Raw genomic sequence first — 72,089 nt, 5'->3', positions numbered from 1 at the left:
TGCAAGTAGCATTGTTCCCACGAGCTTAACAGCATTTTCATTGACTTAATATATAAAGCTTCATCACTGTCAAATTAAATATTCATATATGTACATGCTCTTGTATTTCATAGGAAACGATTACGGACCAGGGAAGCCAAGCGCTCGCTTGCTACATGCCAAGCTTTTTAAGGTCAACTTGCAAAATAGAAAGCCCTTCTCTCCTGCTACAGCTGTACAGACCAAGGGCTGCTTTTTAAAATTAGATTGTTGTGTTCTCCAGCCCCAGATTGTCTGCTTTCCTCCAGCATAAAGTTATTTTTTGGTTGTATTTTTTTCTTTTTCTTTGTGATTTTAAATAAAACGGGTGGCAGAGAACTGAGCGTTACGGATAGCTACGGGATGCACAGCAGCATCCCTGCCTGTCTCCCCCAGCGCAGCCCGGCGTATTCCCAGCTGAAGCAGGGACCGGCAGCCTGCCCGGGAGGGCACGTGTGTGGCCACTGGGCTCGGTCAAGGGGCAAGCGCTTACGTTGTCCCTTGCTTGCTCTGCTGACCCCGGCCCGGCTCCCCGCCGTGAGCTCGGCTCCTCGCACAGCCGCCTCCGGACCCAGCCACCGCTGCTGCATCCCGCCCGCCGCCTCCTGCTCCCACCCCTGCTCCAATCCTGGCTGGGAAATGATGCTTCAGAGCATGGAAAAAAACACTGCTGTAATGAGTGGTGACTGGTCTCTACAGGAAATTTCTCCTTAAGCAGCCTGCGGTCAGGTGATGCCCCAGTACTGGAAAGTTTTTATATCATATGTAGGGTTTTTTTTTTTTTTCTTATGTTTTTTCTACTTTTTTTTTTTTAAAATGATTTTTTCTTAATTTTTTTAATCAGAGCAGGCCTTTTAATCAGAGCAGGAAGGGCCTCTCGGAGCAGAGGGACGGCGCCAGCAGCCAGCTCGCCTTTGGGGTGTTTCTTGTCAGAAGGGCTCAATCTCAGCCGGCTCCATCCCCATCTGCCCCTTTTCCTTCCCCGTTTTGTGTCCCCTTTCTGACGAAGGCGAGTCGATGACACAGAGCGTTGCTGACACCTCTTGCAAACATCTCCCAGCCCCGTGCAAAAGCCACGACCGGCCCATTGGGAAAACCTGGCCCCGGCTTTGCGATATTCCTGGCAATTCAGCCATGGCTAACAAGGCAGCAGGCTCAGGCTTGTGTATCTTCCTTTACCAGGACCTTGCTCAGTATTTGGGAGTGATTTACACCTAAGCCAGGCTCTGGTGGTACTGGCAAAATTGCAGTCGGGTCTCTGAACCCAGCCCCTGCATCGCTCTGCGGAGCCTGGCAGGAAGGATGCTATTCCCAAGGCAGGATTGGGATGCGCAGCCTCTGCCTGCTGATATCATCAGTTAGTTTGTTGGGTTTGTTTGTTGGTTTTTTTTTTGCCAGGGGCCAAAAATAAAAGCCACGTAAAGGATACAGTCAAAATCTGAGCCGAGAAAAACGCCGCGCGAGGCTGTTGCGGTGTTGTAAGGAAAACCAAAGGGCGAAGCGAGGTACGTCATTGCTAGAGCCGAAGGGAATAGATGGCTCAGCCCACTGCAACGCTCCCAGCGCCGCTGCGTCCGCTGCTGGAGAGGACGGGACGGAAAACCTCACCTCGTGCTGGTGTTTGGGAGTCCTCTGCATGCCCACGGCCGGCAACTGAGACACGGGTGCTCGCGGGCGAGGACGGGGCGCTGCCTTTGCTCAGCAGGGCGGGCACAGTCCTGCTCTTAAACAAAATGACAATAAAGCAAAGGGGGGGGAAAAAAAAAAAAAACACCCTTTTTTTTTTTTTTTTTTTTTTTCCCAGAAAGGCTGCACATGCATCGTTCTCTTTCATCCCACACGTACCAGTGTGAGCACTGTGATGCACAGCGCTGGGAAAACAGCCCAGGGAGGGGGAGAGTCCCAGAGGGGCTTCCTCCCTGGGGCTACTGGTGTAACTGGGGGTAAAGGCAAGGAAATAGGGTTTACCCACGTCTAACGCAAACAATAGAGAACCTGCTTCTTTCTCACACGGCTCAAAGAGACCAGCTAATCACGGTGTCTCAGTTTGCCATTGCATCCTGCCTCCGGCCAGCGTCTAATCCTCAGCACGGCGGAGCAGCCTGTCATCCCACGCCACAGCCGGCTCCTCCGCGCTGCCTCCCGACCCGGGCACAGCACGGGTTCAGTACGGTGTAAATGTAGCATTTCTATACAGTTTATCAAATACCCTGGCCCGGAAATCTTTCCTGCCAGCACTTGCGATTAGGAAAACTGGGACGGGGGAATATTCATCGTCCTTACGAGCAGGCGAGCAGTGAGCCACGCTGCGGGAGCCGCTCCAAAGGGCACCGACGGAATCCAGCCAGCACCAGGGGGCTCAGCATCAACCCCACATACAGGGAAGACCGGACCATTGCAGAGAGGCTCCTCTTCTTTCATCTAGTGTAATGTACAGAAAAAAAACCCAGCTATTGGGATGTGATTGAAATTATCCCTTGCCAGGAGACAAGAAGCAGGGAACAGACCACAAGCTGTGAATCACAGCTGTAGCAGAGGATGTATTTTTTTCGGTGACTCAGCAGCACGCACACCGTGCGGCTCACATTGACCCGCAGCAAATAGTTCACCAAAATAGACATTTCACCTCTTACCACTGCTGAAAACCCCGCGGGAGGTTCGCTGCCAGGCTTCCAGGTGAGATGCCCCGCAGCGGGGAGAGGCCAAAATGGTCCCAGGAGCGTGCGAGGTGCAGGCAGGACGGTCCTCCCCAGGGGTCGGCTGCCAGGAGCCCAAAGGTACCCGGGTTAATGTACGTTACAAGGTCAACTTTGTGCCCTTCCATGAATTTACCTTAAACCTTTGAATTAAGAGAAGGCAAACAGGATTTAAAAAAATACTTACAAATAGTAGTGCTTGGCACCCTCCCCCATTCAAAAATATCAGATATATATATAAATGTGCATACACAGGCATATATATACCCATCGTGACACGTACCTCCTTGCACATGCAAAACCAGGCAAAACCTCTCCTATTGCCATCAAGAAAGCTAAAAACCCAAGAACTCGCACCTGGGGGATGCTGATTCCCGGCTCTCTGGCCCCGTGTTTTTTCGGCCCCCACCCCAGCGCTGCCCGGGCGTTTCACGGGGATGCTGCATCGTGCTGCCGGCGCTGCCGTGTGGGAGGGAAGCACTATTATTCTGCCTTTCAGACGCGATAAATGGAGGCATGAAGAGACAGGTACAGCGGGTACACACGCATCGAACTCCCACATTCTCCCCTGCAGAAAACTGCAGTTAAGCACTTCATTATGTATATACATTTTGGCCTAAATTACTAGTACAGACAGAGTATTTTTTTTCCCCTGATGCCAGACATCACGCTAATAACGTCTGAATCCCAAGCCTGTGCCTTTGTCACAGAAGCACCCACTTCAGCCATTGGCTCTGATTCCTTTTTTATATGCCCTCCTTTTCCACAGCCTGAAAAAACGTTTTTAAAAAACTATTTTTTGTTTGTTTGTTTGTGTCTTGCATTTTCTTTCTATTGCATTGACCCTATTTTAGCTTTAAAACCCCATCGTGGCAAACAGCCCGCTGGAGCAGTGGTCACACAGTAGCCTGGGCTACCTTCTGCGCACCTCAGCAGCATTTCTGCTCGCTCTCTCCATCCCTGCTGGCAAGCACAGGGTGGCTGCCCGAGGCTCAGAGATGCTCGTGGTGCCACTGAGGCCACTGTCACCCCTCCACTGAGCAGACCAGGAGCCCAGCCCAGCGCGGTCCATCCGTTCGGGACACTCCACAGGTTTTGGAGAGGGTTTTACCCTCCCGTGCTGCTGCTCTTCCATCTTACCCCGCGCTGCAGGCTCAAACGCTGGGGAATCTTGCTGCGCTGATTTGCTGTTCCCCCCCACTGCACTCTCCCTGGGGAAGCTCCCGATAGAAACAGGGGGACACGCTGCTTCGTGAAGGGCATCGTGTGTCCCATGAAAGAGTCCATGAGTGCACCAGCCGGGCTCACTGCCTTCGTGGCTCAGGAGCTTTCCAAAGCCACTCGGGACCACGACCCTGCAGGTGTCCGCACGGCTGCAGACAGCAATTCAGGATCAGTTATGGCTGTCCAGACAATTCCTGTTGATAACTGCCCTGTGAAGAGCAGCAGGCTCTTGGGTTCTCAATGACCATGGAGCTTTAAGGCTAAACGGGACTGAGATTCCCTCTCAGAGCGTGTTTTAGAGGACCATAAGGCCCATCACCCTGAATTTATTCAAACGCTGCTAATGCTCGGGTGACCAGACTGGCTTGTGTGGTTTCCTTGGCACAGTTCCTAGAGGAGAAAAGAGTTTCCCAGCCCCTTTGAGTCTCCAGTTCTGCTGGAAACCCCAAAGGGAAGCAGGGGTAGGAATTTATGGACTGCTCCATCTCTCCAGCATCTCAAGTGATGTCTCCATCACAAAACAGAATGAAAGGCAGAGATTCCAAAGTACTAAAGGCCCAAAGTCATAAGTCCAAAAACCAGAGCTTTGACTTACCAGTGCGTGCCGCTGTGGTCTAACCACGTCAACCCACCCCAGAAGCAGGTCTGGTGAGGCGTTGCGCTGGGCTGAAACCATGCCGTATAAACACCGGAATTAAAGCTGCATTTGATTTGATCCAAAACGTTATCGTCCCGTCAATGAATGCCCATCAAGACTCCAGTTACCACTCCTGCTCTGCACAGGGATCCAAGGGTCTTCAGCAAATACAGTAACCAATCTTTTAGCCACCTTTATAAATTTTCACCTATTTGTACCTCAGTTTATACCTCTGTAAATGTAGAAATATTACTTTCACAAGGGAGTCTTAAGCATGGTCAAAGCCTTTAAACTTTGAAGAGAAGATAGCTGCTCATAACCGCAAAGTATTACTATTAAACAGACAATTCTCATAGTAAACCTTTTGGCATCATAACACTATCTTATTTTAATAGAAAAGTACTTCTTAAGCAATTTAGTTAATTTGATTTATGAAAAAAGAAAATTTGGAGAGTGGAAAACCTCAGGAAAAGAACAGCAGGGAAGGGAGCTCTGTGATTACCTCCCCCTGCACACATGTAAACTGTGGCTGAGATAAATTAATGATGAGACTTAAAGTTACTACTTCTCCACGGAGCACGTCAGAAAACAGAGTGAAAGATGACTGCAAGCCTGGGAAAGACGAGGGCTGTGAGGTCTTGTCCTGGCCTGAGTGCAGGACCGTGATGCAGGAACTCTCTTCCAATACCGAACCACCTAATCTTATGATTAACTTATTGATTAAACTTATTTTGGCGATAGCTAATTAAACTTATTTTGGCGATTGCATGGGGTAGAAGACCTTCAGAACTTGTTCCTCAAGACTTGCAGGTGTTGTTAGACTTAGAGCTGAGCACGGCACCCACTCAACATCTTCAGGAGGAGCTGGCAACCTTCTCACCATGTCAGGTCTGGGGCTGATAAAGCTGGAGGCTTCGTTTTACCAAAAACTGCTTTACGTGTTACGAACCCCCAGTGGGGAAGGGGCCACCTGGGATCCCAGACTCAGCCAGCTTGTACCGATTTCCCTCTGATATTCCCTCTAACCTCTGGCTGGCTGCCATCCCAAACAGAGCCCTCCGCAGGGATCCCCTCCTCGCCCAACAGTTCTGCCTGGCTCAACCACTAGCCATGCTGGAGGCTTGTGCCCATCCCAGTTCATCCTCCCCCTCCCACTGTCACGTCTGCTCTGCCCCAGGAGGTATCATCCATGATGTCCCCACTCCTAACACACGTGAGGGGACCTGAGTGATACTGCTAAACTAGAGGGGCCAAAGGCAATGTTGACTTGTTCTCATTAACGGGTAATTACTGAGGGGTCTGAAGCTGACAGATCGGATACATGGACATTAAAATATTCCTGATCTTCTTTCATTTTTCCAGTTTCATTCAGAACAGGGCTCTGCTCACTGAGTCCCAGCCTGGGAGGACTGAGGGTTACCTTATAAGTCCCCATATCACAGATGAAACGCTTGAAGTAGCACCTTCTCTTGCTCTGAGTCAAACCTAATATCTGTTCAGATCATGACCCATGGTTTCTCAGTTGTGTTTGTACCCATCAGTCAAATCGTTCTGAGAAAATGCAATCTTTAAAATGATTTTCCCATTAACCTTCTCCACAGAAAGCCACCTGAAAGAGCAGTAAAACCTTTGAAACTGGCTCTCAGGGCAACCAAACGGCTGCGATGTGGCATCTCCCTGGGGCAACGTGAGAGGCTACAGCAGCCAAAAAGTGACCATTACTGAAAAAAACTTCTTGAAAGCACAGTTGTGAAGCGGGGAGGAGTTCAGAGCAGATACGTCCATGTCCCCAGGAGTTCAGGTGTTGCCCCACGAGGAGACAAGGGTGTCCGCAGAACCATCGCTAGGGCTGAAAGCAGAGACATAAGTCAATAATGGTGTAATCAGCGGCATCTTACTTTTTTTAAAATGAACCTGTAGGAAGAGGATTTCCCCCAGCGCCCTTCCTCTCCTCTTTTTCCAGAGCTCATCTTTCACTTTGTCATGCAATTCCCAGCTGGCCGGCTGCAGCCTGCCTCGCTCCCTTTCCCATTACACACTCGGCTGAGCTGAGGACGAAAGGGCCCCTGGATTCCAGCGAGAAGGTAATTAATTGACTTTCTGCTCTCGTTGCTATGCGGCAAAGGTGGAAGCCGCAGCAGCCACAGTTCATTTTTAATCCTGGAAGATTAGTCACAAATAGCATCATTACGGAGACGATGAGCTGCCCGCAATAAAGACGCTGGCTCGACGAAGGGGTGCTCTCAGGACAAGAAGGGACGTAACGAAGAGACCGGGAGCCGTGAGTAACGCACACCCTGTTAGCCCATCAGCCAGGTATTGGTATTTCCAGCTCCTCTCCTGGGCAGTCTTTCTCCTTTTCATCTTAAACCTCTCCTTAAGCTCTGGGTTGGGCAGAGATCAGAGCCACCGCCGCTTTGGTGGCTGGTGTCACCCCCCAGCCGCGCACTACAGGTCAGAGCAAAAAATATCACCTTTTGGAGCTGTAGGTGAAATAAGTGGCGGATTCTGCACCGTGCCCAGCTGAGGTGAGCGCCTTTCCCCACTGTGAGAGCAGTGCCGTGCCCACAGACATCCCCAAGATCAGCTGCTTAGCGCGATGCAACCGAGGATTCCACTGAAGTTTGTTAAGAAGATCATTTTTCAGCTGAAAATACCAAAAACTATCCCGTAGCCTGAGCCAGCAGGACCCCTCACACGCAGAAAATTACACATATGCTGAAAATATGTTTGAATTTCAACTCTGGGCTCACACTGGAAATGAATTCCTCTCTCTTCAGCAGCAATGAGTAACAGCAAAAATAAAACCATTTTGCTGCTGGAAGGAAAACTTCTAACCCAGGGGGATGCTTCCATCCTAAGCTTTAAAAAGTTTCTAGTAAACCTGAATAAGAGCAATTGTCTTGTTAATTGTGCAAAAGATTTTACTCTTCAAGAGTTACGCATTTGCCTGATGGTTTTCACCTAAGCTGCTCTTCCCTATCTGCTAAGTCACTGTTTAAGCACTTGATCAGCAACCGTGTTCCAGATTTAAAGCAATTTGATAAGGAAGTCCCCTGGGGCAGGGGACTGGGGACACTCCGGCATCACAGGGATGCCCAAAACTCTTCCTGATGGTGTCTCCAACCCGCGCCAGCACCTCTCCTCCCGCAGCCAAAGCCAGGTGGGGAACAATGGCTTCTTTGGCCAGACCTCACTCAAAATCCAAGGGGGTTATTTGGGCACGTTCATCCAGATAAGGCCTTCTCACTGCGCTGGAATTTGGGGAATTCATCATGCCTGCGCTGAGCAATCAGCTGCTGCTCCACAGCCCTCTCCGGCTTGCGGTGATTTCTCAGGTCCCCTCAGGGTCTGGAGCGCTATTTGCCTGAGAAGGTCAGCAGCAGAACAAATATTTGCCCTTCCTGCGTCTCATTCAAGGGTTTATAAGAATTAAAGTTTTATTTTATGATCAAAATCTGTATCTCTTTTTTTTTTTCTTTTTTTTTTTTTTTTTTCTGGTTCCCTGTTACTCTGGGACCTTTTCCTTTGATTTTCAGTTAATACCAATGCCTTTTTTGCCACCACACGCAAAAACTTGACAAGCCTTTTGTTAACCTAATAGTTCAGGATGTCAGCATCAGCCTAAGAGTTGAGCCCTAAACGCAGCTTTTATGGCCTGAACTCGAAGCAAACCTGGTTAAGTAGCAGCATTTAAGCGCACGAGTGCATGCTGAGACAACGGCAACGTTACAAAGGAGGAGTGAGGGGTGTCAGGTCAGACCGAAGAAGTCACGCTATGGACAGACGATGGCAGTAAGTGGGTTACGAGAGCAAAGTTACCACCCATCACCCAAACCTCAGCAGCCAGCTGGGCAGCCAGCCCCAGCCTATTCCTGTTGCACAACAAACCCTGTTGGCTTCAGCCATCACGGCTGGGGACCTGATGGTTCAAAAGCACCTGCAGGTGCCTTCAAGCCACCCCAGAGAGCTCTCTGCAGGGTGTTCCCCACATGCAACCAGACCCCACGCTCACATCAATAACCGCAGAAAGGCTTTTTCTACTTGTGTGCCTTGTCCTCAACAGCAGGTTCAGCCTCTTCCACTCACCGGTGTCCCGAGACAGACTTGTTGGTCAACCTTCCTGGTCAACCTCTGCAGCCTGGCATGAGGAGCGTGCAGGGGTTCCCGTGGAATGAGCTGAGGAAGGATGGAGGGATGGAGGGAAGGATGGAGGGATGGAGGGAGGGAGGGTTTACCAGCCACGAGGTGAAATCTGTCACTGGAAACAAGGCAGGGATCCTCCTCTTGTTTCTGCTCGGGGCCATCACCAAATTTACAACGCCTGTAAAAGCGCAAGGCTGGCTCCCCTGCCAGCCATCTCATTTCGCCGAGGTGACAACTGCTCTCCCACATGGACCTGAGCACAAACATCGCACACGGGGAGCTGCGGAGGGGTCTCAGCTGCAACAACACCAGAAGTAAAAGCACATTGTTAAAGGTGTCAGTTTACAGCATATGGCTGGGTCGAGGCAGAGATTCATTTTCACCTTTCTGAAATCGTTGCAAAGCCTAAAAGTAATCTCCTTCGCTATTCTTTGAGCATCGTGAACTGCTGCCTTCATCCCTGTATGGTGTTTACCCTGAAACTTAATGAGGGTGACCTGTATGTCCAAGTTACTTGCAAACAGCTGTTTTTCTGGACTCCTCACAAATCATGTGGCTGCATAATCAGTGGTTCAGCAGCAGGAAAGTGTGCAGAGAGCAGCAGCATCCCACGAAGGTACCTTCAGATGGTCCCAACCCCCCTATCCATCACCACGTCCAAGGGATTTCTGCTTGTGTCATCAATAGCATTAATATACTTACCTGCATCATCGCTGTGCTTCCCCCGTCTCCTCCCCAGCACTCCGCTATCAGAAACCGGAGAACAGCTCTGAGGTGTTCTCTAGAGTGATACTGAAAAAATACTGAAAAAAATTCAAAGCTAAAATGGGCTTTGCTGTTTGAACGTTTATCGCCTCACATGGGTCTCATCAGCTTTGAATCTCCAACCCACTGCACGTTTCCCATGCTTGAACAGACATGCCGCGAGTTGTGGTTTGCATCCAGCTGCCCGACCGGAGCGTTTCGCTGTGCCCGCGGTGAGACGGCTGGAATGGCTGTGCCGTGTCTCCAGGTGTGATTTGCATCAGCCAAAAACGATGCCTGAGGCTGTAAAGAGGCGTTTCTGAACGGGCACGCACCCTCTGGCAGAGCACTGCCTTATGAAAGAAGCAAGTTTATTGCCTGAGACGTAGTAAAATGAATTGTGTCTTTTAAAACGTGGAGGTGGTGAAACGTAGGGGTGTGCCCTGTGGGTAGACGCAACTGCGGTATATATGAGAATACTTTGCGTACAGCGGGTCAGCTTTTTTCCCCATGGAGTTACGGTAGGGTACGATGCAGTTCATTTGTCTGATGCCCTTAGATTCTCTCCAGGGTGCTTCTCTGTAGGTTACCGGGCAGACACTGGAGGCACAGCTACTCATTACCATCCATCCATCCTTACTCCAGTTGTCCCTTTGCTCAAGGAATTACGTGGCTCTTTGGGGACCCATAACAGAGGAGCAGCCAGAGCCAACCCATGTCGTTCAAAACAGTTGAGCTGAGCCGATTCCGAGTGACGAGCCCAGAACATTTTGTTGTGCTGCTGATACGCCACACCGGTATTGTTGTGAGGGACCGCCAAATGCTCGGCGTACACAGATGGAGGGGCTGCGATGGTGTAGATAGGAGGCCCGAAGCAGCAGGAGGCAAAGGGGAATTATTCCTTGCCTTATCTCCTCCATTCAGCGTACGTCATCATTTCTGCCGTTCCCCGATCTGGCAGGTCCCAGAAGGACTCATCTGCCACTGCTGCTCTCCTGATAAGGGAAGCTCCATCACATACATTTGTAGTTTCTTTCCTTGCATACTCTGCATAGACACAACTGTTATTCTGTGTTTCTTACGTCTAAGGAGATGTAGAAGGAAACACGTGCAACTGATTCTGATTAAAATGCGTATATTGGCTGCTGGTGTCACAGCATTCACAGTGGAGACCAGACCTGGAGACCTGAGAGTTGCACGTCACAGCGTAACACGTACGTTTATGCCGAATGCCGTGATATTTGGTGGGAAGCAATACGGTAATTACTCCAGAAAAAAAACGGTCTGCACAAAAAGGCGTGGGGCTCATTCCCCTCCCTGTCTCCCCCTTCCCCTTACTTTAACAGCAGAGATGAGATTTAGCGTAGGCGTTTTGAGATGCCCCGTACAGAGCAGCCCATCCCCACGGGCACCATTTTCGCTGCCCAGCCTGCAGCACCCACCCCAGTCTGAGCGGGGGCCTCTGGTTTCCTCCTGCAGTTGGGGTACGCTGTCAATAACAAGCAGAGCATTTTAAGGTACCGTATCCTCTTCCCCAGCACATTCCTATGGCTGGGGACCACTGGTCTCCATCACCACTGACTCTGACATCGAAACCAAAAAGCAAGCTACAAAACAGGTCAAATATTTATAGTTACGGACATATAGAATCCTTATCCTATGTACATAGTGCACGGGAATATCTACCTACTTACCCAGGGGTATTTACTTGCCCACGGCCATCAAATTACCCCCTGCTACAGGGGATCTTCAGTGCCCCGCGGGGGGACACTCTCAGCCAGGGCCAATTGTGACCATACCCAGTGAAGATGTCCCTCTTGCACCAGTCGGGATCTGTATTTTGAAGGGTCCCTCTTTCGCCCTGAGCTACAGAATATCCAGGAAAAAAAAAAAAATAAGGGGTGTCAGCCTGCGATATCTCCTCAGCTGGAAAAGAGAGAGACTGGCAAAGAAGTTTCCATCAGCTCATTTAACGGCCAACACCTGACTCCCAAGAGTGGCTCTTCTCGGGCTGAAGCCCCTAATTAGTAAATGCTGTACGTATCGAAGTCAACATCCACAGTGTCAGACTCCCACGGCGCCCATCAGCTCTTGTGCTTCCTTTATAAAAGGAGCCCAGGGTGAAGACAGGACAATAGCATGGGAAGTGAGATGTCCAGGTCTCGTTGGCTGGGGAAATGCACACCACAGAACAGCGGGATATTTTCTGCCTTTTTGTTGGAAATGGACTAAAAGCAACTTCTAGACATCAAATTAGGAAAGGAAAAACTCTGGACAAATAAGATGTGCCTAGTTACTCTATTCATAGATAAGAAAAAGTCCATATTCGCTCACTTTAGAAAAACCTGGCAAAACACCTTACATCTTTTTCTATGCCTCAGCATGCCATTTCAAGGAAAGGCAACACTAAACCTTATTTTATTCACAGGTTTTGGGGAAGATAAATATTGTGATCTCTACCGTTAAATCACCGTGCCCTCGGTATTTCTTTCCCTGCTCCCTCCTCTGGTCCCACTACAAGAGGTGGGAGAATTTCCATTGCTTCCAGGGGGAGACGGATCAGGCCCATGGGGGATTGCAGACCTTGTCTCTTTTCTGCATTTCAGGCGCGTGCGTTTAAGAATTGGCTTATTGTCGAGCCTGCTAATGTTTTCAATTATGTGAAGCCCAATTCAATGTCTCTACCTGATTGGGAGGCAGCAGGAGTTGGCTTTTTGTGTTCTCTGACCTAGAGCTGACTCCATTTGCTGCCTATCTGACTAACTAGTGAAGCAGAAAATGCACACAATACAGCACAATTAATGACAGAGTCTGAAAAACACACCAGATCCCAGCGGAGAGGAAGAAATTAGGCTCTTGCACAGTGAAGGAGTTTGTTGATGATGGTTTTCTATTTATAACGTTTTAAAGGGCGGGGGGGTGAGCTAGGCTTAGTGGAAAATCCTGACTATTTATTTTTTTTTCTAAAATTAGCTCAATTTTTTTTTTTAATTGAAGATTGTAATATTAAAATTCACACCAGCTGTGTGGCCCTGCGGAGTGCCAAGAGAGGGAGAGAGGTTTTCTGGCCTTCAACAATCTGTCTCCCTTGGCAAATATGGCAAAGTGTCTAAATCTACATAAAGAGGAAAATACTCTTTAAAAATAACTGTGAAGTGGTATAATTTGCTCCTGTACCATGTTGCTATACTACCATTAAACAGGCTTGTATGGCAAAGTTATATATGAAATACATGGTAGTTTGACCCTTTCCTTTTTTTTGGCACATCCAAAGAGAACTACAAAGTCAGATCTACTTTCGTCCTAAACACTGTGTTTGTTGTGCCATATTGGCGTCAGCCGACTGTTTGTCATTATGAACCCTAGAAAAATGGCAAACCTGGCACTGATTTTGTTCTGCTGAGTTACACACGTGCAGCCAACCCTTGGCCAGATACAAGAAGAGATGTGGGCAACAGCTACCTGCCATCAGCACATCTTCAGCTAAGACCTGGACTGTAAACACCTCAGTTTGTAGGAAAACACTTACACTGTGTTAACAATCACTAATCCCATTAATTTCACTAATGGGATGGGCCTTTGTAACCGCCCGGTCTTTAGCTCTTACATACAAGATGCCTTTGGATGCTGTGAAAGAACCAGTACGAGCAGCATAAGCTCGTTAATGTGACGATAACCGCGTGAACAGGACCCAAGGTATCAAAATGAGGTGTGCCAAAGGGAAAGGGCAGACAGACGGAGCTCTCTCAAGACATCACCCTTTGTAAATCAGGAATGTACTGACGTATTTACTCCGCCCTTCTTTTCAGGCTACTTTATGAGGAGTAAATCCTATTTCTGCAGATGTCAGTGGGACACAGATAGTCCTTACCCATCTTTTTTAAACACTGGCTGCCACGTTTAAATATCCAACCTAGATTTTTAGATAATTTTATGTCCCCACCCTGGAAAACTGCCACATGCCCTGCACTCTCCCACAGTGAGGGTTTCCTTAGCGGGGCTGTTCCCACGCTCCCTTGTCCTCACCCCCCACCTGCGATGTGTTTACCACAGCACACAACATTTAGAGGTGACACAGCTGGCACAGGATACCGTGGGTTGCAACAGCACCTAATCTCTGCTCCTGTTGGCTCCAGTGTAGCAGCAGCAGCATCGAGGTGCAGAAGCTGAAAACTTCTCTGCAGCATCTTCGTCAGTTATCCTAGAATGGTTTGGGTTGTGAGGGACATTAAAGCTCATCCAGCTCCACCCCCCTGCCCTGGGCAGGGACACCTCCCACCAGACCAGGTTGCTCCAAGCCCCGTCCAACCTGGCCTTGAACCCCTCCAGGGATGGGGCAGCCACAGCTTCTCTGGGCAACCTGGGCCAGGGGCTCACCACCCTCACAGCAAAGAATTTCTTCCTGATATCTAACCTAAATCTCCCCTCTTTCAGTTTGAAACCATTACCCCTTATCCCATCCCAAGGCGTGATGATATGTTCACCAGATCTACAGCATTCATATTACTTTCTGAAATAGAAATGCTTTTAAAAAAACACTGCACCACGTCAAAGTTATATGGAGCCGAGATCTCACACAGCATTAGAATTATTAAATAGTGGCTGCGCTGCCTCCTGAATAACCACACCGACGCGCTGCCCGTTGGCTCTCACAAGGGATGGCAAACCAAGACCAGTACAATTGTCTCTCTAAAGGCAATGAAGTACACCAGACCACAATCGCAGCAGTTGGTGGCCATTGCAAAATGAAGCGCGCAGGAGACCAAAAGCATCCGAGTTGAACTGCTCCCTACAACCTTAATTCAGCATCTTTAAGCAGATCCAAAATTCGGCCTTCCAATCAACACACTTCTTTATGGGTCTGGCTTCACATCGCACATGGAAAGGGTGACGCCCCAGGAGAGAATCAATAGCAACATTTTCATTTATTTTCACTATTCACTACGTGGCCACAAGCTTCATTCATTGCATAGAGGTAGACCCGACTCTGAACGTACAAGTATTTGTTTCCCCCTAGGCCATTTTCATGGCCAGCAGAGCAACCAGATTTTTCAAGCACTAACAGATGTATCTGCACAACAATGCAGTAGGACACAGCAGCATTACTCCCTTCTTACCCGTGAAGCACGGTGCTTAATTGTATAGTTAGCTTGAAACACACAGGATCTCACACTTTTTTCCAATGGAATTTAATACTCTACCACAACCGGTACATTCAAAATCCAAACCCTGTTGGCTTTAGGTTGGAAGAGCTGTACTACTGAAAAATCAGGTCTTGGGGTTGTGAAACAGTTGTGAAATATTACCATAGCTCCGCGTGCGTTCTTTAATGAAGAGTTTTTGAAAAATAAATATTCTTCACAGCTTGACAACATTTATTTTAATGCAAATATCTTTTGTTCCTCCTCTCTGGGGAACAAACAGCGCAAGCGACAAGCAGGAATGTGTCATTTGTCCCCTTCGAATTTTGCAGCATTTGCATATTTTGGCACTGAATTTCTAATTCTCTCCTCTTTACAAGAGCCATGGAAGTTTGGGGTTTTGTTTGTTTGTCTTTAATGCTAAATTAGTAATAAATTGTTTGGTTTGGTACGAAAAAAAATTGAAAATACTTCAGAAATTTCCCTACCAAAGACCACTCCTGCTTTTCTGCACTTTCCAGCTGTTTATTAGGGAGACTTCGCACTGGATCCAAGTGGCAATACAGGGCCTCAAGAGAGCTCACAAATGGATTCTAAATTGATGTTTAAAAGCCTTTTTTTTTTCTACATGGGAGAGGCTAATGAGTATTAATTCCTTGGAAGGTCAGCTACTTCAACAAAAAGGGATTTTTCTATTACTAGCAAGTCTGGTTTACTTATTTATGTATGTCCTGACCAAAAAGCATTTGATTAAGGCTGTGTTTTGTTATTCAAGAAATTACACGGAGTGCTGCTGGAGCAGCTTGTACTCTGTAAACATTCAAAAGGAAGGATAGGTGGAATGCAATAAATATAGTTGCCGAAGGCCAAAATTTGAGCATTCCTACCAGCACCTTGGTATAGAAGCAATTTTCATACGCTCCGAGCACTAAAAAGCCCCACAGAGTGGCTTAGGAACTACATGAACCACCGCAGCTAGGTCTTGCTCCCACACTAAAGCCAAAAATAAAATTTTAGATTTCAATACACAACTTGGTCTCTTTACCTGGGCGTTACCACGTCTGCCCATGGTCTGGGTTTGCAAACCTCACATTAATATCCAGCTCCGTCAAGATTCTGCTGCAAACCATTCCAATGAACATCACTAAGTAAGGGAACACCAGAGCAGAAGGCAACTTCAGGGGGACGGGGCACATGGCCCCTGATTCTCCCTGAATATTTCAAAGTTGGACAGTCCTATTCCTTATTGCTTAAAAACACGAAGCCAGAAAAATGAATGTTCCCACTAACATTTAGCTAGGCAAAGGGATTCCTGATGCCTACGGAGTGGAGGAGCTCTTAACTGCTGCTTTCTCCATGGAGATCTTGCAGCCGTTGCAAATGACTTGCTGTTCTGCCCCAGAATAAAAAGGTGACACTACTTCTTGGAGGAGTTGTGTATCTCTGTTCAGCCATACACCAGCCAGGGGAGAATAAGTTATTTCACTGGTTTCCTCCCTCCAGCCTGGAGAGAATTGTTCTCCCTCATCTTCAGTCCCATCCTTTGTAGGAAAGGATCCCAAAGGTGACAAAAATTTTCCCAGTTTCAAGAACAGAAAAAATATATATATTTCTGCCTCTTGCCACCTCCCCTGGGAGGGAACCTGCAATGCCAAGTAAATGGGTAGAAGAAGAATGGAAAAACCTGCTGTCCTCCTTAAGGAACAGTGTACACTGGAACATGGTTTGGTGGTCTGGACAGATTTCAGCTGCTGATGGAGCACAGGAGAGCCCCAAAGAGCACTGGAGGGGAGGCTGAAGCCCTTGATAATATACCAGCAGGAGCAGAAAAGAAAAAAAAAAAGAACAGACGTGAGGCAAGGATGATAAACCTGTGCTGGAGCCCATGAACCCAGGGGATGTCCCCCACTGGAACTCCCTCTTGACAAACATGGTCCAAGTGTGGTCCACGCAAAGCAGCAAAGCTTTGACGCTCCCTCCCAGGCACGCTGTAGGAAGAACGGCATGAGACAAGAAGCTTTGCTTTCTGGTCCCTGTGTCCCCAAAGGGCAACGCTCCAGAGGTAGGTAGAGGGAATGGGAAACTCTGGAAGAGACTAACCGTGGAGGGATGACACGACACCTCTCCCACCAATGCTCACCACATGACTGCTGCGCTCAGCGTCTCACGGCCATGGTGCTGCCCGGTGAGGACCCCCCACACAGGGACAAGGGGGTCTGCTGGGTGCCATCCCCTTCCTTGCATAACTGAGGAGCTGCAGGGGAGAAAACCAAAACTAGAAGCCTCAGGAGTGAGATTTATTGCTTGGTTAATAACATCCTTCCCTTCCCAACGACCCCAGTGAAGAAAGGAAGGGCTGAGTGGCTTTATCTTTATTCAGTGCCGTGGTCCTTCTGGGACACTTGAACGTGATTGCATCATTTTCAGTGTCAGACTTGATAAGACGCTGATTGTGTTTCCGCGATTTTCCGTGGCGGAGGACTCCCCCGGCAGCCTGGATGGTTAATGGGAACTGACTGGCTCTCCATGCGCGTCAGCGCGGCTCCCTTTGGCTTCCTGCTGTAGCACATTAACACAACAAATTAACATTGTAATTGCCTTTTAACTGTTTATCACTGTGGAAAAGGGGGGAAAAAAAAAAAAAAAAAAGGAAAAAAGGAAGATGACAGGCGACGACCCAAGAGATATCTTCAGAAGGCAGGTCTCTGTCTGCACCTCCCTTTATTTCTATTTATAGCCAGCCATTAAGTTATGCTAATAAACAGCCAACTGCATGGTACGGCAAATCCCTTGCTCAGGCACAGAAAAAGCACCGCGTTAAATCTATTCGGCTTACCCAGCTCACAGGAGCGGTGTGACAGCTACTGAAACCACGGGGATCTAACAGCAGCTTCAGCAGCTTTCACTTGGATCTCTTGACGCAGCAGAGCCACTGCAAGAGCACGTACGTTTGGCATATAGATGTATGTAAATCAGGCACATGATAAATAAAACGAGGAAATTCAAACAAAATACCCAGTATTAGTGACTCAGACTTAATCAATTGTTTTGGCAAAGGGCAATTCACTGCAGTTCATAAACTGATTCATCTGGGAGAAAACAGCCCTTTTATCCAAATAGCGGCATAACGCATCTGCCACCAATTTCTCCAGAGCAATTGCATCAAGAATAGCATTTATTGTAAATCTCCTTTGCCTATAATTGGTTGTTATGCCATTTTCAGGTATATGCAGCAGTTTCTAAAGGGGATTGCATCAGGTCCTCGCATAACCTATATATTTAATCAGATTATCCAATTAAATAATACAGCTTTAAATGAAAAGTCTGATATTCCCTGGAGCATTTCTAGGAAAGCTTTCATTGCTTGTTCTTGTACTTAAAATGTACTAGGAGCACTGTCTTCCACAGCTATTTTTAGGTATCCAGACATCTGTAAAGCACCCATCCCTAATTTCTAGATGCCGATACTTTGTTTTCCTCATTGAATTACAGCAGTTGGAAATGTCACGTTAATCTGTGAAGTCACAGAGACCACAAAAATAACTTGATCTTTTCTGACTGCGAGCAAGCACAGGATGAAAGAGCAATTGCTGACCACGGGGTTTTTGTGGAGAAAGGAGGGGAATCCCACCAGGGTGATGTGACTGCCGTCCCCCGCGGGGCTGAGGCTCGTGCCAGCCCACGTGCTGCGAAAGGTGCCAGCGGAGGAAAGGTACCTGGTGGAGCAGCAGCCAGGGATCCTGGGCAACCTCTGGGATTCCCTACGGCTTCTCCCGTGGCTGTCCTGATGAGATGTTGTGTGATGGAGTCAGTTCTTGAGGCGACTCATCCCTGGCCACCCCATCCTGGCCTTGGGACCGCACCAGCCCTGCTGCGAGGGGCAGGAGCCAGAGCTGGGTCATCCTTCCCTGGGGCAGAACCTCCAGATTGGAATCTTTCTGCAGCCTTTGAAGCAAGGATATACGGGCAGGGAAAGGCCTTTTATCAACCCTGAGTGGGAAGTGCTGGAGTTTGCAAATCTTTCCTGGAGGATTTCACACGTGGAAGGCCATTGCAGAGCTCTGCTACAGAGATCATAGAATGATTTAGGTTGGAAGGGACCTTAAAGACCATCCAATTCCACCCCCCTGCCCTGGGCAGGGACACCTCCCACCACACCAGGTTGCTCCAAGCCCCGTCCAACCTGGCCTTGAACCCCTCCAGGGATGGGGCAGCCACAGCTTCTCTGGGCAACCTGTTCCAGTGCCTCACTACCCTCACAGCAAAGAATTTCTTCCTGATATCTAACCTAAATTTCCCCTCTTTCAGTCTGAAACCACTACCCCTCATCCCATCATTACACTCCGTGATAAAGAGTCCCTCCCCATCCTTCCTGTAAGATAACTTCTTCCAGCAGTAAACCCTACGAGGACAGTAACGCCTCTGGTTATTTTGCCTCTCGGTCCCCATATCTGTTACGGTTGAATCCAACGTCTCCAAATCATTTATTTTAGCAGTGATTAAATAGGTCAGAAAATCCTGCCGGGAGAAAGGCTGGGAGGTGTTAGAGCACAGCGGCCCCCGGAGCAGCGGGGGAAGCAACGTGGCGGTGCAGCACCGTGGTTAAGTGAACACAAACACCAAGTGTTATAACACGGTGTTTTCCCAAGGGCAAAAATCAGGTAAAAGTGACAAATTCAATCTAGATGGAGCACAGCAAGCAGACTGGTTGACCAGACTCTGCTGGCTACCCCAGCACCCAGGTCCCTCCAAAAACCAGTGGCAAGCTCCAGGGATGCCCGTGCAAGCAGCTCCGCTGGGATGCCCCAGCAGGACTCCCCCCGTCCAAGCTGTGATGGAGAGCAGTCGGTGCTCAGGGATTTCTGCTGGTCTGGCTCTCACATGCTGCCCAGGCTTGGGCAGATTTGTCTGTGCTGGTCAGAGCCCCAAAACACGTTCCTTGTTCGTGTGGTTTTGGTGCAACTGGTGCCTGAACAGAATCAGTTGCCTGTGTACGGCACTACCGAGTAAAACAAACAATTCCCTGGCCACTTTTCTCCATCCCTGACACTAAAAGGCAATTAAAAAAAAAATATTTAATTTGGTTAATCAAAATATCAGTCCTATTTCTTTTTTCCTCCCTACACCACACCCCCCAGTAAAGCAGGTGACAGCCATTCACCCCTGTGCCGGCTCTTGGACATTCCCCAACTTCCCAACCCTCTCTTTCCCCCAGAGGGAAATCAGGTGGAAAGGGGGATAATTTTGCAGTCATTAAAAATCCCTTCTATTTTTAAACCAGACGCACTGCCCTTTCAAAAGCTCCCCGGCGAGAAGGGGGCTGTCGGTCCGGGGCGGGGAGCGCGGGGGCCGGTGGGGATGCAGGAGGCAGTTTAAGGCAGCAATTGTGGGAGCGGCGGCGACGCTGTGGGCTCGGGGAGGGCTCGGCTGCTTGCCAGCCTGCTCCAAAAAAAAATAGCAAAGCTAATAACCTCAATTACAGCCCAACCTCTCTTGGGGGTAGCTGATGATGCCTTTGTTTATCCGAATCCCAACGTGAAAGCAAAGATTGTTTTCTCTCTGCAGGGGCATACGTTGTACAGACACTAGAGAAATAAGCGGTCCACATAAGGGAAAGAAAGGGCAGCTATACTTACTTTCTTCCAAAATTCACCTTAGATACTGACAGATTTAATTCTGGCTCCTTTGGGCTCACAAATATTTCACTTTGGCAACAACAAGGTAATAAGTCACCCGGAAGGTGGCTATTGATGCTTCAGCTTTGTCTGAAACAGGGATGGGCTTTCACCCCCTCCCGCTGCGGCTGTACCACAGCCTGCACTTCCACCGTGGCACCCATCGCAAAAACAGGTCTTATGGCTTTTTAAAGACTCTTGGAGCTGTTCTGTAACAGTGTGCGGGGGCTGATTACCAAAATATTTCTTTCATGCACCTATTAGTTAGATAGGGATGCCTAGAAGGAACAGGCAGGAAGAACACAGCCATGCCTGTTGAGATGCAGCTGTTGAGCTATATCTTAAAGACTATTTGAGTCTTAAGCAACATTATTAGGCTTCTTGCAATTTTCCTTCTTGGTTACAAATCTAATCAATCTACATTCAGCAAAGCTGGAAGGATCAGGTAGAGAAACCACTACCTTCATCATCAGACACGGGACCAGAAAATGGAGTACACAGCATCTGTGTTGTAGAGGCGAGGTCTGCCTGTATCACCCTGAAAAAAAAAAAAAACTAACTACAATAGATTTCATAGGAGATGACTGTCACTATAAAAACCTTTGTCGTATTTAAGCACTGTTCCTGCTGATAAAATGAGCAATGCTTTGGTTTACGCATGGTTTCCCTCCGCGTGTCACTGGCCAGTGAGCCCTGCAGGCTCAGCGATTCAGTTGGGTCTGCCAGATGGTCCATACGGATGGTCCTACATTGCAGCTTTGACACCGTTTACTGTGCTGCATCTTCATTTTCTTTTCATATGAAAAGCCGTATAAAGAGTAAGGCTTCTCCAGACCAGCAAAGCCTGTGGTGTTACTCAGTTGCAGGTTCCCTTCAGCCCGTCAGCACACCCAGACCTGCCACCTAAAGGTGCCTGCAGCAATATGCCTTCATGCCTTCAGGGTGCAGCTGTATAAATCTCAACGCGGGTGAACTTATGCAACGGCAGCTAAATTTTCTCAATTCCCTTAGGAAGCAGAGGCAACCAGCCAGCACTCACGGCCATGTCGCAAGCCAAGTCCATGCCCCATATAAACACGCGAGAAACACAAGCCTTGTTCATCTGCAGTGGCAGAAACCTGAAAAAGACATCTAATAATTCCCAGTTCCCACTCACCAGATACGGAGAGAGAAACCGCTTCTCCCTGGTACAGGTCAGTAAAAGCGTACCGTGCCACCCATTCTCTGGTAGCCCAAAATTAGATGGGCTATGGATAACATGTTACCAGGGTGTGTTAGATCAGATTTACGCAGATTGACTAAAACCCACCACTCCTCGCAGCACAGAAGGATAGGGAGGTTATGCTGTCAATACGTTTTGCCTATGAAAAAACAGAATCTAACAAGCAATTTTACAGCTCAGGTTAGATACTCCTGCCTCAGGCAAAGAGCGAAATCTCTCCTTGGCTAAGGGAGTCTTGCAATTTAACCTCCGTCTGATCTCACACGACTGGCTCTTAAAAAAATTACAGCAGAAGAACTGTGAAAAAAGGAGGACGGAGTTATTGTGCCTTTGACCTTGTTTACTCACATTAAATAAGAAAACACAGAAGGGTGGAGGGCTGGGGTCTGGCACAGCCAGGCTAAACCTCACCGTGGCCACATGCTGGTTTTCATTAGCCACAAAGGGGCATTGGAAAATTCATAGGAAGCAGTCATATAAGACCCGTAAAACAAAGCAGATGTCATTGCCTTGTCCTCATTACGTAGCTGAGGATCACCAGACCGCAGGTCTCCGACCGCACCACACCAGTGCTGCGCTGCCCACCAGTGCCTGGAGCCTACACCCCAACACCTCGGGCTCTGCCTTCTGGCTCCAAATCATTTTTCCTCCTTTAAAGCCAGTAAAAGTTGCACAGAACTTAGAGCTGGAGGTTTACCCTGCACGTATTACCTGATTTTTCAGTAAAGCCACAGAAACCTCAAACACGTGCTTAAGTTCATTAGCCAAACTCTCCCTAGACACCGTCTCTCCTCCCAGGACCCCACGGCCTCTTCTGCCCCCACACTCCTGCAGGAGCACTTGCTATTCCTGCCACATTTCGGCAACGCGATGACAACTGTGATATTAACGGCCCAGGCAAAGGCAGCCAGAGCAGCAGAAGAAATAGGAGTGGTGACAGGAATGCTGAAAGAAAAGCTGGGTTTTGTTCGTGTGGGTTTTTAACTAAATAATCCAAGGAACATCAAGGTCAACGGAGGCTTGAAAGGGTGCGCCCAGCACAGGTTAGGCACTCCAGTTCAAAACGCCTGCCTGGGTGATGGAGCAAATTACAATTTGGCCTATCCTGTAGATGTGGTTCTCGCTACAGTGTCTTTACTCTCGTCCTTCGCTGAGGAATTACAGTTTGTCACATCGGACCCTTGGCACCTGCAGAGCTGCTGACCGAGCTCCACGGGACACCCGCACCCCAGAACCGGGTCACCAAATAAGTATTCTGCACTAACAGGGAAGGTGACCCAGAGGTGACACCAAGCAGCCAACGGCCAGCCTGGGCCTCCAAGGGAACAGGACTCGCAGCACGTCCCCTAAAGTGGTGACAAAGCCAGGCTGGAAAGGGGGCTCCACCAGCCAGCACCACGGTGCCAGAGGGAGATCTGACCTTACCGTTTGGAGACTGAGCAGATAACTACGTGCCCCGTAACTCCAAATTTAAGTAGCTCTGTGCTTAAAAAAAATAAATTAAGGCTTAGCTAAATGTCAACGTCCCAACTTAATGAGCATAATAAATTGTGCTTCAATTTTTAAGCTTAGGGAAATTACAGGCGGTAAAGGATGCTTCCCCCTCAGTGCGTTGAGAAGGGAAGAAAGCAGAATGTAGATACTGTTGATGTTTCTGGGAGATCCGTGCGCTCGGGGTTGATCAGCAGTTGACAGTGTCCTTTCTGTGTCAGGAGAAGATAAGCCGGGAGCAGAACACTGCAGGCAGCCGATGGCAGCCATTCCCAGATCAAGGCTCGTCGGGGGCTGAGGATGCGGAGCAGGGAAGATTTCCCGGAGAAAATGACTTGTGATGCTGAATGGTTCTGAAGTTTGTGGAAAGTGCCTTGAGCCTACTAAATAAAAACATGTCACCGAAATCTTCTTCTCATCCCTACGGAAAACAGCTTTGTTTTAAATAGAAAGCAGTATCTCCCAAATTCAAGCCCAGATATGTTTCAAATGTAATTAAATTTGCCAAATAACAACTCCTCAGCCGTCACTTACAACCCTAACTACTTAAAAACACACAAGTTCATTCTTGAAAAACATCATAAATCTTGCACTGCCTCCCCATACACTACCCTCCATCAATAAAGGGACACAAATTTCATTATAACCAAAAAAAAAAAAATCAGTTTTAAAACAAAGTAGTCATGCGCTGTCTTGAGGTTTACATGAGAGTGTAAGTGACCGTAAGGACCTATAGGTATTTGGGGGTTTTAGCCTTTTTTTTTTTTTTTTTTTTTTTTTTTAGGGAAAAAAAAGCTTCAGTGTGAAGTTTTTAAGTAAAATCAAGCATTTTATTTGTAGACCCACACCACTGTACAGGGGTGCAGAGTACACGCTGGTAATTTCCAGATGACTCTGAAGGTCTCTATCACCGTCTGTGTTTCTTTCCAAGGATGCTGTACACATTATTCTATCTTATTACAGTCCAGAAAGTTGAAACAAATCTGATTTGAACCAAATCCTTTATAAACACACATACTCCTGCAAAATATCCTATTATCTGCACTCACCAAAATACACCAAAGGAATATTACACTATCCTATTCTAGACATGATATCAGAGACGCTGAGAGGGCCGGTGACGTGTTCAAGGTTGTAATGATGTTTATAATAAAACGAAACGAAGTCCAACCCTTGCAGCTCGTCAGCCTCATCCCATTCACTCAGCACGCGGCTCTGCTCCCTGGTCTTCCCGGGGTCTGAGCTGTGTCAGACTTTGGGTTCTTCCCCTTCCCCTGACTTGGTATTTCTGAGCTTTTCAAGGGAAGCAACAATTCAGATAATGCGAGTCCTAGACCCACAGAGTGCTCCGGTGCGAAGGCACCAGCTCTGCGCCACAGACTGGGGAGAGACAGGTAACTCGGGAAGGGGTTTGGTTGGCCCCAGGGATGTAACTCCTCTCCTCTATCAAACATGTTCACCACCGCCAAAAGGACAAAGAAGCAGCCCTAGCAGCTCCTCGGTCTCGCAAAGTACTACAAACTCTTAGTTGTTAAGGAAAATAAAGAGATGGAGAGTTTCCGAGCCCCAGGCAGGACCAGTCTCCCCCGGCCAGCTGGGCAGTGGAGGGGCTCTGCATTTCAGACAGACCATCAAGCTCATTTCTGTCTAATAGCCCTATAATTTAGACATCAAGCCCAGGCCAATGAGGGCTCAGCAGCCACAATCACCGCGTTTTTAGCCAGCCAGCCAACCTAGCACAGAAACCCTTCTGTAATCCCCTTTTCCTAGCACATTATCTTTAATCATAGGCATAATAGAGATTCAATTTGAGCCCTCAGCTGCATTTTCTTCCTTATTATTCACAGTGCTGTATTTTCCTCGGCAATAAACAATTTTCCCCCATTCCGCTTTGCATTGATCTGCCTCAAAGTTCAAAGAGAGTCTTTTAAGGTTTTTATAGCTCCGCGTGGAAGCTCCTGGCCAGTAATGAAGATAGAAAAACTCAGGGCTTTTACCCAGAAAATTGAATTGCACAAAGCAACTGCCAGGAGAGCACCCGCTTTCTTTGTTCTCCTTCAGATAACATCCCTGGAAATTTGACAATTATTTGCAGCCATTTGCCAGCACCCATTTTTTCATCCAAGAGCCCAAATCCCACCATCAAGGGCTGCTCCAACATGCGCAACGTGTGGCTGCTCGGTCTGTCCCGCTCCCAGAGCAACGTGTCCACCTAAAGGCTTTGTTGCCAGAGGTCTGTGCTTCATCTCCTTCCTCTGGTACCTTCTCCGGTACTTTCTGAAAAAGCAACCTCTTTAAGCGATATCAGTAGTCTCAACTGTTTAAAAAGAAAGTTGCCAAAACATGAAATTAATCCAGGCTGTGTAAATACACAGCTTCCCCTTAATTGACTCTTTAAATGCACCTGTGTCAATGCAGGCACCCCAGCGATGTATCAGCTTGCAAGACTGAAAGGTCTGTTCCCCCCTAGAGGCATCTGGGCTAACATTTCATAAATTACAATCATGTTTTCCTTTTCTGTTAATATTTTCATTCCAAAGGTCATTTACCACACACACGCACGCACGCACTCACAAAACAGGGGAAGGTGATGGAAACTGCTTGATACCCAGACTCGGGGAATCACAGTCGCTCCATTAGCGATGCAAATCTACAGCCTTACTACAAAGATACATCTATCTACAGCCAGCGTACTCACCTAGAAAAAGCTCTGTTGTTCAGATCTGCATGTTTATGAAGACCCAGGCTATGGGATCAGGTGTCACACAGGTGACGTCTCTTCTTCCCCGTGGTGCAGAAAAGACCAGGCTCCACAGCAGCAAAAGAGGGACCCCAAAGGTGACCGGGGTACCGAGTCTGACCTATTGCCCCGGTATGAACTGGGGTCTCTGGCAAGGGATGCTGGAGCCCAGCAAACCAGCCGTTGCCTGAGCAGCATTTGGGTGCAGAGAACATTGTTTATACACACGCATCTGGAAGCCTGCCATGAACGGTTAATTCACTTTCTGAAACATCTGAGGAACAGTACAATTTCTCTTATCATATTAGCCTGCGAAGGTTTGCATGCCCCGTCCTAGAGGGTGTCAGAAGCTTAATATTAATTAAAATAGCAGATTTAAGGTTATTTCTCATAATCACAGCTGTGATCTGAATTATTGGTTGATGATATTCCACTTTTGCCCGCTTGCTGCTTTTGATTGATTATTTGCATTTGCTGGTTTATAATGTGCGTGTATTGCTTCGAACAGAGGCATCTTTTTTGATTCTAACTGCATTACACTCTCTGGTCAGATGATGGATTGGACTTTCGAGCATACCATAAACACCAGCCGGTTCTTGCCAGCATGATATGTATCTATATTCCATATTCACTCTTCAGTGTATCCTGTATTCAATCATCCTTATATTCATTTCTCCTGATATTATTATTATTAGCCTTGGGGAACTTGTTTTATAGGCTATTTAGTTTGAATTAAGCATGTATGTCAGTCATTTCTTGTTTCTAAAACAACACAGATGATAAATGATAGGATTTACGCCTAGACTCAGCTTTGGACTAGTTTCCATCTTTACCTATATCTAAGTATTATTACAATTAGTTAAACAACTGGATTCTTTATCAAAGCCTTCCCCGCATGCATTTTCACAGGCTTTTTAGCAGATTCATTAGGCACAACTGGAAATTGCTTTTTCTTTCTACCAACTTTCTGGTTTAATCAGATACAGTCTCAAGAGAAAAAGGTCTTCTGCCATTTTTTTTCCCCTGTAGGGCTCACTGCCGCTTCCCAAAAATAAATTCAAGGATTAATCAAGATATTGATCATATTTCAAACCACGTTTCATCTTAATTTTAAGCTGTTTACACATTGAGACGTACAGAAATTTCTTTTTTTTTTTTTTTAATTAACACACCTGGTCATCTACAGAAACAAGCAAATGTGTAGACGCTTACTCTGGATAACAAGATCAAATGAGTGTACTGTTAGTGTCAATTGATACGCACAGAGAGGCAAAAGACCCCATGTGAAAGTTATAATGAAATATTCAGCCGTTCCCCCACGCTCCTCTTGATGCGGCTTCGTTAGATTTTAATGCTTTATCCCCTTCCCACAAGTTTTGTAGCAAAAAGCATGCCTCAGATGACACGATGCTCAGATTGTTCCCCCCATCATCCCCGTACTTTCGCCGCCCACAAATGACTCATGGAACGGTCTCGGGGGATTTCTCGAGTAGCTGGCATCCTTCGCGAGGGCGGGCGACGCGCTGCTGCCTGCGGCTCTGCATCCCTTGGGAGCAGGAGTGAGTCACCATACCCCGGTTTGGCTCAAAGCCCACAGATCCCTCTAACACTACTGAGAACGGTCACGGTGCAGTCAGAGAGCACGGGGAACGTCCCTGCTCCGCTCTTGCCCTGGTTACTACCCAAACTCACTGACTTCTACTCACTATTGTATTTATTCATAATAGATATTTACTATCTATGTATCCATACAAAGTTTTTCAGGGCGCTATCCATGGGGTTTTTTTGTGCCTTTTTGCCTCAGGTTTCCAACTCATACTAAAAATCACAACGATGCCTTTACAACACACCCACTTTCTGGAGGCGTTTGCCCTTTGACTTCGCCAGTGCGGTTGTGTCACATTCCATCGGACAAAGCTATACGTTAGTCATCCACCGATCTCCAGGAACAGAAGTGAGCAGCCTAATGCACAGAAGGGGATTATGAAACTATTTTGTCACATCTGCACTGGAAGATTAAAAGCTGTCAAATGATTATCATCATGGAAATGGGTTCCTGAGCAAGGTGAAGATTGGAAACAGCTGGGACGCCACCACCAGAGCTGAACACTGTTAAAACTGGCAGACTGACTGCTTTCTCTATCATTTCTACATATGCTTTCAGCTACCTGACCAGAGATTAAGGCAGGGAAACCTTAAACCAGGTACAATTTTTCAGATAGAATTTTTCCCCAGCCATCAGCATGCAGCAGACAGGATATTTGGGAAGGAAAGGCAGACAAAGAAGTCTTATCCCTCCAAATATGGTCAGAAAGCAAAGAACGCGTGAGCCAAAACATGAACAGAAGAGAAAAACATCAGCACCCACAATCAGAGGCTGTGCCTGAAAATACTACAAACGACTGAAATGACAATTCTTTCTCTCTCCAACTCCGTAAGTAGTGTATCTAAGCAAAATGAATGCCCACGCGCTGGCAGAATGCCTTTAAATCAAAGGAATAAAAAAAGAAGGCAAGGAGGAGTCAGCAATGCGCGCTGCCGGTCGGCTGATGTAACAGCAGGCATCCCTTGGTGGCACACTGCGATGCGACCCTTGCACTATGCCGGGGACTTAGTCAATGCCCCTGCAGCCAAATCCATCAAGCGATGACTCAGAAATGGCTTTGAGAGCAGAGACATCCTTGCGGATAGGGCTGCGGGAGGACGAGGCATAACGCATTCTTTCCGTTTAATCCTTGCCAGCGTAAGCAGGCTGTAGGACTCAACTTATTATGGCAGATGTAAAAAAAAAATAAAATCCTTTAGCCACCAGAGAAGCGATATTTGTCCCTGTGTATTGCGTCTGCATCCTGCTGTAGATACTCACGCGTGCGTATGCCCATGCCCAAGGCGGTGCGGGCAGAGCAGGAGGAACAGTGTGCGCTGAGCAGGAGCGGTGCAGGGGATGCAAGTTAAGATTAATTCAGTTTCTGTCTCATTAGCCTGCCAGCACTCTGATGGCAGAGATACTCGCCAAGAGTCCTGGTTTGTTGGGTCATTGAGATCACGGACTTTAGGACAGAGGGGAGGAAGAAGGCCGGGGGTATTTTTTAATGGTTTATTTTTATGCCTGACCTTTCTCAGAAGGTCAGGAGTTAAGGGTTTGTTTCTTTAAAGATCTGGGTCTTGACCTCAGAAAAAGCCTTACTGAAATGCTGCAGCACTGAGAGACAGCATCTGTAGGTACCCACACTCGCAAGGTAAGGACACACCAAGTGTCACAGGCACATCCCTGTCCAATGCAAAAAACATTATTTGTAGTAACATAAAATCATGAACAGGCAGTGATGGACCTAACTAGAAATTCTCATTAGCTCTTGCAGACATATTTTTGGATTTGGTTGTACCATTATCCACAGCATCACTGGAGACAGAGCCACCCATAGCTCCAGTGTCACCCCGGCCACCACTGAAGCCCATCTCAAATAAGAAACTCCACCTGTAAGGTCATCAGCAGACAAAAGACCCCAAGATTTTGGCACAGCTCTTCCTGCCAAGCTGCAGAAGGGCAAGGTCTGTGTGGGAAGCCTGTTCAGAAACAGTACATCTACCCAGGACCTGCAGCCTGCTGTTGTGGGCTTTATTTAAAGTACAAGATACATAAAACATCTCATAAATTCCTGGGGATTCACAGTGGGAGCTTCTAATAAGTGAGCACTCAGGAACATTACGAAAAAGTTAGGACTCTTAAACAAACATTCATGCTGGGCACCTGATTTATAAATTTACTGTTCAACCAAAATAAAGGCAGAGCCAGCTCACCTCCCCGGCCAGCCACCGGGAAACCTCCCAGCTGGGGGCATAACTCATGGCAGGAACAACCTCCCTGCCCAGGTACTCACTAAAGTTAGCAAACAGATACATCTTATTAGTCAGATCGATAATGCTTTAATCAAACTTAATATTTTGATTAGCAAGGAACAATCCCCAGCGCTTCACAGTCCAGACAGAAGAGAGGGGGGTATCCTTCTGCCAAGGACTAATCAGAAAGGAAGCTTCACAACAGAAGCCTGTTTCCCAGTCCCTGTATATTAACAACAATCTGGCTATTCCATCTTTTTGCAGCTTATTTACATTTTTACCCTGCTACCCTGAACACGGCAGATGCAGAAGAAAAGACCCTCCTGAGCTGGAGAGCCCAAAGTTTCCATAGTGGAGCAGGACACAAAGCAAATCAGATGAGCTTGGTTCTTCAGCATCATCCGTGCTCCAAAGGGGGATAACACAACTTAAACCCACCAACATCCCTGCTTGAATATCCATAGAGGGAAGCAGGAGATAGGTGAAGGTAGTTACACATTCCAGTTGACCTGCTTAGCGTCCCACATGGTTTGTAAAAGGTGTTTTCAACAAATAGTATTAACTCACTTTGTTTCCTACAAGATACTGATTTCCAATATTTTTAACAAGTCCTTTGAAACACCCTGTGATGTGTGTATTTATTGCTTGACTGGGTCTGAGGTCTCAGGTGCAAAAGGCTGCCTGGGGCTACACACTTCTCTCCACCGCGAACTCGATTAAAGGAAAAAAGCAGACCCATACGCAGAAGAACAGTTTTACGGTTACAAGAAACAAAACTGTTTGAATGAGAGAGGAGCAGGATTTTTTCTCTTTTGCCATATACATCTCCGAGTGTTCACTTGCCGCCAATAGTTCAGCAGGAAAATATTGATTATAAGATTTGGTTTCTCAAATGAGCCTTTCATTTGGCAGACCTAAAAGCCACATTATTCTCTGCACTCCCGACTGAACTTGCCTGTGTTCCTTTCTTTGAAATAAGCTCTCTTCCATGCAAAATCTGCCAGGCTGCCTTATTTATTATTGACCCGTCACAGTTTGGAAACATAGCTTAAAATAAATGAGCCTGAATGCCACGGCTGTAGAGTTATTAAATTGCCTGGCATTGAGGAAATTGCTTTTCATAAACATCCTGAGCTCCTATGTTTTTTTCCTTAAAGTGTTTAATACAGTGAGAGTCCAAGTTAATCTGAATCAGTCTGCAGAGTGAATTGCTAATGACAAGGGAAGATGTATTATTGTTCAATATTGAAAAACTAGAGTTAGAGGACAGAGCAAAGAAAGGAGTTTCACGATATACAAATCATATCCTTTTTACTCACTGTCACTTGATGCACCAGCTAATCAGCGAAAGAAAATGCTTCCATCTTCTCAGTAGGCGAGAGCACATCGAGGATGTTCGTTTCAGGTCTCCTCCATCACAGATCCCAAATCTCACTGCCAATACCAGCACCCTTCCGCCGTTATCTGCAGACCCTGCCAATACAGATGTAAACAGGTGAACCAAAAAAAAAAAAAAAAACCAGTGATTTCCACATTACTGTACACAGCCTTAGAAGTGTACAATAAATATTCTGTAGTAGTTAATTCCTTATTTAATATCTTCCCTTGGCAGCACTCAGGCATTCCCTTTCTGTGCCAGCCCCGTCTCAGGCACCCAGAGAGGGGTGTACAAGGGTGGGTGCTCCAGTCCGGCCCAGTTTGTCTGGAAAGCCAGATACATTGTCCAGATGAACATGGACAGCATGCTTCCTAGTTACCAAACCTAGACAGATTCCTTCGGGATGCCCACACGATGTCTCAGCAGCCCGGTTCCCCTCTCAGGGTGGAACGCCTCTACCCCGCTGCTGTTATTACACAACACACACCAAAGCTGAAGTTTGAAAAAGCCCTTTGCGCCTCTTCTGTGTGAAACAGCTAGAGCTGCAGCAGGACAAGGAGACAATGGGATGCTTTGTCCTACCTCCACCCTTGGCAATCCCACTCCTTAGTGCTGGAACCCATTTCTTACTTGTGCCACCTAATCACGTTACCCTTCAAAACAATCCTGGACAGTCTCCGCTCACCTCAACCTCACCATTTAGGATTCCAGACAAGAAGTGGGGTGGTGAATCTATTTCCTATCCATACATCCAATGCTCCTTAGCAGCCTGAAAGGTATTGCAGATTCAAAGGGGCTCAGAAGCCTGACCACTTCCCCAGCCTGACATGGAGATGTAGAAGCAGAACCACCCCGCTTCCGTGCCTTACTCCCTAAACAGGGGTCGGAGGAAAGAGGGAATACCATCACCCTTCTCATCTGTAATAATGAACGTGATATCAGGGAGGGCGCCCTGGAGATGCCTTTACATCATGTCTGAAAGGAGAGATGAAATTTCCAGTCCTCATCCCACTTTGAGACCCAGCAGGACAAAGGGATGAAAAACAACAGCTGAAAACACAAACAAAACCCGGAGCATCCCAGGTTCATTTAACTTGTGAGTTTGCACCTACGCAATACTAACACGAGGCCACCACCGCCTGCCATCTCTTTACGAGATGCAAAACCTAAGTGAATCCTTTGTCAATAATGAATTCCTGTTTGCAATGCCTCTAAATTGAAGAAAATGAGTATTTCTTTTTCCTCTCGGAAAAGCAGCGCGGTACCCCAATCGGGGTTGCTACGCAACCGCCTCCTGCACATGGCTGATAACACTCACGGCATTATTTCCCCGCCTGACTGCGCCATCAGAACAAAGCCCGGCTAATGAAGCTTTCAAATGCTCTTGGTTCTGCCTTTGACGGTTCAACACGGGCTTTCCTTGCATGTATGTGACAGTTACAGCAGCAACTCGACGTCCCCTCCAGCCAGGGATGTCTCTGGAGCCGGACGGAGGAAACGCCTGATGGAGAGCAATGGACACGAGCGGAGGAGAGCGGCAAAATGCCCAAAAGATGCAACCAGCCTCCAAAACAGAGGGCAGCCAGGCACACCACAAAACAAGGCAGTGATGATGAGACCCCCTGAAACATAGAGCCATCGGCATTGCAGACCAAGCCAGACTTCCTCCGGTGCTCATTTATCCATCAGACGGAACACCCTCATCACAGCGCAGCTGCTGCCCGCCTGCCTGTGGGTACGGGTACAGCAAGGATAAACCCCCCCACTGGCATACGCAAAAAGGGACAGGACAAAGACAACTCTCCGGGTTAAGCAGGTCCCATCCCTTGAAGTACTTACAGGTTATTTATTTTTTTTAATGATCTGTTGAAATAAATTTGCTTGTAATTCTTACACGGCACGTGTAAGCAAACCTGCCTTCTGCTAGTGAGTAGGCATAGCAGGAACCACCGTCATTGGCAAGGAGCACCAGCTTCCCCCATAGACGTCTTCATCCCCCTGTAATGGCAACCAGCTGATGCCGAAGCAGTCCCATTTTGTAACATTCTCTCCCTCCATCTCTGCCAGATCTGCCCTTCATGGATTCAATCACAGGGACAGCGCCAGTTCTCAGAGAAGACACACAGTTACCCTCCTCATCTTCATGCTGTTGGCCACCGTTGGTTTCTTCTTCCATAGCAGATCTACCTTTCACCAGTTCATTTCACAGGGCAGCAAAATACAGTGAAGCGGAGAGCATCTCCTTGGCCCTCCAGTGTCCTGTCTACTTAACAGCACCACCTTAAATACATTTGTGGATGCCACACAATCGTGGAGCAATAAGGCAGCAAGGATGGGCTGACAGCACACGCAGGGTGAGCCTGCCAGCATGCACAAATGTACCCCAAAAGCTTAAAGAGGGACAAATCCAAGTAGATGAATGCTTTCTAGACAGCATGTGGCTCCAAGTATTGTTTTCATTAGGAAGCTACCATGAACTAAGTCAGGGCAGGAATCCAACGCCCAGTGACTATTCCGCACCCCGTGCTATTTCAGCACACTGGGGATGTGCTAGGTGCAGCCCAAGAGATGCCAGTGTAAGGCAGGTTCCTGCAAAACTGCAGCTCCAGAAGAGTTATTTAAACTCCTTTCCTATGTGAGCAACTGGTAGCAGGTACCGATTACCTGGAAGAAGAACTGGGGACAAGCTCTTCCCACCCCAGGGAGGTGGGAGGGCTGGCCGGGGCTGGAAGCGCCTCCACCCTCGGGCAGCAAAGCGGTATGAGGAGCAGCAGCTGGGGAGCTGGAGCAGGCAACATCTGTCAGCCATAAGACAACCTGAGGGATTAATCTGGCTCTCAAAGATGTAAGTTCTGCAAACAACCGGATACAAGTCACAAGAGAGTGCGGCACCCAGGGAATCCAGCCCACCCCCCTCCAGGTTTAGGTTATAATAAAACAACCCACCTGGCTACTCACCCACCGGGACTCTCGCCTTGCTGGGCTGAGCCGAAGAAAGCGCAGCGTGAGGGCTTTTTGTTAGAGACAAAATTACCTAACAAGAGACAATTATGTGACATTACCATTAAAAGCAGCGTGTTTTAAAAAAAAAAAAAAAAAAAAGGCGTTAAGCCTGTGTATCCTGATGTCTACAAACCCCTTTCTCTACCACGGTACTAAATAGGTCTCATTTAGCCCATTTGTCCTGTCCCAGCCAGGCAAAGTTAAAGTAGGGTTGATCGATTTGTTAATTACAGTAATTTTATCTTAAATACAGACAGCTGAGTGTTCATCAAGTCACAAATTCGCCTGTTACTGAGAGACCTCCCCCCTGCTAAATAATTAGGGATAATAAGTGGCTCATAATAAATGCAACCCACAACAACACGCACCGAGAGCGCAGCGCAGAATCAGGAGGGCTATTAGGGAACCCCCAGGTCTATTTCTCCTTTTGAAGACAACAATGCAATATCTTTAATTGTCTCACTTGAAACCCTGAGCCAGCTCTGCTGGTTTGTTATAAGTGAAAGGCAATTATTCCACTTTCTGACTGCCTCTTGTGTCCAGAGAAGGCTTACTACAGAGTCATCAGCACAGATAAGAGCAACTTTCTCCGCCTGCACCGACTCGGCACATAGAAAGAGCTGAGAGAGGAGGTAACACAGGTGGGTTATGTATAACCACGCTCCTCAAGACTTTTAAAACTCTGTGCGAGGCTCAAAAGATTCAGTTTCAACCCAAGTCACAAGTTGTCCATGCGCAGCTTGGAGCATCCATCCACACGCGTGGACCAATGCGAAGCACATTCAGAACTGAAGGCTCACATCACCCTCTCGGCACAGAAAGGGCAGGCTGGCAAAAGCCAAAGGCAAGGGAAACCAGCCTTTGGTTTTCAGCCTGGAAAGGATGGGGAACCACTGGAGCAGGTTTCTACTGCAGCCTGCCAAGAACAAGGTTTGGGATGAGAGAGGAGAGAACAGCAGCGCTCGTGTGCATCAGCATCTCTTCCAACCCCTGCAAAACAAACAAAAAGCCAAACAACCCCCCACAGGTATACCTACACCCTCCATTTCTGTTGGTATCTTTCCTTTTTCCTCCTTTATCCCCTAGTTAATTATTCCTTCAACTTCACTAGCCAGGCAAACAGGGACAGACAAGAGGGTCAGAGAGGTGAAAACATCACTACTTCAAGTTTCCTTCCAAGATTAAGGATAAAAAGAATTCCTTCCCACCCTCGCCTTCTTTAGGCCAGCCCTTGGATAGAGCTAGATAACAGAACATAAGTGGGGAAGAAAGTTGCAGCCCCTTGAGCTCAGTAGATCCTGCCAGGTCCAGATGCTGGAGAGCAGCTCCTCGGCAGGTGAGGTCACCCCGTCCCCTGGACAAGGAGGTGCTGGGAAGGGACAGCCAACACAAAGCTGCTTCAAGAAAGAGTTTGTCACCACACACACACAGATCCATACAAGCCTGAGCTCGTAGGGAGTAGAAATGGCTGGGGAAGACTGTAGGAACTGATCCCACCATGACCATTTCCTAGATGATAAGTCAGCGCAGCTGCACGTTTTCTTTTCTAGCAACTTAAAATGTTGAACTACAGCCTCTTATTTTCTTGCCCCAAGGTGCAGACATACGCAATCCTCATGTGCAATCAAGACCAGACAGGATTTGAAGAGAACTTTAAAGTGGCACTCTCTCATCAGTTGTCTTGTTTTCAACACTGGGGAGTGCACCAGAGGAAAGAAACAGACTTAATCAAATACAACTGTATTTTTGCCATCATTTACTTACTTTGCTCCAGGAAGTATATTTTGTTGTTTTCCTACAGCATTTCCCTCCAAGGTTTGAAGCTTCATTTGTTCTTATGAAGACCCTGTATTGCTGTAAAGCTTCCCCCCACCCAAAGCAAATTATTTGTTTTTAATATGTGGTATTTGTGGATGAAGTGGAACTGAAATATGTTTAACCAGCATTTGCAAGATTCTTTTATGCTGTGTCCTGTTATCTCGGCACACCCGACTTTAAGTTGCATTCAGAATAAATACTGGGCTTTTCTTCTGAGCAGGGGAGATAGCCGTGTAATGATCAATCAAAAAACACCCATGGGGATGGGAGAGATTAGCACTTTGATACTACTGAAGATGAATGGGTGAAATGAGTTTGATAAACTGGTGTTTTCCTCAGATAATTGCTCTGAAAGCTTTCTAAAGCTGCTTAGATCCTCCTCCCTTTCCCTTTGTTTCTGGATAGGGTAGCAAGTCCTGCTTCTCTCTCAGTAGCACTGGACAGGCGGCTGCTGTTACTGTTTTTAAACAAATAGCAGTGGATTTATGCCACGTTTCATCACTGACTATTGAACACTGAAATATTAGTCACAGTTTACCAGAGATTCAGGCTGGATTCCTATTATTCTTGGCCAACTTGGCTAGTCCTGCCAGCAAGTACGACACTGAGCATGGGACCGAGGAGGTAGGTATGGGACTTCTCATGGGACATGGCCATCTTTCCTCAAGCTCAAATCTTTAACAGCCTCTCTTCTTCCTTCAGAAGTCACTAATCCTTGGTGCTCACAAACTTCAGCCCCCTGTCAACCTTTCTCTGGGCTGTCTATACCCAACACTGACCTCCTCTTCCTCCTCCTGGATCATTCCTTCACACCAAACCCACGGGATCCTCTGAAAAGGAACTTCTGAAGCCGTAATATGGAACTCTTGCCACGCTCACTTAGACCCCAGGCACATCCTTCTTCAGGCACGAGGCAAATCCTGCTGGCATTCACGGATGCGGTGCCAGTTCCCATGCTAACTTATTCTCAGCTGCTAATGAAATTGAAGCCAAACGATTTTACTAGATTTTTATTGTTTCATTGAATAAATGAATTTTAAATACAGAATTCATAATTTGTAAAAATAGTTATTAAAAGCCAGCATTCAGAAGTAGGTTGCACATCAGTGACTGGTACAAAGATAGGAAAGAAAAATAAAAAAGCATATTCATCGTCTGGAAAGAGATGATTTGGGTTTTTTTATGTTTCCTTTCATATTTGAGAACTGATATTTGTCTCATGAGATCTCACCCCAACCTTGTTTTTCACAGCACTGATTCACATTATTTGCTGATGAAAAAGACTGCTTTGTTGACAGAAGCGATGTAGCATTTCCCCCTCATACGTATGGAAGCCAGTATGTTTAATAAAACATCCGGTATATAAGGGGTGGAAAAACTGCAGCGTGATATGATTTGCAGGGATGCAATTTAGATCGCAAAGCAACTCTGAGCGGTCACACGTTCTTCTGTCTCTCCCACCAATACCTTTGCGAATTATGTATTTCTCACAGTATGACATCTCTGGCATTTGCTCTTTGCTAAGCTCCATCACTGCAAGGAAGATTTCCAGGAGCGACGAGTGCATAGGTACCTTTGATTTTTAATGCCCAATTTTAAAGCAGCTTGATATTTCAAGAGACACAGAGCACCCAATCTCAAGGATAAGAATCAGTCCCTTTTAGGCACAGTTTAAGCCCTATAAAACTGAGGCACCTAAAGAAGTCTTGACATCGAGGTTCTGGATTAGGGTTGGGAGGTGGGGTTTCTTTTGCAAATTTCTATCAGAGCTTCTTAAAGAGACAACTATGAAGATGATCCCACCAGTCAGTGCCTCTGCATCATCTCAACCAAGAAAAGCAGACAGACTCTCTAATATATGCATCATTTCAAGACATCAGCACCATGCACACAGTATTCACAACAGGTTAGAAAGGATACGGACTATGGCTCGCCTGTTCCTCAAGGATCTTAACCACCAAGAGGATTTAACCTCGCAGACAAACCACAGAATGAAGTGCCCTTAAAATAGCAAGTAGGACTTTGAGATAATGAATAGGGATAGCTACACATCAGCCTGGGGGAAAAAAAAAAAAAAACAGAGGAGGGAAAAGTTCAGACTGCAATGGAAACAAATTCAGTCAAACAAAAGAAATAATACTGGAGATTGTCACTAGTGCAGCTAGGACTCGGCAAATGAAATACTTTGAGTATACACTTGCAGGGCAGCCCTGCTTCTGCCACATGAATAAATATCCAACAGCGTCTAAAAAGGGTATATAAAAAAAGATGTCAGGATTTTCAGAAACAGTGCATGTTCCATCCCATGTAACTGCATAGTAGGTTCCCTCACATGAGGTATTTCAGCATCACTGGAAAGGAAAACAACACTTCTGCACTCCTCTTCCACAAGCACAGTCTTGTTTGAGCTGAGGGTGTACGACGATGGCGCAGCGACGCGAGGGGCGAGCCTTCTGCTCCACCCTTGTCTTCGCAGACCACAGTGACCACACCATGTTGTGTGGGATGAAAATGTGCCGTCAAAGCGGTAAAGGCTCGATTCGGTACCCACTGTGCGACCAGATACAGGCATGGACCTCTTATTTCAGCCACTGCACATCTTGGTTGCGATTGTGTGTTTGTTTTTTTTAACCAGACATGTTCATACAGAGTCTTCCAAAAGGAAGTTTAGTTCATGTGGCCAGGTCAGATTACTAACCTCAAATTAACTTCAGAATATTTCCTTGGTTATCCATTGAGATATAGGTTGTCCAGCAAAATAAATGTATGTTTTCCCCATCATCAGTGGCAACTTGTACATTTTGCATTACTGTATGGGACAGGCATGTCTCCTTCAAACTGTACACTTGAAAGGCTGCTCTCCATCCCATACGTTTTTCCAAGGAAAGTTTTCTTGTGTTGCATATGTGTATTTAACTGTAGTCATTAAATGCTAGATGTTGGCTTCAGATCCCATCTGGCCTTTCTGGAAGCATCCTTTTTCACTTTTCAAAGAAAATAACAGCATCATGTTAGTGAAACCCAGGTTCACAACTTTTTCTGGTGATGCGCGACAGTCAATAGTAGATCTTACCAAAGGGACCTCATTAGTACCTCCACAGCATTTGACTGTCTCTCCTCCAAAACGTGGACGTGATCAGAAGAAAGCAAATCCAGAAGAAACAGATGTCTTCTACCACCTTCAAGAAGACATTTCTCCTTTTACGTTCCATCTTTGCTGCGCAGTCACTGTAGCTTTGTTTGCAGAGTTTGTTTTGGGGAGGCTATTTTGTTTACAAGTAATTATACCCCCTGCAAATTCTGCTACATAATAATGGCTGCTTGTTATCAACACCCCTGTTAGCATGTAGGCTCATGTACTCTCCCCATGGAAGTAGTAAATAAAGCTTTTTTTCCTTCAGACACAAGCATTGTCCAGTCTGTGACTATACCAGGAACATCTCCATAGCTTTTCCGTGTCTTCCAAAAACTGCCACCAAACGTTTTGTTTTGCTCATGCTTTCCTTAGAACATCCGAGGACAAGATGGGTTTTGCTTAATTATCCACTCAGCATGGGGATTGATGTGGTACAAGTCTAAGAGGTAAGTGTCTGGGTCCAGGCAATGTTCACCTACCAAAACAAGAGATTCAGAAAAAAAAAAAAAGCATTTCTTATATCTTTAGTCCTATAGTTGCTAGATGGAGTTTTTTTTCCCCCCTAAAAATTGGTATTTTTTCACATTAATTTCAATATCATAACCATTCAGAAGAGTTTCCATAAATCCGGAAATTCTAATTATTTATGTTAAAAATGAATGTATTTTCCTTAAAACTATACTAAACCCAAGCTTTGACCTTTGTGGAGAGCTACTCTAATTTTAATACCCAATAACTTTAGCACTTGAAAACCATCATGAAACACGTTAGTGGTGAAATCCAGAGACTGAATTGTCTCCAATGCTTTTCTTCTACAGATGCTGCTATGAGAAATACTAAGAGGCAGCCAAAGCACTCCAGTGACCGACAGTCTCCATAAGTAGCTGTGACAGAGCTAAGAATTCCTTTCCATTGTCGGACACCCCTAATCTGCTGCTGCAATCGTATTATTCAAGTCTCTTCTCCGTCTGATGACATTACCCTATTGACGAGTGGAAATCAGTTACTAACAAACATCAACAACTTGTTCAACTATATGGCTTGAGAAGCTTCCACCCAAGGTAGTACAGGTTTTGTCAGAGAGCTGATGAAGGCAGACAGAATTCACACCTGGAGCTGGCCATCGTTAGTCCAGATGCCATGTGCCAGCACACCATATTTAGTTAGAGCCCAGAAAAGAAGCCCACAATTAAAAGCCGATAGTGGTACAGGATGAAGTTGCCCTTTACTTAGATAAATGTAGTTTATGGTTTTAAGCCCTACACTTAATTCCAAGCACAAATCTTTATCGATGAGGGAACAGGGAATTTAACATGGTACATTTCACTGAATGGGAGGTTTGTTTGTTTTTAAGATGGACAGAGTTGTGCATGTCTCTGTCCTCCAGACTTTTGGACTCTTGAGTTTCTACCTTTCTTGACAGGCAGCTTCTGAATAAGATCCATTAGTGTTATGTATTTTTTGAAGTACAGGCTTCAACCTTCCCACATACGTGCACGATCAAGGCTTTGCAGTGGTGGCTGGAAGATACAGGAGCTTTGACAGGTACTCTTTGCTACGGGTGAGGTTAACCCACACTTGTTCACCTCTCAACTTTTGGACCCCCCTCCAAATCTCACCCTTTTGTTTTTAACTCCCTCCTAAGACAAGTTAAGCAAAAAAAAACCAACCTGGACATCAGAGTCCTTACTTTCAGTTACCACCCAGACTTACCAATATTGCCTCCCACTTCATACAGGAGCAAGCTTGTGCACTCCGTTGAGTTGTTACTGCAGAAAGAAAAACACATTGAAGTTAATAAAGCTCTGCAAAAGGCAGGTTGTGTAGTTTAGTAATATTTCCTCTCAAAAACTGCTTATAGTTCAGTAATGGTCAAGGATGCTACAAGGCCATGGTACAGCTGTTGAAAGTGACAGACAAAATTGGAAAAAAGAAAATAAGGCAGATATTCCTCACTGCCAACGAGAAGCATACCACATGCAAACATTAACTTTTCAATAGGATGACAACAGGCATAAATACCAAAGTTCACTGGCAGCTTTTCTCTAGAACTGATGGCCTGTTGAAGAGAAGCTCATGTGCAGGAAGACTTCAGCAGCTGTACTGCTTCTTAGTGAGATACCAGTTCCCAGTTGACCCACATTCAACTAACTTCCCACCTACCCTCCTTGTCTAGATATCTCCTGCCCAGGGACGCAGTCAGGAGATGCACTAACACTTACCTACTAAATACGGTCTGCAGGAATGGTGACAGAGGGAGCAGGAATTTTTTTTTTTTTTTGTATTATTTCAGCAATTGACTGCTGGGCCATAGGAGAGAATTTCAGGGTCAATGTTATTCCACTTTCCCTTCCCTCCAGCAAGGCTGCTAAAATTCACATGCCGTCCAGCAAACCCGAGGGGACTACCTGACCTCCCGACAGCCTGAGCACAGGGACAGCACCACTCAGCTGAACTAATGTTTGCTTGCCCCATCCAACACACGGTTTCCAAAGCTGAGAGTAGAGGAGCAGAGAACAGTCTTCTAACAGCTCACTGCGCCACCGCATCAGCTCTGCCAGAAGACAGAAACCAGCAACTAGACCACCTGGTTGGTTTTTGTTTTTTTTTTTTTTAAAGCAGAGAAAAAGCCATTTACCACTTGAGGAGGTTGACAGTGTTGACAATATTCCAACCATTCTGGCACAGGTTCTTCTGAAACTGCCTCAAGACATCAGCAACCCTGGTTGCATTGTTCAAATGCACCTCTAGCGAATCCTTCAGGAGAAGCGAGGCATGGACTTTCACAATCTTGGAAGGCTGAACAAGGCAGGTAGAGAGGAAAAAAGACGAAAGTGCTTAAAGAACAACTTTCTTATGAGCTAAAAAATCCAGTTTCAAAATAGATTGGAGAGTGTGAAGAATTAAACCTATCCAGCCAGCTGTTCAGAGAATTTAGGTTTGTTTCTTATCCCACATATACTACAGACAGGAAGCTTAAAGAAGCATCAAGGTGACCATTATAAACAAATCATCTGTGCTCCGGTGCTGTGGCTGGGGAGAACAGCACCGCTCTCCATCAGCGTGCGTTGGTGCTCTCTACTGTTCAAATACAGCACTGGCACTATAAGAACAAACTGATGAAACTAGGATTTGTCACAATAAATTTTGACAAACTGTTTTGCACAAGTCTGATAGACTTCTCCTGAATTCATTTAAACTACCGAAAAAGGAGTTTAGACAGCTGAATTGCAGACCACTGAATTTCAGAAAGGTAGTTTCAAAATAGGAAGCGCAGAGTTCAAGTGCTATTTTCTCAAGATTGTTTTCATCAGCTCTTTCCCGAAGTAACCTCCCAGAACTTTTGTGGAGAACACTGAACTGTTCTAATGGGGTCTGATTTGCAGCAAGTTAATTTGCAATCCTGAACCTTCTGCAAAGACAGCGCTGAGCACCGAGACCATTAGGAAGTAGTATTAGCACTGTCCTAAGCATCGGGTCGTCTGTTTGACTGCCTACACGGTAGTTGCCCTCTCTGAAATGCGGCACCTTCAAGTGACATACAGCCTTAACCAGCCAAATTTTAGGCAGACAGAGCCCAACTGGTATAGAAAGGGGGATGTACTGACTTGTGAGAACACAACCTTTTCTTCAGGTATGCAGATTTAAGCTTTCAGCGCATTATTCCTACCTGCAGACTCCACCTAGCTTGTGTCCTTAGAGCATCCCAGTTGCACCACCAGTGCTATGCAACACTTAACATCCAGGACTGCATGATGTGACCCAGCTGCCACAGACCTACACTTATTCAACTAACAGTGGCAACCAAAAAAAGGCAGAATGGTTCCAAGGATCTTTTCCCAACTTCAATACACAAATAGATCTGATAGTAACATCTGTTTAAAAAAGTCTCCGTCTGCACCGACACAAGGAGGAGGAGAGACATTTCATTTATCAGGGAAGTTAATTTTCTTCTTTTAAGTGGCAAGAACCTTGTCCTCAAACGTCCCAATACAGATCAGCAGCATCATGGAGCAAAAAAGAGATACAAAAACGTAGTCTTACACTACAGTAATAGCCTCCATTTTTGCTTTAAGTACACAAAAATAAGTCTGCCTTTATCACATCAGACACATCTCTATAAACACATGGGGCACCTACAGACATGTGAATTCTGCTCTTCACATAAGGTAGAGACCAGCATTTCTGCTTCTGGTCTCTTCCCCCTTCTCCTGCAACAAGGCAGCATCTTAACCAAGTGTTTTGTAGCCTGAAATTTTAGTGCACTTGCTGCTGCGATCAGTGTTTGCCACAACCTGGCCAAAAGGGTCTGGGAAGCTGTTTCTCATGCATCTGCAGATTTTTCTCCCTCTTGCTCTGTAAGGAGCATCACTCCTTACAGTTTTTCCAAGTTCTCACAAAAGCATGCACAATGAGAAAGTATTTGCCACTGTTATGAAAGGGCCTAGTTTTTCCACGCCCTAACTCACCTCTGTCTGGTTCTTTTCCACTTTGTCTTTATCAGCATGAATCTTACGCAACAAATTTTTAATTCGCTTGTCACAGAACTGGTACCTTTTGCTATTGCTCTCATTCAGCTTTCTCACTTGAGCTACCAGAAAAGAGGAAACCTGAGAAAGGAAGAAAGAAGATGGGAATTAAATCAAGCAGAGATAAGGACGCCTTTTAAGAACCTAAACATCACTTTATGAAGCTCCTTGAATAGACAAAACACCCATATACCTTGAAAACAGGTAGTCTTGGAACTCAGCCAGAGGTTTTGCCTACAGACGTTTAACTCCCCTGAAATTTCCAAGGCTATCCCTTCCCCTATTCCAGTTCTAGGCAGACCAAGACGCTGCCCCACCATACTGCAAGACACCGGTGCAACTTACTGTCCAGAGCAAATCCTGGTAATGGATCATCATCCGCACGACATCAGCTGCCCCCTCTGCCAGCTGTTTCTCCTTTCCTTCAGGGATCTTGTTTGGCAGCCCCTTGTGCATGAAGAGGTTTGGGGCCATGACCGTGGAAACGTTCCAGAGGTTCATTTTGTTGTTGTTCTCCCTGGCAACCACTTTGCTGAGAAATTCAAGTAGAGCCTAAACAGAGACAAAGAGATTCTGTACAAGAGGGACATAGAAGCGCTGGAGCGTGTCCAGAGGAGAGCTACCAGGCTGGTGAGGGCTCTGGAGACCAGGTGATATGAGGAGAGGCTGAGGGAGCTGGGCACGTTCAGCTTGGAGAAGAGGAGGCTGAGGGGAGACCTCATTGCCCTCTACAACTCCCTGAAAGGAGGTTGCAGAGAGGTGGGGGTCGGCCTCTTCTCCCAGGTGAATAATGACAGGACCAGAGGAAATGGTCTGAAGTTGCGGCAGGGGAGGTTTAGATTAGATATTAGGAAGAATTACTTTACTGAAAGAGTGGTCAGGCACTGGAACAGCCTGTCCAGGGAGGTGGTTGAGTCACCATCCCATCCCTAGAGGTACTTAAGAAACGTGCAGATTTGGCACTTCAGGGCATGCTCTAGTGGCAGAGATTGTAGGGGTTTTTTTTGTGTGTGTATGGTTGGACTCGATGGTCTCAAAGGTCCTTTCCAACCACGAAGATTCTATGATTTGATGATAAGACATACATTACTAATAGTCCTCAAGAAACTACTGTGGCAATTGCTGGAGACATCATTTAATTAGCATTTTTTTCTTGATATCCACGAGCAAATCCTGTTTCTCCAGTCAGGAAGTTCAGCAATAAGTTTCAATACTAAAATAGCAACAAATAAGCATACCAAGCAGAGACACATTTCGTCCAGCATTCACAAATCAGGAGAGAGTCTGTGTGGGAAGTGGATGAGCTCTTACTCCTTCGCAGGTGGCAATTTACAAAGTCTGGTCGTAAAAGTTACAGAATCCAAAAGTGACACCTCTCCTTCTCCCAGTATCCCCTCAAAGCTATTCCCAGATGGGGAAAAATAAACCCTTTTGGATGATCTCTTCTGCCTCACACCTCCACCAAAGCTGTGACACATGACAGATCATCTCTGACTGGATTATGTATTCCTGCACTCTCAATAGAGTTTGCAGGGTGCTAAGTCAGCCTTGCCTTTATTACCTGGAAGCTGAACTAGTCAGGAGAAAAAAAAAAAAGAGCTACAGCAACAACCTCCACAGTTATTATAAAGCACAGAGAGGCAGAGGTTGTGCACTGCCTGGAAAGCTGATCCCATCGGCGTTTATTCTTTCAAAAAGTAGTAGGTGAAAGGACTTTAAATGCCTTCTGATCAGAAAAGGGTAGGAAGTTATAAGTTTAGTAGCTTTTTAAATATTTATTTTAAATAGAAACTATCCTTCATAGATGATGACAATACCACAAACCATGAATCAAAAGACTGAATTTCTTTCCCTTTATCTTAGCGTGTCCATAGACAACGTAAGATGTAGACATCTTCCACTCCATAGTGAATTGCTTTAACACTCCAAAGAGGAAGAGCACATTTCTAAACGGGATGTTCCAAGACCACATGGCTTCCTACTGCTCTGAAGTTTGTACCCAAAAGGCAGGCTGTGCCTACAGCTTACGTTCCCTGCACAGCCTTGAGGTCTGCTGTGAACTTGAGGTTTGCAGCCTTGCCTGCTCCTCCCATCATGGGTTTCCATTTGCAAGTCAGTGAAATACAACCAAACAGCATGATGTATGATATTTACAAAGGCTGATAGAGTCCCTGAATAAAAACCTGGAATGAGATAGTGTTTTTCCAGTTAAATACAGACTGGTAGTTACCTTTAGGGTGTTTCTGTTGGGCTCCGGGAGAATAAGGATCAGGAGGTTTAGAGCTTGCAATCTTTGCTTCAGGTCTGGAATATCTAGAGAGGGAGAGTGACAACAGGACAAAGGATTCAGGCTCCTGACACTGTTCTTTTTGACCATATGAATCCCCCAAGGAATAAGGCAATTGTTTATTGTTGTGTTTGTTATCTAGGATTTGAGATCTTGTTTTACAGAAGTAAATCAAGCTCATACAGCCCTTATGAAGTGAACTACCTATGTTTTAGAACACTGGCTGATTTGTTTCAGCGTCTACAGTTTACCAGCGAGCCTGAGGCCCTTGAAGGGCATCAAAACACCCCATTATTCCCCATCTCTTGAACAAAAAAAAGCCGTGCACTTAAACAGCTTAACACATTCAAGACATCTATTGAGGCACAAACCTCAAAAGAAGGCACTTGCAGAACATTGCATTACCCGCAAACAAGGCAAGACTGGGCACCCTGGCCAGTTGCCACAGCTCAGCCTGCAGGTCATTATTTATCAAGTTGTCCTCATTCATGGTAGCAACCCTGCAGCCTCAAATGACACAATATGATTCAAGACTCCAGGATGGTGTTCCTACACAAAGATGTGTGCAACCAAGCACCAGGGACTACAACTCTCAGGCTGACACGTAGCAGTACATATAGCACCCAGCACACGGAGTTTGGCTATAGTTCCTATCGTGCTCTGTATTCCCAGGGAATATACAGGCTCCCAACACACCTGAGGGGAGAGCCCAAGACCAGCAGAGCTTTGTCAGAATAGCACAAACCAGCAAACTGATGCTAAACAGCCAAAGCAGGGACTCACTTTGCACAGCAGCAAAAGCAGGGAGGTACTCTGCTGTCAGCAGCGGGGCTGGCAGCTCTCTTATGAATCTTTTCAGTAGCCCAGATACATCATTCTGGTGGACTTCATCCCAGCGGAAAAGGCCAGTATAGAAGTCCCTTTCTAGCTTCTGTTCCAGACTCTACAAAGAAGATGAAAGTTATTTCATGCTTTAATAAGCAAACACAAGGGAAATTCTGTAGCTGAGCACTAGGAGGCCAACCCATCAAGTCAAAAGAGCGCAGAGACCCTCACAGTAGACACTCCCAGATTTCCCAGTAATAGGCGTTTTGAGTTGTACTAGGAAGGGAGATGAGACAATTCAGGTTATTTAGATATTTGCTTCGGCAACATGCTCTCTGATCACCTCCGATACTTTCAAACACTACTAAAGAGATCATACCTTGATTCTGGTCTGGGACCCAGAAACTCTCAAAATGCCCTCTGTTTCAAGTCCTCTCTTTTCCAAGCAGGACAGCAGCTATTAAAAGGGTAAAAAAAAAGAAAGCTCTTAGGCATAGAGGATGAGAAGTCAGCCCTTCCTCATCACAGACTTCCTGAGTCTGAGGATCAGAGGTGGGAATGAAACCAGAAGAGAACTTACTGCCTGGAGTAACAGGGGGACCTTGGTGTTAGGGAGAAGTTTTTGGTCATTTTCCAACAGGGTGTTGAGTGGAACTCCGAAGAGTCTTTTCTCTACAAAAGAAACAGAACATTATAAATCTATCTCCGCTAATACAGATGTCAGGGATATATCCACCACTGCAGACTAAGAGGGTACATTTTATAAGTGTAGATATTGGAGAAAGAGAGAGGAACACTCAGCAGAACAAGTGCATTTGATAGCCAGAGATAAACATGCTGCTAAGTCTTGATGTTATGATCCACTGACTTCTGGGAGAAATACTGACAAAGGAAAAACACACCTGTCACAAGGTCTCTTATCAAAGACCTTCTCTGTCCTAACATTTTAAACACAAACCTATGAGAAGATCAAAGTGAAAAATGCACTCAAAAAATAATCAAGAAGAAACACAGCTAACCTGCTGTTTTCAGTTTTGCTGCCTTGTTTCTCTTCAGCTCGAAGCCCAGAACATCACAGAGAGCTGTTAGTTCAATAAGGGCCAGTGTGGGGATCTTCTTCATGTCCTGAGCAGATAGATCTCCAATCCTAGTCACTCCTAGTCTACCCTTGGGGATCCTAAATTTCTAAGGGGAAAAACATACACACAAGGTTCAGCACAAGCATCATTCCCAATCCCACTGGTATCAAGTTTTGCTGCATTTTTATCATTCCTTACCATAGCCAGGCATCTATTCATTCTCTTGTTCTCAACACCAGACAAATGCCCCAAGCTACTCCTACTTCTACTCAACCACAGCTGAATAAATATTTTCCCTTTTCAGCATTGCTCTCTAACTGTATTGGAGATACCAATTTATCTAAATTAAAGACAGTCTGATGCCCACCCTAATCTACTTGAACTTTGGAAGCAGTCCAGTACATTTGCGGGGTAGAAAACTGTTAAAATACGAGTAAGAAAGACCAGTTATTCTCCTCTTTTCAGTGGAAGTGACCCAGACTCATATCAAAGTAGCTAGTTTCACACACAAGTACAAGTTCTTTTGGCCCTCCACTATACAAGTTATCTTTGCCCAACACCACCAGGCATTTTGGGCATTACCTGCCCAAAAATATCTACCTAATATAGACCTGTTCCAACACTATGCCTAGAGGACATTTCTAAGAGCTGATCATACAGTTGAATCAAGTACCTTGTACCCATCTCGACAAGAGCAGGGGTACAATAAGCTAATATGTTCTAACAGGAAAAGATCCTTCAGTGCTTACAGTTAGGGCGTTTCCATCCTTCAACCTCCTAGATTCAGACAGGAATGAACCCTTGAGCAGGACAGCTGCTTGCTCCGAGTAGGCAACATCCATGTTGAACACCTCCTCTTTTCCAGGATTTCGAACTGTGCAGGAGTAATCCTGGGTTTCTGCTACAGAGGAGAAAACATCTGGAATTTCAGGAAGCCAAAAGGGTGAAGCTTAGAACACAAGTGTGCTAAAAGAGCAGTTTGAGACATATTTGGGCACCACCACTTTTTAATAACAAACTATATTAACATTTGAAAAGAGCGTTGTCATAGCACAGTCCTGAGACTGGTAGGTTAAGATTAGCTTAAAGTCATAACATTATAGCTACAATCACCAGATCACCCGTAAGACATCAGCATGCCCATGAATTATAGGACATACCTATGGGTAACTTCTCTTCACACAATTCCATATGGTGTTTGTGGGATCTCACCATATGATCTCTGCTAGTGTGATTTTTGTTTGCGTCTTTCAATTGCTTTCTTGAGAGCTACAGGAATTGTTGCTCAAACCGGTAACTAACAACACTAGAGCCTGGAAAAGTTTACTAAATCCACAACTGTGGATAACCACGTATTTAAAAAAAACAAAACCAAAAAGCCACAAACAAGTCCAATGTTTCAGAGCACCTTCCACTCCTACTCTACCTTTAAAAACTTCCTTCTTACAGTTCTGTACATTTGAAGTCCGTAGATTGTGCCACAACTGATCTGGGCTGGACTCCTCTTTCTCTGCTGCTGTCTCCTGAAAAATAAACCAGAACATGTTTACCTACACAAAACAGATGTTATTATAAGACAACACAATTTTGGCAGAAAACACACACCTGACATTGTCTGCTAGTCTAAGAAAACACTGCTCAAGCACAGGGCTACAAGACTGCTCTAATATTAAGAATCATGATTAGAGGATTTGTCAGGCAGATGGAAAACAGATGACTATTTCATAGACAGTATTTATGATAAATTTGCACATCCTTAAGCCAGTTCTTCATTTCACACAATCATTAGCCAATCTCCCCCTTTTAGTTCATGCATCGAGGGGCTAACAAACAGCGGACCAACCAAGCTGCACAGGATGTACCCATTGCCTGTGATCACAAGATCTTTCACAGGAAAGAACACACTAAGTTGACATCAGCGCCTAAAAGCTTCCCTTCATGGGCTTCACAGGAACCTACCTCTTCCCGTATAGGGAGAGAAGTTAATCTCTAAAAGCATGAGGAGGCACATGGAAGGCAGTTCTGTTAACAAAAACCTTACTTTTCCTAGCACTAATTAGACTACAGGAAAGCTTATTCTATTACCAAAAGCTAGCAACTTTCTAAGAACCTGCTTATGACATCCAGTTGTGGACAGAGACTGAAAGTTAAAAGGAACCTGTGTAAAGTCATTGCAAATGGAAAAAACAGTCTGCATGGAAAACATACTATATCTTTAGAGTATGCACAAAGCTGATGAGCTTGCCATGAAAGCAGAACCAATTCATTTAGCATCGGGCTTAATCACACATCATACACTGCGGCCAGAGCACCTTCAGATCCAGCTGCTGTGTAAACAGGCCAGACTGAACAGTAACATAAGGGAAGTAGGTAGAAAGGTTCTGACAGAAACGCCAACAGCTTTGATGCCCGAGAGTTGCTCTTGACAGGAGGTGAACTGCAAATCCATCTTGAAACACTGATGGAAATAAAAATCCAAACAACTGACACAGCACTGCCTGCACTTGTACAGCCCAAACTGCTTCCAATCAAGTCACAGCTGAACTGAATCAGCTTTAAGCTTGATTTGCTGAACACGTTTTTTTCCACAGATAGAGCCCATTCAAATGTTCTGCTCCCAGTGTACCAAGAGAGCAGTCAGTAGTGGGAAGCATCCAAAAGCTGATTGAGCAGTAAAGGCACAGATACTGGATCTGGGTTCCAATTCCAGGGACTGTAGCGGAAAAGCGAAAAAAACAACAACCACTTTACCTTTCTGCATATCTGTTTTCTTGCTTACAAAGTGGAGATTTCAAATATCGTTTTGTGCTAAATACATCCTTCAGAGCCTCAAAATTGTGCTTGGTACTGGGATGACACAGCAAACCAGTGTGGAAAATTAACCAAAAAGCCTGCTTCCCCCTGGGATTGCTCCAGGAATTACTCAAAGGTAAAGGACTACTTCTACTTAATGCCTACACACAATGTCATGTCCTAACATCTCCATAGTTTACCATTTTACATTGAAATCACCCTCAATTTGCCTAAGCTGAGCATCAGTCGCTTCCCAGGAAATAAAGAGGGCAAACACTGCCCCTTGCGTACACTGTAAGGGTCAAGCAAGAAATACAGAGGTTAAGCTCCTGGCCACTCAGCAAAGAAGGAACAGTCAAATTTTAAATACATTTTATTACCTTCATTAAAAAGAACAATGGTTTTTGTTTCACTGACCTTCACTAGAACTGTAGACCTGAAGCAACTGCAAAGCTTTAAAAATATATTAAGCCAAAGCAAACACGAATACTTCCAGCAGAGTTATTGGAAAAGAGTGCAGTAATCTTGCCCAAAGTAAGAAATAAGGAAAGTGTTCCACTTCCAATTAAGTTAAGGTGATTTAAACAGGCAGCTTTACCATCTTTGTACATGCTTTCATTCTGCCAAAGCGTCACTTTAAAATATCAGATTTGATCTCAGTTGCTTATCAAATGCAAATTATCAAATACAAATAATAGTGACCTAGTGAGTGGACAAATAAGATTAAGAGCTTAAAAATATCCATTCCTATGCAGCAGAAAGTAAAATTATTTTAAGGGATGTAACAGGTTTCTATTTAATCTGCAAGTTTTAAAACTTGATGAGCTTCAATTCAGGCACTTAAGAAGAACTTGCAGCATTATTGCTTTCAGAAACGTCATCATTTTGTCACCCATTTGTGCAGGAACGCAAACAATGCTCTACAAAAGCAAATCAACCACGACTGTCTCAGTGAAATTCACAGTATGGAAGCAACCTGCACCTCAGCACTGGGCAGCTCTAGAGAACACAACCACAGCAGTTTCCAGCGATGCTGCAGACTGGTAGTATCATTCCCTTAAGGCATTCAATGGATTATCTGGGTATAATTCATCTCGTTACAGGAGAAGATGTTTCAAAGATGCTTAGGGCTGAGGAAAATGCGTATTCAGTTCTGGTAGACAGCAAGGGTCCCAAGGCAGATCTCCGTTAAACTCAATGCCTTCTGACTAGACACTTGACCGAGTAGAAAAAGTCACAAGGAGCCCTGATCAGGGCACTTTCCAGCAGCCCCTATAAAAAAATACAGATACTCCACCTTGTGGCCACAGCGAAGAGAGAAGCAGCACAGTAGAAAGCAGCTGAAAAGCTGAAGGTCATGCATTCTCTAGCCAAAAAAAAAAAAAAAAAAAAAACCAGCGGCTATTCTTTCTCTAGAATTACTAGCTGTGCAAGATCAGCTGATCAGAAATTAATTTCTCAAGTTCTCTCTTTTTTTGGTTAACGATTTAACACAACACTGGAATAAAGAAAACACAAGAGGGCTCCAAACGACGCCAGTGCTCCAGGAGGCTGCAGCGCCGTAGGCACTATACAGAAGTCTTTCAGCAGTCTCTAGGAAATTTATGAATCTACAGGTTTTGAAGCGATTGCTCAACACTGCGACCTGGATACAGAATTTCTACAATCTCAGCTTCATTTCAGCTCAAAAGATGAAGTCGTCTATTTGGAAGTGAAAGTAGCCGTAGACCCAGAAAGCCAAGTAAGTTATCACAATGCAACAAAGCCTTTCAGGAGATGCCACTAATTCAACATACCTCAGAGTTGACCACTCCAAAAATGTCCCGGACATCACGCACAGGATGCTTGTTCTTCCTCCTCCGAGATCGGGAGTAGGTGTCCAAGCGCCGCTGCACAGCAGCAGCCTGGGTCTTGGTCAGGGTGGAGAGCAGCACGATGTTATCGTTTTCCGAGGCACGGTCCCCGAGGAGGTCGGACAGACCAGCGTCCTGGAGCCACTCAGCTTCAGCTTCTCCCTCTGGGAGGCAAGGGATGAGACAGGCAAGCGAGAAGAGAAAGGATAACAGCAATTAGAGTGCTTGAAACACTTCAGGGGCAGAAAACCAGACGCCTGAGCGTTCCCCTTTTGGGGCAGCAGTGGGACATCACTGGAAGGGAGCCGCATCTTTGTTAGGAAGCTATGGGTATTCTCAAAATCTTTGCCCTACTCCCAGCTACCCAGCTGGGTGGCAGGGGGAAACCAGAGGAGACAGAGAACTTCAGGCAGCTATAAGTGCCCACATACTCCTTTCTCCTCACCCTAGGTGAGGAAAGAGAGAAGAAAAAACTAGGGAGGTATGGATAATGCCAGGAACTCAGGCTCCCTCAGAAGCTGGGCAACAAGTGTGACTGCATGCTATTTAGCACAAAGATTGCAACCGAATGGAACCCAGTGGGGGATTTCACAGGACACACGAAGAAAGTCAGATGCACTTGCTTAAATCTGCCTTTACACAGGCTGCCTGTGCAAAGGGGAGCTCCGGCTGTGGCCAATAGCACACAGCAAGCTCGGAATGAATGGCGGTGCCTCCCTCCGCAGCACACCCGATCCTCTGACAGCTTTGAGAATGGACAAAAGGTCTGTGGGAAGCCACAACATACAACACTGCACGTTTGACTTTCGTAATCTTCCAAATTATTTGGCTATTTCTTTCAAATTTTATTTATCTATGTGCATGCCTATGTATCAACAACTTTTTCTTCTTTTTTTAATATCCGGACACTGGTCTGGTAGATTCAAATGCACCATCCCTATTCTTTACCTTTTTAAGTGTATTGCTACGCATACAGTCATTCAACAAAAGCAAAAAATGTTATTCTTACTCTGTGCATTTGCTTTATGTCTATGCCTATTCAAAACATCACTCAAATTAAAGACCATTCCAGCTCCAGAATGAAGTGTGACAAGCCTGGAGATAGTACCAGCAGCGTTACTCAAACAAGCTCAGTTCCACTTCATTCTTCAATATATATAAAGCTGCACTTCAAACACAGAAGACAATTTTTTCCTTATGGGGTGAGCCCTTTGTGCAAGTGAGAAAGTGCCCTGAGCAAGGCAGCTACTTCAAATCCAAGGATAAAAGAAGCAATTTAAGAGGTGGCTTCAACTTGAATACAGTGAACACCACAAAGACTTTACCTTTTCAATTCTACGTATTGCATTAATTCACTGTGGGCAGCTCCAGCAGAACTCTACCAAAGGTTATACTGGGAAAAAAGAAAAGTCACAACTGAACTGACTGAAACAGAACAGTTCGTTCCCACTCTTCCTTTCTGATGCAAACCAGTATCTTCTCAGTTATCACAGCTGCTCAAAGTTTTATTATTGCTGCATCAATAATAAAAAAGCCATGCAGCTCTTCTTGAAAGATTAAATAATTTTTCTAGGGAAGCTTCTGTGTTCGTGTAACTTGCAAAACCATATTGTGACTCCATTAAAACCCTTTTCAGAGCATGCTCTGTTTTCTTAGGTGCTGTAACGAAACAGAACTTTTTTCAGCATTCACACCACAATAAGAAGAGTTGGACCTAAAGCGAAGTGTTTCCTTGAACGAATCTTCTAGTCATCTAGCTAGCTTTCCTACGTGGTTTTAAGTTTTGGTCATTTCCCATGTCTGGTTGTAGAGAAGCAAAGAGGTAAGAGCATCCCCCGGTACCCCTGGCTTGGTCACAGCTGCTCAGGCACTCGGGGTCCCCTTCATGGCTCCTGGCTGTACAGCTCTTTGTCCTACATCCGTGGTTTCACAGCAGCACACCGCACAAGACTTCTGGTTTATTTTGTCTTTAGGAACCAAAGGAAGTTAAGCACACTGCTTGCAAATTTTGAAAATACCCAATTCCAGTCATAACAGGAAACTAATCTAACACACAATACTAAACAGCAGGCCCTAAATCGGACATCCGTGTGAGCCTATGGCCCCATCTGATGCCAAAGAACCAGATTTTAATTCCTCTATTTAATATTTTTGGCACACTTATGTTTGCCAGGAACGCAAAAGGAAACCAGCAAAATAGGTTATTTAAGGGGAGAAGGAGGAAATCTGAGAGAATCATGTCAGAACTGAGAAGGCCACAGAAGCTGAGCTGCAGGTATAAACTTAGAGAGCTGCTACAATTTGCCTCGTGAATTCCAGACAAGCAGCATTTCCGGGGCACAACTGGGAATAAATGTGCAAAACTAAAGAACACCAGTTCCAGAAGCTTACTTGAAACATAAGCTAGACAAAACCAGCATTCATAATAAAGCATTTAGTTTCAAAGAAACCCCTAAAGGACAGCTAAGCATCCTACAATTTCAGGCTAAACATTCAGTACATCTTTCTATGTAGTTTTCGAAGGTAGAGAAGAATCACTCTTTGCAGACACGTCTCAGCCATGCTCTAAGGACACTAGCAGATATTTTAGCGGGACTACTGCACAGAATGCATACATTATCAGCCTGCTCTGCAGTCAGACCTTGGAAAGAGCTGGATAAACAGCAGAGAGCAAAGAAAGGACAATGCTGCTTACATTTCCAGAAAAAGCTACTTTCTGCCCCCTTGAACCGTTAGTGAGGTCACAAGCATCATCAGCGCCTTTCCGCTGACCCAGTTCTCCTGCGAAGTCCCACGCTGGCCTCCCAGGACACCAGGTCCCAAGCAGCTTCCCATTGTGCCATCCCTTGCACAGCAGACCAGCGTTCTCCAACTGGGTCAGCATTTTTGCAATGCCTTATCTACACGTAGCCTCCACACTGTCCCCGTACTGCGATTACAATCAGCTATTTGGCAGGTTGAGCCACGCCATCCCCAGGCAGAGCTGTCAGCCCCTGCCCAAGCACAGCTTCTTAGGCTTTATGCAAAGAACGATGGTGCCTTTGGCTCCAAGGAGCCCTGAAGCTGCATTGCCACCTCGCGGTGCTCCAACCATAAATTGCAGAGACATGAAAGCCAAGAGGCACCAGTCAAGTCCAGCTTCCTGCATCCGCACCATCTGAAGTTTCCCCTTGCTCCTGATGCTTCCAGCACAACGCTTATTTGACTAAGCTCCTTCACAGAAGGCAGCAGGAGGCTGAGCATGCCGCACCTCCTTCCCCAGCCTGCTGGGAAGGCTTCACTACTCCGAGCATCATTTCAAGTCTGTCTGGTTTCAAAGGCCAATTAAGCAGTCAGCTCTTGCCTGCTAGATTAATAAACAGCATTAAAAGACACTTTTCCTTGTATCCCTGCCTACACACAGTAATCAAATTGCCTCTAGCATATCAGTGTTTCGGCTATCCCAGACAGCCTTTCATCTCATGGCATGGCATCTTTTCCAGAGTCTCCTTCCTGGTGCACTCATTTTCTGAGTCACTTTTGCATCTCTTACAATTCTAAAAACCAAACTTATGTCCTTTATGCAGGGGCACTAACAGCTTAATGACCTGGATGATCTTCCCACCCTGCTCTCCAGAGCCCCCTCTTTGCTATTCACTCTTCCCAAGCACGGCAGTAGATGGGGACTGTCACTCAAACATCTCCCCATCACATACACAGATCCTTCTCACTATCGGGCCAGCACAAGAGCTGTGGGCTGCACAGGCTGCAAACCCAACCACTCAAAAGGATGTACTTCCCAACTAAATCACATTCTTCAACAAGGACCCAGAAAATCTGTGATGCTGATCTGCGGGATCGCTGGGCGCTTATCACCGTTTGTCATCCCTCCAGCGCCCGAGGATATTGTACCTCCCATGTCAAAAAGCAATTGACCCAGGTCCCAGTTATTCCAGAATACTGGATAACAGCAGTGCTACAGAAAGTCCATTAAAAGCAGCCCATACACATGAAGCAGTCTTCAAAAGAAAGAGGAAAAAAAAATAAATAAAATGAGAAACCTTGTATGGATAGACTCAAGTCATTCTGGATGTTTCTTATGGTTTCTTGAATAGAAAATTAGAGGTGGGAATAGTCTGCCTTCCACAAACGCAGCTCATGAAAGCCACTATGATGAAGTCTCAGAACCACATACACAAACAAACCTTCCAAAACACCATCAGCTGTCACAGTGTGTTTACCATACAGCCACCTGCCTGGGGAGCAAGAGCACCCACACTTAGTGGGGAAGGTTTGAAAAAATCTGGAGCCTCAAACATACTCCTGCCTGACCTTTAGAGCCAGCTTTGTTTCAGAAGCTGAAGCCAGGCCAGGCTAGCACCCCCCTTCTGCAAGGCGTTAGCCACCACCCAATGAAAAAAAAAATCTCTCTATGTATTTATCTGATTTGTCCGGTAATATCCTAACCATATTCCAACATGCTTCTAAATCATTCAGGCACATAAGCAAGTTTTCTAAGGTGTTCATCATCTTCCCCTCACTCCCAACAGTTTTGGCAACCTACCCTCTTGTGTTTTGACATCTGCAAGGCTGCATTCCTCTTGCTCGGCTTCAGCGCTCTGTTTAATGTTTTCTACTTCCAGCCAAAAACTGTCCATTGACAAGTTGTCCAAAGATTCTACCCTGGAATTCGTGCCCTCTGACACTGGGGATGCCAAAGAACTCTTCGGAGGAAGCTGGCTCATTTTGCAAGGGCAATTTCTGGTACTGAGAGAGGAAGAGATAAGGAGAGAGATATTAAGCTACATGTATTCACATACGGCATTCACAATAGAGTGGTCTTCACTGATTAATGACTGCAACAAAAGCCAAACAGAGGTAAGTGCTAGACTTCCTTTGGTTAGTGTTTAGCAATAACAGGCAAGGTTGGGATCAAATCCCCTGGCACAGGGGAAAGCCTGCTGTCCAAACATGCAAGAGAGCACAGTACCAACACGGGTTTCCCGATGCTGTCCTTCCAGTGACCTCCAAGATACCACCTACCATTCCCGCACTTGCTTCCGAGTCTCCCTTGCAAATTTGCACAGATATCCTCTACATTTACAAACAACCAAGATGTTTCAAGCCTGGTGCACGTGTGCTCTGACTATCTGACATGTACTGCAAGCCCAACAGCTCCCAGCTACAGCAGACTGAATCCCGTAGCCTTGTCCTCCGTATGCAAAAACCGGCACAGCTCCGTCTCCTGCACTTCAGCTCATGCAATAAACAACTCAGATGTTTGAGACCCTCTTTTCCTGCCCAGACCAGGTTTTTCAGCTGTAAAACAGCACAAGTGTCCTGGGAAACCCAAACTACGGAATTTTCTTACCAGCCTGCTGATTAATTCATGGGCAGTCAAAGGCCCAGACTGGCCTCGTTCAGCTTTCAACGTCTCTGCAGAAAGCCGTGAGGTTCTCATCCGTTCAGAAAATAATGCCTCTCCTAAAATGAATTTTAATTTTCTTCAAAGGGTTACAAGCCATTTAAACCTTGCTGTACATCTTTTTAAAGACTTAAAAAAATTGGGATAAGTGGAATCTACTTATGAACACACCTCAATGGTTCAATTTATGAATACAAAATTAAAGAGATTGCACACTACGCTGACTCTGGATGGTTTGCAAAACACCTGTGAGCAGCCACCACCACCAAACCCAGATCAAAATCACCTTCTAGTTTCACCACAAGAAAAGCTGATTGAGTCTTACGCCTTGAAAACCATGACAACAAAACATCCACAAAATGCAATTTAGCCTCCTAACCCTAGAAGGATTTAAAGAGTTATAGATGGCAAAATATCTGGAAAGTTTTAGTTTCTTCCATTCCAGAAAGCCATTATTAGCACTTCTGGCACTAACTTGCTTCTGTTATAAGAAGCGTTTCAAGTCACGAAGGGCTAAATTTGAAGATCTAACAACTAAGAGGCATATGTTGTAGGATATTCTTCACTTCTATTTACACATGTGCAGGCATATTATGCTCATGCCTTTTTCTAACACACACATAGGCAACCCTTCTCTTCTAAAGGTCAAAACTAAAGCAATAACCATCATTCCAGGAACATCTGGAGCCAGAAACAGCACTGAGAACAAGAATAAGAAGGTTTTTGTTTGTTTTACAGGAACACAAAGATTGAAAAGAGCTATTAGGCCACCCAGTCTGCCTCTGACAAGGGCAGAGGTGATCTGCTTGTTTAGTGCCCATGCCCACCTTACCCCCAACCTCCTTTCCTACTCCTGTATATCCAAGTAACAGGCCTCCAGTTGAGGTACCACCTCACAGCCTGGTACAGCATTTGAATAGTCAATCCAAGATTTATTTATTTTTTTAATTTTTTTTAACCTTCATAGTTCATGTCCATCTCAGTTCTATTACAGATTACAGCTACCATCTCAAACAATTATTTCCCCTTTCAACCTTTTACTTATATCTTTACCCATTAGGGGTTAAAAATTTAGATCACATCTCTCACATTAACTCTTCATCTTTAGTACTCTTCTCCATTTTCTCACATTTGCTGACAGCCTTCTCTTAAAAGTATTAGATTTAAATAAAGCCACCTTGCTAGCATCAAAAAGACTGTTTAATACCTCGCCATGATATCTCACTAGAATTCTATTACATGCCAGTCAACAGAAATCATCACTTGCAACATGAAACTAGAAGGAGGATTTTAAGTTATTTTGAGGGACTTGGTTTTGGTCATCTCAGTGCTAGAAGTTGAACTTGTACTAAACAGCAGTCTCCCAATGCACAACCCTACACAGGCTAAAGAACCATCTTACAGGCTCTCCTAATTGCTCTACTAAAGGCATTCAGCAGGCACACAACTATTATTCTTGCCCTAAGTTACTGCTCAATAGTACTGTGGGATCTAGGTTATATATCTCAAAGCAGCTCTGAAATGTACCTTTGCTTCATGTTCAGCCTAGCGTAAGGCAGGCTCATCCAGCATCCCAGAAATCTCTGTGGATTCACACCAAAGCACCACTTATAACCAGGGTTGCGGATCCAGCAGAACCTACCCGAGACCCAAGCAGCAGCTTGCACCCAGCACATGCGCTCTGCGGCAAGCCTGTGTCACACATAGCTATGACAATCCCTTCCCCACACCTGCCACAGGCCTGCCTGGAAAAAAACCACAACATTTTAAGCCAACATAAATACAGTCTTCAGATCTTTCAAAAGGGTGACTCTTGACTTCGATGTTCTGCGCGACTTACCCAGATACCAGATTCTGAATCCAAGTTTTAGTCCAGGAGAGACTACAACCAAGTGGAGTGATACTTATCTAAAGCATTAGGGCAGATTCCCCGTGTACATCTAAGAAGGGTCACAACATCCTTAGAGCCCAGATTTCAGGCTACAGACTTACCAGCAGCTCTTTTTGATCTACCAGCACCTTCAGTCCACATCAAGACAACATAGTACTGGTGCAAGAATACAGTTTTGCCAGGCAACAGAGAACTGCTGTATCCCTGTCCCACTCCAACTTGTGCTTCTGCACCACCCACAGTTATTTTGCTTCCTTCCAGAGCTGGAAATGCTGATGGTCTAGCAGTGCTTGCACCAAAAAAGCTCCACCGCCACTCACACTATATGCCTACTCTAGGAGAGCCATATTTGACCTAATTGTGCATCAAACAGCCCAAAAGCCATCCTAACTTCTTGTCTCAAGAACCTCACAGGCTAAGGCACAAAATCCTATTTGAGCAAGGTGCAGGATGCTAACGTCACATAGCAGCTCTGCACAGCAGTAGCAGGACCCAAAGCCCAGCTCTACAAATCCCAAGCTACTGCTGTTGTTCCTGTGTTACAGGAAAACACCAAAGTCAGGCCTTTAAATTTAGAAAGTGTTTTATTTTCTGGTCTAAATACTTTTTTTTCTTGAACACACTGCACAGTGGTTTACAAATCCAACGACCTGGGTGGAAGGTTAATTTTAGAGTCAGTGCACCTAGGAGACTGTTCTTCCTCATTGCATTCCCAAGTCAACGGAGGGCAATCTGTGACGTTTAAACATAGCAACAGTTTAGATTGAAAGTGTAGATTGTTGGCTTAAAATGTTAATCACTCAGTTGCAACTGGGCAAAGAGTAGACGGAATAATCAAGTTCACTCAGTTGCACTGCCAACGTAACAAAAAGCTTAAGATTAAAAAGTTTTAAAAATTAACTCAACAAAAAGCAAACTTGCAGAAAGATCTCAGTAAGGACAACCATAAAAAATGACCCTGTGGAAAGACTGACCATCCTAATGCAACCTCCTCCTCTTGTTTAAGAGCACGGACAGTTTTAACGGGGCTTGAGATTCATTCAGCTGACTCCCCTAACGCCTTCAGTCTAACCCTGACTTAACAACATTAATAGCAGATTTATGAGAAATTAGACCAGCGCGCACCTCATATGATTCATTTTCTTATTATTTCTTCTATAAATCCTCTTCACATAGAGCACTGGTAGCCCTGAGCAAGATCTGCATGCCTGCATAGCACTGACTGAATGCTGGTGGCTCACCGGTCCTGGGCTAGAATATGAAGTCTCAGAGTAGTTTCTGATCTGTTGCTAGATACTGTCAACACACGGCAAAGATATTGCAAACACTCGTGCAACTCCTGGCCCTTCTGAATATCAAAATAAAATAAACACTGTTGCTATGCATTTTTTCATTCCAGGCTTGAATCATTCCCGTCAGAGAGCTTCTCAAAGGATCTGTAGCTGCCTAGACTACTTCACTGCTTGCTCAACATCCTTCCCTCATTGAAATACCTCTCCAGCAGATGAACAAATAAAGAAGTTTCTTCTTAAGCATTTTAAACAGAACAGGAGGGGACAAGTGTAAGCCAAGAAAATCAAATTCCTTTAATACTGTTTCCAGAAAAACTAAGAAGAGAAAACGGCAACAAGAACAGAAGAATTAAGCTATTCAAGGCATTCCTTACACACAAGCACCTAGTTTTTAAAGACATTTCCAAATATCTGGAACAAGCACAAAGGCACACATGAAACAAAGAAACAGATGTAAGAAGTCGGAGTTAACCTCAAGAGCAAGTTCGGAGCCGCACACCAACTTACAGCATCATAGCAATTCAGAGTGCTAGCATGAAACACGAGCTCTTCTGAAAGGGAAAAAGAGGAAGAAATTATTCTATCAACTGGTTGCAGTATTTTGACAGATAAAGACACTAAGTCAGAGAACAAAAATACATTAGCGTCACAACATACGCACATCTTACCGGCTTTCAGTTTACTTCAAGGTCAAAAACAATCAATGGGTACAAAAGCACAAGATTGAAAGAAACAAATGAAAACGGCCATGCAGGAAAAAGCCACTCTTCACTTTGATTCCAAGTTCCTACCCTGAGCCAGCAGCTTAAAACTCAAATGAAGAGCTGTGTAGGTAATTCTGAAGAAAAAGAATCACCTCAAGATTAGCCTAGCACGGGTTTTCTTGTTTAAAATCGTGTAGTAGGGTAAAGGCATCCAGAAACAGATACAAGTATTCAAAAACCTGGAGAAAATCCTAAAGCAGCAAGTCACATATCTATATCTACACAAAATATAGATATATTTTGCTTACTGAAACTATTGGAAGTTTAAGCCTCAGTCTTTCAAAGGTATCGACGTTAATATAAGCACAATTTCTTGCATGAAGGAAGTCAATCTACTTACCAGAATTTTAGCTTAAATACTCATAATCAGTTATTTTATTCAGACACAGAGAATTACACAAAACTCCATTCCCAACACACACAGCAAATTTATCCAGGAGATGCCTTGTGGACGCAAGCTCCACAAGTTTTCTATCAGAAGTCCAAATCAAAAGCAAGCTTTACTCCAAATCTTTAAAGCCTGTCTTCATTACTCCTACAATTCTCCAAATTTTGTACACAAAGTACAAACATTGCAGACTACCAATTCCCTCCTCCTCCCTAGTTTAGGCCCCTAGTAAGGGTCTAAACAGGCAGCAAAAAGCAATCTTAGGAGAAAACTAAAAGCACATGGCTGTTTTAAATTCCTTGGACCAGACCATAAAAGCAAAGACAGACTAATTATCAAATTACTGTGGCAGCGATGAACAGTAATTTACCCAATACACTCTTGCCACACTTTACTTTCCCTGGCTTAACTAAACGAAAGCACCTAAAGAGGCAGAATTAAAACGATCTTAGAGGCAGGCTGCCACTGCTGACACGCACCTTTACATATCTCTAACCGTAGGGGATTTGCTCCCATACCTAGTAGGTTCATTCAGAGCATCCCCTACAAGAAGTCACAGTGCCTCTAGCCCAGGCTATTTTATATAGCTCTGCTGCCAATCACCACTTATGTCCACATTAAGGGATTTTACCAAGGACTTCGCACCCATGGGACAGCACACTTGAAGCTCTGCCTCTCTAGCACCAGCACGAATAGCTCAGATGTCACTACTACAATTTGCTAATAAGATTACAGCTTGTTTTCAGTAACACAGCGATCAGTTCATCAAGATCTTCCATTATGCAAGCAGCTCGGGGAGCCACGTCATTTAAGGTTGTTTTGAAGAAGCCTGTTCTGCAAGTGATAAAGAGGACGTGCCAGAGAGCTCTGCGTGCGTGGAGTGTTTCATACCAGACCCAGCTTTCCCTCCCCCCAACAACAAGAAGGCACTCCCCAGCTCCTGTCCTGGAATGCCCAGCGACACCAGAAAGACAACACAGTGATCCTTTGCCCAGTGCTATGTGGATGAGAGACTTGAATCCTGACACTTGGGTGTAACACGCTGCCTTAGCTTAGCGCCTCCGTCGCTTTCCATGATGGACCTGAACTCCAGAGGTTACCTCCACCACAGCACTGGGAGCTTTAAATAAAGCACAGGTTATAATTTACAATAAATGTTTCGATCAAAGTATTTAAGGGCAAAGAAACTCCATCTCAGTATCTGTGTCTCAGGCCTTCATTGGGAGCAGGCCTGTCTCCACTCTGTCTAGTAAGGGTCTAAACAAGCAAGCTAAGGAATAGTGAAATTTGCCTGTAATTACAGACCTGCCTGGAGGTGTCTGAGACCGAAACTCAGAGCAGAACAAACACCAGATTGATAAATGCATGCAGATACAGCCAAATTAAAAATATTCAAAGCCATGTTTAGTTTAGTCTATTAGCTGGGTGTCTGTCCCATCACGCTAGAGTTTGTTTTGGCCTCAGAAGACATAACCCATGCTCTCTGTATGTGGGTTTTTTTGTTTCACTGTAAGGTCACTGCAGACGAGCCCGTTGTTCACTTTCCCTGCGCTAGCACGGTAAGCCAAACAGGAAGGGCCTTTCATTGACACGGAAATCCGGCCGCGAGAAAGGGATACCTGGCCAAAACAAAGCTTTAGGAGTACTGTGATCTTTAATGGAACTGTGAATTGATAAGCCTGATCTACCAGATGATTATAGGAGAATCATTTATTAAAAGGTGGCATTTTCATCCATATGTCCAACTTCACACACTCGACTGAAACCACTTCATCTAAACACACAAGCAGCTTTGTCTGTCCAGCAGCCACAAAGGTCCATTCTGCCACTCAGGTTCCACCTATCAGCATGACACCAGGATGGCAAGCCCCACCAACCAGTGAGGACGGGGTGGCAAGCCCCACAGACCAGTGGCGCCGGCTACAGACAGGAGCTCCCACATCCTTGTCCTCACCCATCGCCCCATTCCCAGTACAGACGCTGCCCCAGGCTCCCTCCGGCTGCCACAAGGCTGAGCCTCTGCACGGGATTCCCATGAAGTGGATGGCACAGACTCACCACCCTTCGGTGACTTGGCTGTCACATCCCTATGGCACACATGCCAGGGATCTTACTGAGGCCAGAATGAGTCAATACCTCCCAGTTACTGAACACATCCTCAACACATGCTACCGTTACGTCAGACAGGACATCCTTACTTTATTTCCATCACTGCCGTGACTTTAGGCAAGATGCTCAACCTCCACATACCTCAGCCGCCCAGCTTAGGGACAAAGGGGATGAAGAACCACATGGCTTTCAGAGGAAAGACTGCTAGCGTGTTTGAATCCTGTATAAAAAGGCTGTGAACTTATTTTTTGTGTGATCATTCATTAACACAAAGGATTTTTACCAAAGCAGATTCAAACATACTAAATATTTGTCCTACAACTTCTTTAGCATTAAACTTAGAGTAAATCAGGATGATAGAACTCATTTCTTCTTGTAGCCCATTCTACCAGCTGTACCTACATCACAGCAGAGAATGAGTAATTGTAAGTTGTAGCTCACATGTATGGGAACAGGCAAGAGACTTTGAAAAGGTCACCAGAGTAACCTGCTGGCCAGCACAAAGTAAGGAGGGGGCGAGAGATGTGCTGGAATCCTGCTATGCTTCACGCATGAGGGGTTTAGGGATGTGGGAAGACAGGAAGGACAGTCACGAGCTCCGTGCTTGGATTGCCCAGGTAAGAGTTATTAGACATAAGACAAAGTGCTTTGCTACTACATTGCCATGAAAAACCTCCCCCCCCAGTTGAGATTTATAACTAATTCTCTAAGAGCCGGAATGCTGTCTGTAAGCCCAGGGCCATTGTCCCCAGCCACCCCACGTACAACGCCGAGGGGAGGAGGAGGAGGCAGGGAGAGCTGGCTCAGCAATGGCTTTGTCTCAGCAGTGCTTTGGAGGCACGACATCCCCATCACCAGGTAAGCTGGTAGGTGTCTTAATGGGAACCAACAAGCATACCACAGTCTCTGCTGCAAAAATAAACAGTCATTAATGTCAATTAATTAGAAAACCAGGATGGTTGGCGTATCATCACCTTATTGTATAGGCGTGTTTTAGGTCAATCCTAGCAGAGCGGGACATACGGGACGCGTTTCACCTGCTAGTGAGTGCCAAATGAACCGACGTGAATTGCCACTTGCTAGGAGTTAAGTGTTTTGGTCAAAGTTAGTGAGCAAATTTGGGGTTCCTGCTGTAGCACCTCTTCAGACCTGACCACCGAGGTGTTCTGGCATCAGTTCAAACACTCAACTAACTTGTTCAGCAAAAACTGTAAGTTGTTACTGAATATTTTGATTTTTATCAAAGAAACTCTGCAATACTCAAGGTGCCAGTCTAGTGCTCTTACGCATGGGTAATTTTAAAGTAATTTACCATATTATTCCTGTGTCATTCCCCCTAATACTATTATTAATATATTTTTTAATATCTCAAATTTTGCCTGCAATCTTTTAAAGATTTCCCTTCTTGCTTCTACACACAAGGTCAAAGCAGACTAGGAAAAATGAGAAGTCAGACAGAAACATGAAAACTTGAGCTTTGGTTAGAAATAAAATCACCATGAATTCACACAAAACCAACAGGTTTCAATTACTGCAGCAGGGAGACATTCTGAAACTTTGTGCAAACTTCTAAGATGAAGTCTTCAGTCATTTAAGCACCCAAACAGTACAGTGTTTGTCAAGCAAAGTAGTTCAGTGTTCAGTTGTATCCTTTAGGACGCGTGCTTTGCGCAATATTTGTAAGTATGCAGTTCTTACCTTCATGCAGTTCTACAAATCACTGAACAGCCCTCAAACGCCGCAGGCTGCCACGACAGTGTTACCACTGAATCACAAGGAAACACGCAGTCTGCATTTCAGCCCCCCCAGCCACACACGCACCCCCAGGTCCCACCTCCATAGCTTGCTGCACTCAGTTATTGAGTTAACACCCAAAAAAAGGTGTGTTTTAATAGGTTTCATTTTATGATCAAGGCAGTCAGAGCACAGCTTTAAAGAGCATACTACAGCCTGCTCACCTCTAGAAATTTACCTTGTTTCCACCTATCCTGCCCCAGGTATTGCCCTACCTCTACACCCTGCCTTCGGGAGGAAGGAGAGCAGCCATCACCCCGTACTGCACAACCACGCTCCGTACCTGCCGAGGCTGGCCAGCCGGCCAGGCACCAATGCCACTCGGGGCCTGGGGATCCCAATTCTGGTGGCCCCAGAGCCACACATGCCGTGCTTATCCATGTCCAGATGGGAAGGAGAGCAGCAGTCAGTCCATCCGTACCACTCTGCTGCCGAGCATGATAACGAAGAGCCGTTCTTCGTCACCCATGAGGTGCCGGCTGAGTGGCCGCGAGCATCCTCTCCTCCCTCCCCGCATCCACCCGCCCGGGCGGAGCAAGCAGAAGTCACAGCAAATCCACCTGCGCCTTCAAGGCAGCAGTGCCCGAGGCTGAGCCGCCCACGCCTGGGACGCAGGCTGAAGGACACAGCCCCCAGCCAGCATCCAGCCCTCAGAGCAACCAGAAAACAGCAAGGAGTTATTTCCAAGCCCAGGCTGAAGCTAAGCCTTGCTAAATATTAACTCGAGCCTCAGCCGCGTGAAAAGGTAACTCCCACAGGCAGCACTGGGAGGGAGGAGTCAAACAGCATATTTGCTCCTCAAAATTGTACTTCTCTGAAGCAAGAAAAGCATGAAGTATCTGCCTAGGGATTCAGGGAGGGCAGCAAACAATCCGAGCACTTATTAAAAAAGCAAATTCAGCATTTACTGACATAGTTGAGCAGTGAGTAAATCCCAGCTGGATGGAAGATGCTGGTATTGAAAGAGCAGCGTAAACCCGTAACACCCACAGAGAATATTTTGCAAGATCCAGATCCTTCTTTAAAATCTCATCAACAAGTGACACGCGAGCGAGTGAAGGGTTAAAGCAATCAAATTTCCGTCTCCTCGCCATCCTAACAGGTTTTGTTCTTTCCTTGTTATTCTCTCCACCAAACCTCCTTTCACAGTGTTTCTGTAACTTCCCTTTCCTCTAACATTTACCATTTATAATCCTGAAGTTAAAGGGACAAACAAGTCATTTATGTAAAGTTTCCTTAACGAAGACACGCAAAGCTTCTCCAGCACAAGTAATAACCCCGCTCCTTGTTTCCAATACTCCCAGTAAGACGATCTATGGCTCAGCCTGCTTTGCCTGCAACAGCTTAAAGGGCAGCAGCAGCAGCTATTTTAGAGACAATCCCTCATAAAAGCAAGCAGAGGCCCTCTCAGTTTTGTTCCTTACCCATGAATACATCTATTTATCCAGCCGCTTTCACCCCACCTTGCAAACACACAGCTGATTTGTCGCAGGAGGAACAGTGCCCAAATTCCACCGTGCTCCCCTGCGCAGAGCAGGATCAGCCCACACTCTGGCCCAAGCCTACCCGCCGGCAGAGCCCTGGCTGCGTCCAAGAAGGATCTCTGATTAACACCCTCTGCACTACGTTAAATGACATCAGTTTTCCATGGTTTAGGCACAACCCCAGCCCGCAGCCTTGGGCTCTACCCCAGCACAGCTTCAGTCCCCAGGGAGGCAGAGAGAAGGTAATCTGGTCTGGGACTCGCAACTCCCCACACTAAATATGCAAAAATATTCATGGGATTTTTCCCCTCCATCCCTCTTTCTACTTACCTGAAATTCCTGCAAGATTTTATTCCTCCCCCCAAAGTTTAGACCGCTGTGCTGAAGATGGGTCTTTCTCCAGGTAACTGAAGGTGCCCGTGGGAAAGCTCTTGTGTACCGCTGGAGTTAGAGCGGGCTTCCCCGGCTCGCTCCTGTTCCTGATAGGCCAGCAGGCCTTGCATATACATTGTGTGTTATACTTCTTGTTTAGCTTATTCACTGCAAGTGATCCTAATAAGAATCATAAGGGATCAAATTCAAAACTCGGTTATCCACATAGCTTCTCCTCCACCAGCTCCAAACCAAGATAAACCCCAACATGTACCAGTCTGGGAGAATCTCAGCTTGTGAAATTCAGTTATAACAAAAGCCCATCCACGAGCCACAGCTTTTACAACAGCACTGAATCATACATAGGCAGCATATTACTAAAAAACGCATGCAATAATAAAGACCTTAGCAATGCACAAGAAGTAAAACAAAGCATTTCTGATGCTTCTATTCTGGCACACAGGCAGCGGTTGCTTCATAGGACAGAAACATACACCATCTTATGTGGACACACAAACTGCCCAGGGTTTGAGACACAGGAGGGGAGAGCAAGGAGGGGACAACAACAAAAACATGTACGTGAGGAGATGTGGCTGCTGTAAGCTTCACTGTTTGTACAAACTCAGGAAAGCGTTATTTCTCGCCAGGGAGCACCCAGCCTTTCCAAAAGGCTTCCCACCAAGCGCACCATGCCCTGAAACAAGTGGTTGGGGTTCAGGCCGTTCCTTCTCCTGTATGCAAAAGCACATGTAAGCTGCCAGTACTGCAAGTAGGTGGGGACAACAGCCCACAACTATATTTCTTTTATCTCTCAGCTATGTTCCTTCTCATTACATTGCTTTTAATAACTTCAGCCATCAGGTTGTCCTTTTTGACCAGCAGATACTCAGACAGGCAGGCTGCCAGTCCCTTGTACAAGCGAGCTTCATCATGGCAGGTTTCTAACGCAGCAGTAATAAGTCAGCCAGCCTTGTTGCACAACTGAGGCGAATTTAAAGCATCCAGAGTGAAAACAGAATTCCTTAATAATACGCTCATCTTTGATTACTCATATAAAGCAGTACACAAGCATTACTGAAAGTTTCAGATCTCTGTGGATAATAACAGTGGCACTACCATCTACAGCCTTTCACATACTCACTCCTGTCTGGACTTTGATTATTCATGGCATTTGAAAGGAATAATCAGCAGGTTTATTTCCTAGCTTGTGAGAAAAGAGGTGGAAGAATAGAACATGAGGCCAGCTGAGTCTGCACTTTCAGACAAAGCAAATCAAAATAAATATTACAACTCCAGTTTGAGCTCTCCAGCATGTTTCATGCTCCAGGACAGTCTTTCTAGCGTCACCAGAGATGAGCCAAGCTCACTAGGAAGAGATCATCTGGATCACAGGAGCTGAATCTTACTCCAACATGGAGACAAAGAGACATACCAATGCTCTCAGCAGTCAATTAGTTCAAATGAATCACTGGTACAGACCCAGCACAGTTACTGTCACAGCTTTCGTGCACAAGTTATTTCTGAAGGTATCTACACATCCTGCCAAACTGACACAACTTGGCTCGCTCAGTAAACCTGATTTTTTCAGGACCAAAAAGGAGAGGGGAAAACATCCAACGTGCTCTTGGATAATTGGGAATTCCAGCTGGGCAAAGCGTGTGCAGGCCAGAGACCTAAAGACGACAGGAATCCTCTGCCAGACCGCAGGGACCCCACCAGCCTGGGAGACTGATCTCTGAGCGCTGCCTGACAGAGCTCAACGGCAGTGCCTTCAGGTCAGCTTGAACCCAATGGTCATGAGCTGCATCGCAAGATCTTATGGCAGCATTATATTTTTCAAGCATCCCCAAAGTAATTTGTTACCATGAAAATCAAATGCAAGTGAAAGACACTGCAATGTGAAGCAAAGTGGAAAAACCGGACCATACCTGAAATCTGTAACACAATCTTTTTTTTCCCCAGCAGGTTTATTTTTACAGAGTATGTAATATTAGGAAAGCCTGAAAATAATTTAACCCCCCTCCACCCCATCACATATTAAGAAAATCCTCAAGCCGTGTTAGCTATCCATCACGTGGCCCCATTAAGATTAAGAGATTATTACAGTTTCTGGAGTCACCAAGGCGGTGAGATTATCCAAGCCTGAGCTTGTTCCCAGCCTGCCAAGGAGGCAGCACCCAGGCTGTGGCTCGGGGCGAAGCACTGAGTTGCAATCACGTCTGGGTAACCAGCTACCAGCAGCCAGCCTTGCAACACCCGCTGGCTCTGCACTGGGCTGGGAGATCAAACAAGCATCTCTCAGCTCAAGAGCTGACAAGAAACAGCAACGCTCGGACCCTACAAAGTGCTTCTGCTCGTGACTCTATTTCCTGAGACGAGACCTAATTTGTCATTCTACTGTGAGAGATACCAGCATGCCCATGGGAGCATCATCCCAGTGCAAGTGGAGAGGTACAGCATCACCTTCCTCAACCACCCAGCATCACCCCCTCAACCCTCCCTGCTCTACCCACACTTAGGGTGGCTCAGACTCGATGATGAACAATCAGACCCTCCTTACTGTAAAACTCCACCTGCCTGCAGCCACAAACTGTATGTCAGAGCACATAATCTGCTTTACTGCACCCAAGACTTGTGATAAACAGAGGATTAGGACTTCAAGAGTGGACAAACAGCAAGAACAGATGCTTCCTAAGCTGAGATCGTTTGCATGCAGATGGCTATTAATCTCACACTTAAAAAAAAAACATTGGGCAAAGTAGGAAGCCCTGGTATCTGGTGGGATGCGATGCTGTAGTAGAGGAAGACCAGCTGGCTGGCAATTGAAGCCAGAGCCACTTCATCATGATGCCATCAGCAGCAGCAGCTCTGAGCAGAGATCTCCACCAGACACGGGCCAGTGGTTGGGTACATGACTGCCTCCAGCTGCCCACCCTGGTTTATAACGTCATGGCTTTGAGGAGTGAAGGAGAACAAAAAAAAAAAAATCACACGCTCTTTAAACACAGATGTATATTTAGATAAGCAAACTGCAAAGTTGCTTAAACCTAATTACTACTGTAAAGGTAATTTAAACCACCAAAACATTTCCACTGCTCAAGGAAGAGCTGTAACAATGGGAGGAAGCGCTAAGACATAGCAGCTATTCTTAATGCACAAAAACACTTATTCTGATGAATAACCAAGACTTACTGATTTAAATCGAATATGTTTCTGCCTCCTGGGCATTTTCAGACTGTATAAAATTAGAAGTCTTAGCTGGTTACTGAGGATGACCTTGTTTGCCTCCCTATTCAAACACGTGCCTGACATCTACCGGGTGCTGTGCTTTGCAAAAACCGTGTCTTTCCTACTGGACACTAAAGGCAGAAAGAAGTGACAGGCACCAGATTAATAACCACCAAGCTGCTTGTTCACTTCCTTCAAACACAGGGACCTATTATCACTGCAACCAGCTGACAACGCTACGCATCATTTCTAAGGTGTGATCAAAGAGGGGCAGATGGGACAGAGGATCAGCAATCAGCTCCCTCTCTCTCTGCAGTGAGTAACCACCACTTCCCACCAGCCCAGCCGTGTCTGTCGGGCTCACACAGGACCAGAGTCCACACTGCAGAGCTCGCCCTCAGCACCACCTTCATGGATCACTTTCCACCTCCTTAATTTTCATAAAAAATGAATATGCAAGAGCTCAAATTCCCAAGCTCACGTCCCAGCCCGTTTCACAAACCTCATCTTGATTTTTGCCAGTTGAATTTTCTGTTCCCTTCTGGGAAAGGGATGAGGCAACAGAGCTACAAAGAGAGCGTCAGAAATGAACTATCTTAATCTGCTCCCCCAGTTCTCAGCCCAAAGACGTGATAGATTAGGTTGTCATCTTGTTTATTTCCTGCACCATAATCACAAGCAGCGGGATGGGCTCCGTGGGCTGAACTCACCATGAGTCAGTGCGTTTTTGGGCATCCCATAGGAGTAACTGCCCAAAGAATGCCAAACATCCACTCTTGAAAGAGCAGAAGTCATGCATGTGGCACAGCCCCACGATCACATTAGAAGCAAATGGTTCAGAGCTACCAAGGTTATGAGACAGCTAAACAATAGCTACTGATAGCTTGGCTCAGATAAGCTAGAGTTTTAGCAAGGATGGTAAGAGAAGAGGAGGAAAAAAGTAGGAGTGACCTGATCATAGCTACACAACTAAGCTAATTATTAAGATTAAAAATGAAACACCTGAAGACCAGAGCGTGGACTAAGTACAAATGTAGTTTTCAAAAGCTGTGTTTTGTTTAGGGGTTTTTTGATATATTTTAGTATCT

At 45.7% G+C, this 72,089-nt stretch overlaps 1 protein-coding gene across 4 annotated transcripts; it reads right to left on the bottom strand.

Moving 5' to 3' along the window:
* Positions 1–36,768: 36,768 nt before the first annotated feature.
* Positions 36,769–66,599, bottom strand: ARHGAP40 (Rho GTPase activating protein 40). 4 transcript variants are annotated; one of them, XM_063350295.1, is made up of 15 exons: positions 66,201–66,599; positions 56,819–57,021; positions 52,219–52,439; positions 49,056–49,152; positions 48,379–48,530; positions 47,570–47,735; positions 47,131–47,222; positions 46,930–47,007; positions 46,509–46,668; positions 45,669–45,751; positions 43,784–43,990; positions 43,379–43,519; positions 41,548–41,708; positions 40,623–40,678; positions 36,769–39,384 (listed from the first exon to the last, which is right to left on the bottom strand). In XM_063350295.1, exons 1-15 carry the CDS (start codon positions 66,296–66,298, stop codon positions 39,278–39,280), a joined length of 2,022 nt encoding a protein of 673 aa, XP_063206365.1. In that variant the 5' UTR covers positions 66,299–66,599; the 3' UTR covers positions 36,769–39,277. The 4 variants fall into 4 exon arrangements, with proteins under 4 accessions (XP_063206365.1, XP_063206366.1, XP_063206367.1 ...); XM_063350296.1 differs by having other exon boundaries at positions 48,379–48,527; XM_063350297.1 differs by having other exon boundaries at positions 49,077–49,152.
* Between the last annotated feature and the right edge of the window lie 5,490 nt (positions 66,600–72,089).

The sequence above is a fragment of the Chroicocephalus ridibundus genome, chromosome 12, assembly GCF_963924245.1.
Source record: "Chroicocephalus ridibundus chromosome 12, bChrRid1.1, whole genome shotgun sequence".
Taxonomy (NCBI): domain Eukaryota; kingdom Metazoa; phylum Chordata; class Aves; order Charadriiformes; family Laridae; genus Chroicocephalus; species Chroicocephalus ridibundus.
Note: the sequence above shows the minus strand (reverse complement) of the source record. Positions and strands in the feature narration are given on the sequence as shown.

Excerpts from the sequence above, each read along its gene's own strand:
- ARHGAP40 (XM_063350298.1), bottom strand. The coding sequence starts at position 61,525 with ATGTGCGTATGTTGTGACGCTAATGTATTTTTGTTCTCTGACTTAGTG. Across the intron at positions 49,153-52,218 it reads TTGGAGTGGTCAACTCTGAG|GAGACAGCAGCAGAGAAAGA; the intron begins GTATGTTGAATT and ends TTTATTTTTCAG. Across the intron at positions 43,520-43,783 it reads ACCAGGATTTGCTCTGGACA|GTTTCCTCTTTTCTGGTAGC; the intron begins GTAAGTTGCACC and ends TTCCTTTCTCAG.